The sequence below is a fragment of the Elephas maximus genome, chromosome 20 (assembly GCF_024166365.1).
Source record: "Elephas maximus indicus isolate mEleMax1 chromosome 20, mEleMax1 primary haplotype, whole genome shotgun sequence".
NCBI classification, from domain to species: domain Eukaryota; kingdom Metazoa; phylum Chordata; class Mammalia; order Proboscidea; family Elephantidae; genus Elephas; species Elephas maximus.
Genome location: NC_064838.1, coordinates 77,174,310 through 77,246,398, shown reverse-complemented (window position 1 = coordinate 77,246,398; position 72,089 = coordinate 77,174,310). Strand labels below are relative to the sequence as shown.

At 37.0% G+C, this 72,089-nt stretch overlaps 5 protein-coding genes and 1 pseudogene across 5 annotated transcripts in view; all 6 read left to right on the top strand.

The window, feature by feature from the left end:
• The first annotated feature begins 1,501 nt into the window (after nt 1-1,501).
• Nucleotides 1,502-2,452, top strand: LOC126064089 (olfactory receptor 10AG1-like). The gene has a single exon (XM_049862718.1). It carries the CDS (start codon nt 1,508-1,510, stop codon nt 2,450-2,452), a length of 945 nt encoding a protein of 314 aa, XP_049718675.1. The 5' UTR covers nt 1,502-1,507.
• An 11,763-nt stretch (nt 2,453-14,215) lies between these two features.
• LOC126063723 (olfactory receptor 10AG1-like) lies at nt 14,216-15,178 on the top strand (annotated as a pseudogene).
• A 9,513-nt stretch (nt 15,179-24,691) lies between these two features.
• LOC126064081 (olfactory receptor-like protein OLF1) lies at nt 24,692-25,636 on the top strand. The gene has a single exon (XM_049862711.1). It carries the CDS (start codon nt 24,692-24,694, stop codon nt 25,634-25,636), a length of 945 nt encoding a protein of 314 aa, XP_049718668.1.
• Nucleotides 25,637-35,634: 9,998 nt separating this feature from the next.
• Nucleotides 35,635-36,567, top strand: LOC126063722 (olfactory receptor 5W2-like). Its single transcript, XM_049862120.1, has one exon. The coding sequence runs from the start codon at nt 35,635-35,637 to the stop codon at nt 36,565-36,567; it is 933 nt and encodes a 310-aa protein (XP_049718077.1).
• A 13,520-nt stretch (nt 36,568-50,087) lies between these two features.
• LOC126064085 (olfactory receptor 5W2-like) lies at nt 50,088-51,023 on the top strand. The gene has a single exon (XM_049862714.1). The coding sequence runs from the start codon at nt 50,088-50,090 to the stop codon at nt 51,021-51,023; it is 936 nt and encodes a 311-aa protein (XP_049718671.1).
• Nucleotides 51,024-72,079: 21,056 nt separating this feature from the next.
• LOC126064090 (olfactory receptor 5W2-like) overlaps nt 72,080-72,089 on the top strand; it is a 945-nt gene continuing 935 nt past the window's right edge. Inside the window, exon 1 of the mRNA XM_049862719.1 lies at nt 72,080-72,089. This exon is cut by the window's right edge and continues 935 nt beyond it. Coding sequence (XP_049718676.1) covers nt 72,083-72,089 — 7 coding nt within the window. The 5' untranslated portion in view covers nt 72,080-72,082.

Sequence of the window (72,089 nt, the reverse complement as noted above, 5' to 3'; positions counted from 1 at the left end):
AAAAGCAACCATCTGTATTTACTTTCAAATTAATTTACACATAGAAGTTATCTAGCAATACTGAAAACAATGAGGTAATGTGCTAATTCTGTAAGTGTGAATAAAATGAGTATTACTCTTTAACATACAGAAACCAAAAAAAAAAGCACGATTAGATCCTCTAATCTAGTAATGTTGGAAAGCAGGTCAGATACTAAGTAGGAGCCCATCCTTACTTAGTACCTGGAAATTATTCTAAACACTCGATTTGATTCGTTTATATAATCTATCAAATAAGTTACTAAATCAAGTTCTGTGGCTGCTAACTGAAAGGTTGGCAGTTCATAGCCACTAGCAGTCTGCTTCTGTAAAGATTTCAGCCGTGGAAACTCCATGGGTCAGTTCTACTCTGTCCTGTAAGAGTCTCTATGAGTTGGAATCAACTCGACAGCAGCAGGTTTGGTTTTTTTGATTACATGGGTATTGATAAATCATGCTTTGTTGAACAAACACTATGCATTGCATAGGAAAAATATATTGAATTCAATAAGAAGTTATAATGTGGGAATAGGGGTAAGAAAAGTGCCTAATAAAAACTGACAGTCATAATTTAACACTCACGTGTGTGCAGCATGCAGTGTGTGCAAGAGAGCTGACTGAAGGGCACAAATGAGGTTGGCAGAAAGACAGCAAGTAGTGACTGTGGGATGATTTAGGAAAAGATGAATGAGTTGTGGTTAATGTCCCTCTTACAGAACAGGTGTGTATGCAGAATAAAGAGGTGGGCATTCTATTTCAAATTGCTTTTGCACAAATCCTAGGTGAACTTGTGCCTAACTTAAGCCTGACTACAAAATGTGCTTACAAATATTACTTCTGACTTCACAGACCTTACACTGAAGCATAAACACAGATTTTAAGATCAAATGCCAGCCCATAACATTTGGTGATTAGCTCGTCATCACATTTTATAACAAAATAACCTCTATGAATGGTATGCTAAAGCAAAATAAGACTTTTTGAGATACCACAGGAAAACCAACATTTCCTATTAACTACATTTAGATGGTTCAAAACTGTGATAAATGACTTAGAGAGTCTTTATTTGGACAATGAAATTAATTCGCAACTGATAATATTGGAAAACAGAGTGGAGAAGAAAGCATTCCAAGAAAAAAAAAAATGGGGTAATCACTACCATTGAACATAATCTCAAATTTTGAGATCTTGACTGTTTAGATGAAGAGCAAAATTTAAAATCACATATGCCATCAACAGGAACAAAGAAATATAAGGAGACCCTTATCAGGGGAAAAGAAAAAAAAAAAAGGAAACGTTTCTTGTGGATTTATTGAGCAATAATTTAAAAATACACTTGACCATTGTTCTAGAGCAACTGTCCTTTATAGGGTTTGTTCCTATAGGGAACTGGAAAAATTGTAAGATATACAATCCCCCGTTTGCAAGCGAGAATGTAAAAGCCAAGAAAAGGGAATAACTTGTCTTTCTAATTTAATCATTCCTACAGATGAAACATGAAGTGAAAAAAGCTGAAGGCAATGTCTCTACAGTGATGCAGTTTGTACTGCTGGGATTTTCTGATCTTTCACATCTCCAAGGATTTCTCTTTGGAGTGCTCTCCATCATTTACATAATTATTATAATTGGAAATAGCCTCATAATAATACTAACCAGTCTCAATCCTACATTATGGAAACCCATGTATTTTTTCCTGGCAAATTTTTCCTTATTGGAAATTTCTTACGTAACTGTCACTCTCCCCAGGATGCTAGTGAATCTTTGGACTCAGGACAGAAGCATTTCTGTGCTGGGATGTGCCACCCAAATGTGCTTCTTTCTTATGCTGGCGGCCACTGAATGTTTCCACCTGGCAGTGATGGCTTATGACCGCTATGTGGCCATTTGTAACCCTCTGCACTATCCTCTAGTCATGAACCAAAAGATGTGTGTCCAGCTAGCAGTTGGCTCCTGGATCATTGGCATCCCGGTCCAGATAGGGCAAACAGCTAAAGTTTTCTCTCTACTTTTTTGCAATTGTAACCAAATTAACCACTTCTTCTGTGACATCCCTCATATTATCAAGCTGGCCTGTGGGGACACTTCTGTTCATGAGATGTCTGTCTATGTAGTAACTATATTGATTGTCGCTGTCCCTTTTATGTTGATACTTGCCTCCTACAGTAAAATCATTTGCACCATTTTAAAGTTGCCAACAGCCTCAGGACAGGCTAAAGCCTTCTCCACATGTTCTTCCCACCTGCTGGTTGTGGTTTTATTCTTTGGATCTACTACCATCACCTATTTAAGACCCAGATCCTATCATCCTGCTGGAATGGACAAGCTACTGTCTCTTTTTTACACCATAGTGACTTCACTGTTTAATCCCATAATATACAGCCTTAGAAACAAAGATGTTATTGCCGCACTGAGAAAATTCTTTCTTAAAAAGTAGCAGGATGAGGTAGAAACAACCTAAATCCCCATCAATATTGCTCAATCATAAAGAGAAATAAAGTCCTGATATCACAAACCCAAAACAAACCACAACATGGATGAAATTTGAAAATTTTATTTTTAGGGAAATAAGTCAGTCACACAAAGACAAATGTGTTGTTTCCTCACTTATAGGAAATATGCAAATATATAGAAACCAAAGGTTAGCAGTGATTATGGGAGCAGGAAGAAAAGGAGAGTTTTTACCTAGGAAGCATTGAGTTTATGTTAATGGTGGTGGAATAATTTCTAAAAGGGTAATCATAGCAGTTACACAAGAAGAAGGTATTTACTGTCACTCAATTATGCATGCAGAAATTGTTGAATTGGCAAATGTTTTGTTGTGTTTATTTCACTCCATTTTTAAAGTACTATGATGAGCTTAATTATTAACACTTTAAGTGTGTGTCACACAGTTATGAAACATTTCAGGTCTCTACATTTCCCTGTTAACAGGTTACTTCTAGCTTATGACGTACCGTGAGATACCTAGCCTGAAGTTTACTGTGCTTGAGTGTATACTTGAAAAACTGGTCTAACCTCACTGTTCCATATCTATACAATAATCTTCTTGTATGAAGAGAAAAGTGTGATCTGTTCCGCACTTTCTGTATAAAAACTAAGAGCATAATTCAAGCTAAATTTAATATATTTACATATTCTGGCAAGTATACAAGGTTAGTTTCCTTAATTAATCAGTTGTCCGAATTTTCATACTTGTATTTTTTAGTATCCTTTTCTGTTTCTATTTCACAGATACTGGGCAATAGGAAACAAAGTCATTGTGTTGTTTCTGATTGGACAACAAACCAAAAAACCGATCCCGTTGCTGTCGAGTCGATTCCTACCCATAGCAACCCTATAGGACAGAATAGAACTGCGCCATAGAGTTTCCAAAGAGCACCTGGGGGATTCAAACTGCCGACATTTTGGTTAGCAGCTGTAGCACTTAACCCCTATGCCACCAGAGTTTCTGACTGGAAAATAGTAAATGAAAAATGAGTGTTTGTTGAGTGAGTAATTAAATAAGTTCGTGGGTAGATGGATACTGCTGTCTCCTACCTCAAACTTTTGCGTAAATCTAGAGGTTTTCGTGCATCAATGAATATTGACAACATTAATGTTATTAATTATTAAATTATTAAGCCTACTATGTACCTACGTTGGATTGTTGTTGACAGCTGCTGTCCAGTCAGCTCTGACTCATGGCCACCCCATACAGAAAGGGGAAACACTGCTTGTTCCTGTGCCATCTGCATAATCAGTTGTGTGGGTCAGTCCATTCTGATCCACAGGGCTTTCATTAGCTGATTTTCAGAAGTAGAGAGCCAGGCCGTTCTTGCTGGTCCGTCTTAGTCTAGAAGCTCCACTGAAACCTGTTCAGCATCACAGTAACATTCAAACCTACACTGACAGATGAGTGATGGGTGTGCTTGAGGTGTATTGGCCAAGAACTGAACCTAGGTCTCCTTCCTGAGAACAAGAATTCTAACACTGAAACACCAAAGCTCCCCATGTAAAAAAAGAGTGATTCAAATCATATCCACAAAAGAAAGCTTAGATACTCTTAGTTCTCTCCCTAGTAACTTCCTGCCAGAGCACACAATGTAAGAGAAAACTCCTACTCACCTCAACCAGTTTAATTTCCAGGTATTTCTACCTTCTTTTTAGCAGCTATGGCCTAATGCTCTGGTTTATTTCATCTCTTTCATGACTGCACTCCCAACAGCAACTCCTAAACCACTTCAGATTTTAAAAGAAAAAAATCTATGAGATAAAAGGGGAGGAAAAAGTCAGGAGTTTTTTCTTAATTCCCTAAAGTTCACACCCATTGTGACTATATTAGTTTGGCTAATATTTGCAAACTTTAGTCCTTTCCAACGTGTTTGAAATTATCAAACCTTTCAAGTAGCTTTATCAAAAAAGATGACCATCCATCAACAGAGCCATTAATGCCCATCCTGCCAACTCCAGATCCTCAAATCAACAGTTCACATAAAGATATTATTCAGGGCTTCTGTCCCTGAGAACTTCTATTAGCAGTTCTCTTGACAATTTTGACATTCTGTAATTAGTTATGATTGCACATATGTATACAAGGCAATTTAAGTTCCTGTTTTATAGTTCTACATTATATAGTTATTTACAATTATGCATTAATTTTTTTCTTTATGGAAGTAAAAATGCATGTATCAAACACCTTATACGCATATAGAAAACACCTCAGAGGATTTGGTTCCTTGGCATGGAGGTATAGGCTCATGGCTTCATGGGCCATCTCAGTTAACTGGCATAATAATGTGTTTAGTGTGCCTGTTCTATCTTGTAGTTCATTGCGTAGTGCCTTGGGTCTTAAAAGCTTGCAAGCAGCCATCCAAGGGACAACAGTTGGTCTCTATTCACTTGGGACAACAAAGGAAAAAGAAGAGTCAAGAACAGAAGGAGGGTATGGAATGTGTGGCTACTAGCCTCCGTGAACAACTGCCTCCTTTGGCATGAGCCCAGAAGGACTGCATGGTGCCTGGCTATCATTACCAAATATTTGGATCCAAGATTCCATAAAGGAATCCTGATCAAAAGGGGAAAATGAAGAACGGAATTTCAAATTCTCATAGGCTCCAGACTTCCTGAAGCCATGAAGGTTGGGTGAACCCCTGAATTATTACATAGAGAAAGTCTTTAAACATTAATCCAGAAATGTTCCCAGAAGTTATCTTGAAATAAAAAAAAAAAAAACTCAGAAAAAGAGAGTGAGAATCCTTGCACAAGTTGAACAATGTAATCAATGTCACTAAGTTGCACATGTAGAAGCTGTTGAATTGGTATATGTTTTGCTGTATATATTTTCAATGACAACAACAAATTAAATGAAATTTAGAAAAAATGCATGTAGCCCTTCTCATTTAATATTTTATATTTTACAAGAATTTGATACATAGTCCATGATAATGATGATGATAGGAATAATGAATATGGTTTCAATTGTGGTGGTATTTTTTTATTTTAATAAAGGTGTATCACATTGTCATGAGACAACACTATACCAGCAGTTCAGATAACTGATTTTTATTACTAATATCTTGAAGAAGTCATTTAGCTAATTTTTTCATTACATTTACAATTAGTAAAATGACAATTATAACATTTCCTGACTATATAATTCCCTCACTAGTTCATGATTGCAGTAAAGTCTCTATACACTTCTTGAAGCAAAATGTGTAATTTACTTGCATTTATCATGTCTTTTTTTCCCCTGATTTTTTATTGTTCCAGCTTTCTCGATGACGTCATTTACTGACCTCTGGCCACATAGTGGAGCCCTGGCGACCCAGCGGTTAAGAGCTTGGCTGCTAACCAAAATGTCGGCAGTTTGAATCTACCAGCTGCTCCTTGGAAACCCTGTGGGCAGTTCTACTCTGTCCGATAGGGTCACTATGAGCCGGAATCAACTTGACGGCAGTTGAGTCCGGTTTTGCTTTTTTTGGCCACATATGAGGAATCTATGATTTGGTGGATCTTTTTCTGAAGATTCAGGTTCTCCTAACAGAATGTGTCTCTAAAAAAATACATGTGGAAACTAAGTATGATTATCATAAGATTGTAGCAGTCATTAGATATTGTACTAAAACTGATTTCACCAAAGAGTTTTACAAGTTAAGGGAAATATGTTTCCTTGGAGCGTATATCAAAGATTTTCACATTGTGACTTTGAGTCACAAAATAGTATGTAGTCTATTTTCTCTGAACTACGATTTCCAGCACCCTCTACGTGTCGTTTGTCTCATTCAAGATGCCATTATCTGCCAGGGAAGTAATAAATTCTAGCAATGAGGATTAAAGTTGTCATGAATACATTCAATTTTTGTTTACTCTCTTGCCGTTACCTCTTTAGTCTCTGGTATGATTTTCCCCTGCTTTTTTTTTTTTTTTTTATTGGCGTAAGGTTACAAAATTTTCAAAAGGCTGAAAAATAAGTTTTGGAGTGGATGGAATTTTAATAGCTGATAATTAGTATAAATAACACTAATAATTACATAATTATTGAGACTATTTAGATCAGATATGTGGGACATTTTATTTCATTACTAGTAATACAAAGATTTTTTTAGAAAGTTCAAAACCAAAAACAACTATGTCATGAAAATTTTCTTTCTTCACTCTATGAAAGCACTGATAGTGTTAGTGTAACAATTACAACTTTTTAGCAACAAATGGGAAAATGCAGTTTTAATACATTTTTCAGTGTTCCCAGTAATGTTTGTAGGTTGACTCCCCCAAGTATCAAAAGCATTAGGAAAAGTGCTATAGTACTTGAAAAACAATGTTTTTTCTGGTATAATACTTTCCGATTCCTATTATGTCTAACTAAAATATGATTACTAGCTCAATCATTTAGTTAATAATTAATTCATTTGTTCAACTATTTATTTGATCTAGCATTTTTTGTAATTCTGTCTTAGCACTTAGATTTATATCATCTCCACCCATTTACTTTCTAATTCTGTTCTCAATATTTCATTGTACGACACCTATTGATTCTTTTTAAGATATGTCTTTGTATAAATTATTTGGTTTAAAATCCAAAAAAGCATTTTAACATCATGTCAGTTTTATATATACATAATGCTAGTTTCTCACCATTAAAACATGTCCTATGATTTTACTTCTCATATTTTCTAAGCCTCTGAATGCTCTTCTTGGCCTTCTCAAGAGTTTGGACCACTTCCTCTTATCAGTTTATTTATTCTGGTACTGCTACTGACTATTGCAAGAGAAAGAAGACATTACTTCTCTCCTATATGAACATATATGTCATGTGTCCCAGCCATGTGTGATAAGGCCCATTCATTTAGCAATGGTATTTGGCATATAACTGATGATTGAACATTTAATACATGTATATTATGGTGCTTTGTACTGCCTCAAAGGAAATCCTTTTTGTGTGTGTGTGTGTGTGTTTATTGGAATATTGTGATAGACAGAATAGTGGCCACCCAGAGATAGCCACATCCTAAACCCTAGGAATTGTGAATATGCTCCTTAAAAGGGATTTTGCAGATATGATTATAGTTATGAGTCTGAGGTTGGAGAGATTAGCCTAGGTTACCCTGGAATGCTCAATCCAATCACATGAGTTCTTAAAAGAGTAAGAGGAAGAAAGAAGAGTATCTCAGAGAGCTACAATGACAGAAGGGGCACGAGAAAGGAGCCATGAGAAGGACTCAATTTGCTATTGCTGGATTTGAAGGCTGATGGGGCCACAAGCCAGGAACTTGGTACCATCTAGAAGCTGAGAACGGCCTTCAGCTGACAGCCAGCAAGAAAGTAGGGGTCTTAGTCCTACCGTGTCAAGGAACTGCATTCTCCCAATAATCTAAAATGATCTTTTCCTCAGAGCCTCCAGAAACAAAGGCAGTCCTGATAATAACTTAACTTTAGTCCTGTGAGGCCAGTGTTGGGCTGTGGCCTACAGAGCTGTAAGATAATGAATCTGTGCAGTTTTAAGCCATTCAGTATATGGCAATTTGTAACAACAGTCAAAGCAAACTAATACGTGGATTCACATAAAATGATGTGTGAAAATTTGCAGACCGACTCATAATACACCAATCTAATCCATGACCACTTCCACAGTAGGGGGAAAAGGTTTGAAATATTCAACTTCCTAGCCTCCCTTCCAGTTAAGTATGGGTAGATGACTCAGGTCTGGCTACTGTGATGAACTTAAATGTCAGCAAGTGCTGTGTCTTTTGTTTTCACTTTATTTCATTTTTGGAAGGCTGAAGCATTTATATCTAAGAATAGAAAAATAGGAAGATATAAGAGACTTGTCACTGATATAATACTTTTTAAAGCCCTGGACTAGCTAACTCATCCCCCCAGATGTTTTGCTGTGTGAAATATATAACTAAGTTTTATTTTATATATCTGAATGTAATTCTGAAAGAGATAATATCAACAATATTAATGTTCTACAGTATTTGGGGACAGACAACTTCTCCTTAGTATGTTTTCCAAGTGATGCAGAAGACCTTTTGTGATAGGAAGTGTGTTCTCAGGAATGCAGGTTTTGGTACTTGAATGAACATGGTATGATTGAACACATCAAGGGTTCAAAAGATGATTTTCTGTGATATGTAAATATTTAACATTCTCTCATATGATGTATAAACTTTTGTGGATATAGACAGCTTGAAATATCTCAGTCCTTTACAAGAATTTAATATACTTAAAGTAGCAATGGGGGCAGTAATAAGAAAGGCCTTAGAATGGTCCATTTCAACATTCTTCACAGGCAACATTCAGTGACATTGTTTTTGTTTATGATGTCACTCAACCATCACCACAATCAATTTACAGATATTTCCATCACCCTTAACAGAAGCTTTTTGTCCCCTAAGGAAACTCCTCCCTCCCTGGCTTTTCCCTCCCTCTGCCCATCCCTGTAACCACTAATAACATTGGTCTCTACACATGACTATTCTAAATATTTTTTGTAAGTGGGATCATACAGTATTTGTCCTTTTGTGACTGAATTATTTCACTCAGCGTAACATTTTAAAAGGTTCATCTGTATTGTAACATGTATCAGGACTTCCTTTCTCTTTATGGCTGAGTAATATTCCACTTTATAGATGAATCACATTCTTTTTATATATCCATCTGCTTATGGACCTATAGGTTGTTTCTGTCTTTTGGCTATTATGAATGTAGCTGCAACAAATATTGGTATATAAGAATCTGTTAACACTCTTGCTTTCAACCCTTTTGGGTATGTACTTAGAAGTGGAATTGCTGGATCATATGGTAATTCTATGCCTAACTTTTTGAGGAAGCACCCAACGTTTGTTCTCAGCAGCTGTACCTTTTACAATTCCACCAGCAGTGGATAAGTGTTCTGATTCCTCCACATCCTCGCCAGAACTTGTTGATCTCCACTTTTTTATTCATAACCATCTTTGTGGACCTAAAGTCGTATCTTACTGTAGTTTTAGTTTGCATTTGGGTATTAGCTGATGATGTTGAGCATCTTTTCATATGTTTGTTGGTCATTTTTATCATATTTGTTAAATGTCTATTGAAGCCCTTTTTGTATTTTTTGATTGAGTTGTTTTTGGTAAGTTGTAGGGGTTATTTATATATTCTAGATGTTAAGCCCTTATCAGATATATGGTTCCCAATAATTTTTCCCCAGTCTGTAGCTTGTCTCTTCACTTTTTTAATACAGTCCTTACACAAAAATCACTTGGCTTTTTATACATCAGCAAGAAGAAATCCAAAAAGAAAATTAAGGAAACCATTCCATTTGCAGTGGTATTTAAAGAATAAAATATATAGCAATAAATTTAAACAAAGGAGTAAAAGACTTGTACACTATAGACTATAAAATGTTATGGAAAGACATTAAAGAACACCTAAATAAATGGAAGGATACTCTGTGCTTATGGATCGAAGATCTCACGTCGTTAAGATGTTGATACTACCTAAACAATGTATAGATTCAAGAGAATTCTCAAAAATTTAACCAGATATGCTTTTTATTATAGTAGCAAACTCTTTGAGTGGCAGCCAAAATGGCTTAGTTCAATTAGAAAGTAACCTGGGAATGGAGTTGCTCCCTGGACAGAGACCTTCACCTATTTAAAGAGGACTAGGTTTGCTATGAGTTGGAATCAACTCAGTGGCATCGGGTTTAGTTTTGGGTTATTTGTTCTGAGAGTAGAATATCTTTGAGATGGTGGTTAACTGCCATTCCAACAAAAGTGAATTATTTACCTGTTACAAAAAGCTTATTTGTCATTTTATTACAATCACTAAAGGTAAGCACGAAATTTTCCTTAATCAAACAGGTAAGCATGAACTATATCTGTCCAATATCAGATTTATTTTCACAGGTATCTTTATTTTATAAGCATTCAATTTTAGAAAACAAAAAAGTATTTTTTTTTCAATTTGAACACTTTTCAGATAGTCATTGTATATTTCTTATTTTCATGATTATGAGATGAAATGAGAATAAAATAAGAATTCAGTAATATAATGGGCCCATATATCAAAACTTATTATCTTCATCAATATCATCATCATCCTAAGTGCTCACATTTATTGACTGATTACTATATGTTAAGGATGGGTATAAATATTTTACATGTATTAACTCATAAAAACCAAATAATGTATGTATAAAGAACAAGATAGTGAATGGACATACTTGAAATGTATTTGTTTTCTACTGGTAATTAAGAAATTGTTTGTTAGGAGTTAGGTTCTATGATAAAGCTGAAAATACTAGGGATATGGTGCTATAGTTTTCTTTTTATCATTACAGTCTTCTACTTGACAAAAAATTCCTCTGAATGGCACTTGTCAATTTCAAATATTCATTTCCTCTCTTCTATTTAATTTTAAACTTGCTGTTAATTCAAGAAATATAATTAATATATTATGGCTTGAACCAGGGAGGGTAGATCAATTAAGCCCTGGGATACTAGCCAAAAGGTTGTGATGATGTTTCGATTGATAACAAAATCTCTGCCCCAGAGTGTAGAGACCAGAAAAATAAACATAAAGTGTTTGAGCAAAAATAGACATGCCAGCATGTGTGTCTAGTTATTTTCTTTCTGAGCTGTATAAACAGTAGCTTCTAAAGATTTGCGGGAGTCAGAAGGAATTTGAATAATTATAATATTTCTTACTTTATAATTATTAATACTGGCTTTACATTGAGAATCATTTTTGATGTTTATAACACTGTTTCTCCTTTTTATAGACAAAAATTGAGGAAAAAAAAGGTTTCAGTAGCTCTAGGAGACACAGAACACTAGATTCCTGTTTGCAGATTTAGCTGTTTCCTTTTCTGGTTTTTCCTTCACACTTTAATTTCAGGTTTCTTTTCAGATGTCCTGCTCTGCTTGATCAGGGGGAATAATGCAGAGAGGGAGTCTAAGATAGAGAGAAAAAAAAAAAGAGAGAAGAGTTTATGAAAAGATCAGAGAAAATAACGAGGCTACAGTTTCTGAGGACGATGGTCAGATCAAGTGTGGCTGTAGGATACATGGTGGTGACGAAAAGTCGACAAACAGTTGTGATCATCTTCCATGCATTAGGCTCTAGATTGAATTACAGAGGTGGATAAAACATTGCTATAATTTTGTAGAATGGTGAAGTTAAAGAAAGTATGGGTTGTATAATCTAAAGAGTTAAAATCATATTTTATTAATATGTGTTAGATGCTAGTTTAAGACCATCTTAAAGACTCCTTACAGTATCTTTAACATTCCCTATAATCTAATTTTTATTGAGAGACCTGTGTCAGATAATGATGTGGAAATAACTTTAGAGCTTTACTGTTTAGTCTAGAATATAGTAGATGCTACAGTAAGTGGTTGTTTTTCCTTTACTTAGTCACAGAAAATCCCTAGAATGTCCAAATTTTGCTACTGTCCCAATTGTGTCTCCTCTAGGACATGATACACGCTTAACACCCTTAGAATGCAGTTATAGGTGAGTCTCCTCTCTGCAAGGAGTTAATCACTATTGATGGGTCCCAGGGAGATTGGAACAGTTAAGTGCTGGAATACTAATCAAATGTTTGGCACTTTGAATTTACCCTGATGTGCCTTGGAAGATAGGCCTGGCAATTTGCTTCCAAAAGATCATAGCCTTAAAAACTCTATGGATCAGTCCTACTTTGACCACATGGGGTTGTCATGAGTTAAAATGAACTCAAAGGCAACTAACCACCAAAAAGCAACCAGTTGTATTTACTTTCAAATTAATTTACACATATTATAGAAGTTATCAAGCAATACTGAAAACAATGTGGCAATGTACTAATATTTTAAGAGTGGATAAAAAGAGTATTATTCTTTAACATACACACAAAAGAACAAAAACATGATTAGATCCTTTATTCTAGTAATGGTGAGAGTCAGGTCACATTTAGGTAGGAGCACATTCTTACTACTTGGAAATTATTCTAAAGATTCAATCCATTTGATTCATTTATATAATCTATCAAATAAGTTATTAAATCAAGTTATGTGACTGCTAAACAAAAGATCGGCAGTTGGACCCCACTAGCAGTCTGCTTCTGTAAAGCTCTCACCTTGGAAACCCTATAGGTCTGTTCTACTCCATCCTATAGGGTTGCTAAGAGCTGGAATCAACTCGAAGCCAAAGGGTTTGGTTTTCTTGTGATATGGATATTAATGAATCGTGTTTTGTTGAATAAAATGCTATGCATTGCATAGAAAAATGTACTGAATTCTCTAAGAAGCTTATAATGTAGGAAGAGGGGTAAGAAAAGTACGTAATATAAATTGACAGTCACAGGCCAACACACGCGTGCGCAGTATGCAGTGCCCGCGAGAGAGAAGACTGAACGGCACAAACGAGGTCGGCAGGAAGACCGCAATTACTGAACATGGCTTGATTCGGAAAACATGGATCATTTGTAGTTAATGTTACTCTTAAAGAATGCGTATGTGTGAGGAATAAAGAAGTGGACATTCTATTTAAAATTGCTTTCTTGAGCATAAAACCTGGGTGAACTTGTCTCTAACTTATGCCTGACTATAAAATGTAAATAAAAATGATGACTTCTGACTTCACAGACCTTACATTGAAATACAAGCAGATTTAAAGTTTAAATATCAGCCCATAATATTTGGTGGTTAACTCATCATCATGTTTTATAATAAAATAGCCTCAATTTATAGTATGTTAAAGGAAAACATGACTTTTGAGATATCATGGGAAAATCATCATTTTCTAATAACTATATTTAAATGGTTCAAAACTAGGATAGATGACTTACAGAGTATTTATTCCCACAATGAATTTAATTTTCAATTGATAGTACTGGGAAACAGAATTGAGAGGAAAGCATGCCAACTAAAAAAAAATGGAATAATTGCTATCATTGAATACAATTCCAGATTTTGAGGGTTTAGATGAATAGCAAACTTTATTTTTTCATTTTATATTTTTATAATTTTTATTGTGCTTCAAGTGAGAGTTTACAAATCAAGTCAGTCTCTCACACAAAAACATATGCACCTTGCTGCACACTCCCAATTACTCTCCCCCTAAGGAGACAGCCCGCTCTCTCCCTCCACTCTGTCTTTTTGTGTCCATTTCACCAGCTTCTAACCCCCTCCACCCTCTCATCTCCCCTCCAGGCAGGAGATGCCAACATAGTCTCAAGTGTCCACCTGATCCAAGAAGCTCACTCCTCACCGGCATCCCTCTCCAACCCATTGTCCAGTCCAATCCCTGTCTGAAGAGTTGGCTTTGGGAATGGTTCCTGTCCTGGGCCAACAGAGGGTCTGGGGGTCATGACTACCAGGGTCCTTCTAGTCTCAGTCAGACCATTAAGTCTGGTCTCTTTATGAGAATTTGGGGTCTGCATCCCACTGCTCTCCTGTTCCCTCAGGGGTTAGGCGAACAGCAAACTTTACAATCACGTATGTGATCAAAGAAACAAGGAAATACAAGAACACCCATAGCAGAAAAAAAAAAAAAAAAAAAAACGTTTTGTATGGATCTACTGAACAAGAATTTAAGAAAACACTTGACCATCTTTTTAGAGCAACTGTCATTTATAGGAATTGTTCTTATAGAGAATTGGAAAAATTGTAAGACATGCCACCCACAGTTTGCAAGTAAGGGTGCGAAGCCAAGAAAAGTGAAGTAAATTGTACTTCTGATTTTATCATTCCAACAGATGAAATGTGAAGTGAAAAAAGCTGAAGGCAACGTTTCTAAGGTGATTCAATTTGTACTGCTGGGATTTTCTGACCTTTCAAATCTCCAAGGGTTTCTATCTGGAGTGTTCTCCATCATTTACATAATTGTTATAATTGGAAGTAGCCTCATAATAATACTAATCAGACTTGATCCTGCATTACAGAAACCCATGTATTTTTTCCTGACAAATTTTTCCTTATTGGAAATTTCTTATGTAACTGTCACTCTCCCCAGGATGCTAGTGAATCTTTGGACTCAGGACAGAAGCATTTCTGTGCTGGGATGTGCCACCCAAATGTGCTTCTTTCTTATGCTGGGGGCCACTGAATGTTTCCTCCTGGTCGTGATGGCTTATGACCACTATGTGGCTATTTGTAACCCTCTGCACTACCCTCTAGTCATGAACCAAAAGATGTGTGTCCAGCTAGCAGTTGGCTCTTGGATCATTGGCATCCCAGTCCAGATAGGGCAAACAGCTAAAGTTTTCTCTCTGCATTTTTGCAATTGTAACCAAATTAACCACTTCTTCTGTGACATCTCCCCCATTATCAAGCTGGCCTGTGGGGACACTTCTGTTCATGAGCTGTCTGTCTATGCCGTAACTATGTTGTTTGCTGCTGTCCCTTTTATGTTGATACTTGCCTCCTACAGCAAAATCATTTCCGCCATTCTAAAGTTGCCAACAGCCTCAGGACAGGCTTAAGCCTTCTCCACATGTTCTTCCCACCTGCTGGTTGTGGTTTTATTCTTTGGATCTGCTACCATCACCTATTTAAGACCCAAATCCTATCATTCTGCAGGAGCGGACAAACTGCTATCTCTTTTCTACACTATACTGACTCCGATGTTTAATCCCATGATATACAGCCTTAGAAATAAGGATATCATTGCCGCACTGAGAAAATTATTGCTTAAAAAAAAGTATGATAGGTAGAAACAACCTAAGGGTCCATCAGCAGATAAATGTGTTACATTTAATATTGCTCGATCCTAAAGAGAAATAAAGTCCTGATACACAGCACAACATAGATGAAACTTGAAAACTTTATGCTGAATGAAATAAATTAGTTGCACAAAGACAAATATTTTATGACCTCACTTACGAGAGTAGGGAGAAAAGGAGAATTTTTACCTAGGAGGCATTGTGTTTATGATAATGGCGGTGGAATAATTTGTAAAATGGTAACGATAATGGCTGTACAACATGAAGAATATATTTAATGTCACTCAATTATGCATGTAGAATTTGTTGAATTGGCAAATGTTCTGTTGTGTTTATTTCACTACATTTTGAAAGCAGTATGATGAGCTTAGTTATTAACATTTTAAGTGTATGTCACACAGTTATGAAATATCTCAAATCTTTACATTTCCGCATTGACAAGTCAACCACTTCCAGCTTAGGAGGTGCTTTGAGATACCTAGCTTAAAGTTTACTGTGCTTAAGTGTATACTTGAAAAACTGATCTAACTTCACTGTTCCATATCTATACAATAATCTTGTTGTATAAATAAAACTGTGATCTCTTCCACACTTCCTTTATTAAAACTAAGAACAAAATTCAAGCTATTAAAATTTTTAGCTTAAATATTCTTCCAAGTATACAAGATTAGTTGCCTTAATTAATTAGTTGTCTAAATTTTCATACTTGTATTTGCTAAAATTCTTTTCTGATTCTATATCAGAGACACTGGACAATAGAAAAAAAAAACCATTGTTTTGTTTGTGGCTGGATAGTAGTAAATGACAAATGAGTGTTTGTTGAGTAATTAACTGAGTGCATGGACAAATGGATACTGCTACCTCCTACTTCAATCTTTTGGGTAAACCTAGAGATTTTAGAGCATCAATGAGCATTGAGAGCACATTTATTAAACCTACTATGCACGCATGTGGGACTGTTGTTGTTACCTGCTGTCCAGTCAGCCTGACTCATGGCGACCCCATACACAATGGACAGAAACACTGCCTGTTCGTATCCCATCTGCATGATCGGTTGTGTGGGTCAGTCCATTCTGATCCATAGGGTTTTCATTAGCTGATTTTTCAGAAGTAGATAGCCAGGCCTTTCTTTCTAGTCCATCTTAGTCTAGAAGCACCACTGAAACCTGCTCAGCATCATGGTGACATTCAAACCTACACTGACAGATGGGTGATGGCTGTGGTGGCGGTGCACTGGCCAAGAACTGAACCCAGGTCTCCTGCGTGGAAGACAAGAATTCTAACACTGAACCACCAATGCCCCCCGTGTAGAGTGATTCAAATCACATTTGCAAAAGAGAGCTTACATACACTTAGTTCTCACCCTCGTAACTTCCTGCCAGAGCACACAATGTAGCAGAAGACCCCTACTCACATCAACCAGTTAAATTTCCACATATTTCTATGTTCTTTTTAGCAATTATGGCCGAATGCTCTGGTTTATTACATCCCTTTCATCACTGCACTTCAAACAGCAACTCTTATATCACTTCAGATTTAAAAAAAAAAAAAAGCCTATGAGATAAAAGAGGAGGAAAAAGTTTGAATTTATTTCTTGAATCACCATGGTCCACACTATTATGATTATATATATTTGGCTGATGTTTGCAAAATTTAGTCGTTTCTAAAGTAATTGAAATTAGTAAACTTTTTAACTGGCATTATCAAGAAAAGTGACCATCTGTCAACACAGCCATTAATGCCCATCCTGCCAACTCCAGATCCTCCAATCAACAATTCACATAAAGATATTATTCAGTACATCTGTCCCTGAGAATTTCTATTAGCCGGTCTCTTGATAATTGTGACATTCTGTAAGTTAGTTATGATTGTACACATATATGCAAGACAATTTTAGTTCCTCTATTGCAGTTATATTTCTCCTTCATCAAGCTATGTACATCTTCTGCCATCTGACATGATGTCCTACATTTATGCACTTATTTGTTTCTTTATGGAGTAAAATGCATATATTAAACACCTTATATGCATATACCAAACACCTCAGAGGACTTGGTTCTTTGGTATGGAGGTATAAGGTCATGGTTTCATGGGACATCCCAGTTAACTGGCCTAATAACATGTTCAGTGCGTCTGTTCTACTTCATAGTTCATTGTATGGTGCCTTGAGTCTTAAAAGCTTGCAAGCTGCCATCCAAGGCACAACAATTAGTTTCTATTCATTTCAGACATCAGAGGAAAAAGAAGAGTCAAGAATAGAAGGAGGATATGGAATGTGTGGCTACTTGCCTCCATGAACAATTGCCTCCTTTGGCCTGAGCCCAGGAGAACTGCATGGTACCTGGCAAACATCACTGAATATTTTGATCAAAGATTCCATGGAGAAATCTTGATCAAAAGTGGAAAAATGCAGAATGGAGTTACAAATTCTCATGGACTCCAGACTTTCTGGAGCCACTAATGTTGGATGAATCCCTGAAAATATTACCCTGAGATAAACTTTAAACCTTAAACCAAAAATGTCCCCTGAAGTCATCTTAAAATGGGATGTAGTTTAACTTAACTACTAAAAAAGGTCTGCCTTGAGCATTTGGCTATTTTAAGAACTGTTCAAACGGGATCAAAATAATACCAGCAACTCGAAAGATTAGATAAGAATCTTCGAGGGTAGTAAGTTTATGTTAATGAAGGGGGAACAACTCAGAAAATGAGGGTGAATATAATCAATGTCACTAAACTGGACGTTTTGAAACTGTTGAATTGGAGTATGTTTTGCTGTGTATATTCTCAAAAAAACATAACAAAATGAATAAAATTTAGAAAAAAATGCATACATCATTTTTCATTTAATATTTTATAAGATACAAGAATTTGATAAATAGTCCATGATGATGATGATGGTAGTGATGACAGAAATGACTATTATGGTGGCAGTTTTGGTGGTAATTTTTTAAAATTTAATAAATGTATATCACAATGTTATGAGACAATGCTATCCCAGTAGTTCAGATAACTGATTTTTAAACTTTTTATTACTAATATCTTGAACAAATCATTTAACTAATTTTTTCATCACATTTACAATTAGTAAAGTGACAATTATTATAACCTTTCCTGATTATATGATTCACTGACTAGCTCATGATTGCCACTAAGATCTCTATACATAATTTCTTGAAGAAAAACCTATAATTTACTCTCTATACATAATTTCTTGAAGAAAAACCTATAATTTACTTTTATTTATCATATCTTTTTTTCCACTGAATTTTATATTGTTCCAGCTTTCTGGATGGTGTCATTTACTGACCTCTCACCACACAGTGGAGTCCTGGTGACCCAGTGGTTAAGAGTTTAGCTGCTAACCAAAACATCAGCAGTTTGAATCCACCAGTCACACTTTGGAAACCCTATGTGGCCGTTCTGCTCTGTCATATAGGATCACTATGAGTTGGAATCGACTTGATAGCAATGGGTCTGGTTTTATTTTTTTTGGCCACATGTGAGGAATCTAATATATAATTTGTTGGACCTTTTTTTTTTTGAATATTGAGGTTCTCTCTTTCATCATAAGGGTGTATTTAATATATTCATCCTCAGAAATACATGTTTAATAAAGAAGAAAATCTGTGTGCATTCCTGTCTGCATCCAAATTGGATGATTGTTGATACACACACAGGATTGCTTCTTCTATTGCTTTGACAAAGACCATTTATGCATTGTCTTTTATACATCATTTATATATTAAAATTTTGGTAAACTTGTTTACATCTTGTTACTCTATAGTGCCGTTACTCTCCTTCCTCTATATTGTCATTTTTTTCTGCTGTTGGAGTAAGATTATACAAGATTCATATGCCTAAGATTTATCTTTTGAAGTTAATGGGATTTTAACTTCCAAGGCACCTCTGGGTGAGTTTGAATTGACTACCTTTAGGCTAGTATTCTAGCACTGAACATCCAAGAACTCCTATATATACACTTATATATACAAATAAAATAATTTAATAAACAAAAATTAAAAATAATATAATTATGTGAGTTTTGTTGCTTTTTCTTGCAATCTCTATATGAATTAACATGTTTCTGAAATGTTAAATGTGCTAGATTTTTTTTAGGTAGGTCAGAGTCTCTTACATTCCTAAAAGAGGCGGCTTCACAGACATATGTGCAAATTCTGTAGCAATATTCATATATTAAAAAGTCCTCGGGGAGTGCAAACATTTAAGAGTTCAACTACTAGCCAAAAGGTTGGTGGTTTGAACCTACCCAGAGATGCCACAGAAGACCTGACTGGTGATCAGCTTCTGAAAGATCACAGCCTTGAAAACTCTATGTGCAGTTCTATTTGGCACACATGAGGTTGCCATGAGTCAGAATCTACTTGATGGTAATGGGTTTGATTTTTTTGTATGTCTCTTTTTTGATGTTGTTGAAAGTCCTTCTCAAGTTCCCTTTTAGGGTTATTTTGTCCTTCTACGACAAGTAAGTATTCTGTATGTCTCTATTCTCTGAACAATTTTGTATAATTTGATATAGTTTCTTTCTAAAATATTTGTAATTCACCAGTGAAGTCCTTTGTGATCTGAGGTTTTTTTTGTAACAAAGTTTTGAGGGATATTTTTTTCTGGATACAAGATAATGTTGTTAGGTACCATTGAGTCGGTTCTGACTCATATTGACTTTATGTACAACAAATAACACTGCCCCATCCTGCACCAGCCTCATAATCTTTATGTTTGAGCCCATTGTTGTAGCCACTGTGTCAATCCAACTCACTGAGGGTCTTCTTTATTGCTGACCCTCTATTTTACCAAGCATAATGTCCTTCTCCAGGGACTGGTCCCTCCTTATAACATGTCCAAAGTATGTGACTCAAAGTCTCACCATCACTGCTTCTAAGAAGCATTCTAGCTGTACTTCCAAGGCAGATTTGTAGCTGAGCTGGGTCTGGGTTTTCTTGCAATGTTCATTAGATTCATTTTAACTTATGGCTCCAAATATTTGTATTATTTACACATTATAAAGTGATGAGAATATTTTCTTCTTGATCCTTGCTCTAATGGTAACTAAATAACTTGTCAGTTCACTTATGTTTTTGAGTGGATTTAAAGTAGCTTTCTGCATTATTATTTTTTTTTTCCAGGAAGGGAGTTGGTCTCAATATCTTAACAAGCTATATACACAGAAAGAGAACCTCTCCTCTTACAAATTTTTTTTGCTAATTCTTAGAAATATCATTGTTTCTCTTACTTTTACAGCTTCTCCAGTATTTATTTATTGGAAAATTACCATTAGCCTTTGCTAGTTTGATACTTGTTAAAAACACAAGTTCAATATTAATTCAATTTTATTTTAATTAATTAGAAAACCAGTTCGACATATTGAGGTATTGACACCAAGGGAAGGGAAATTCAGAGGTTGGGGTTTTTTGTTTGATGATGGTTTACTTGGATTTGAAGTATAAGAGTATCATGCGCATATGGACATGTGATATCAACCTATCAAAGTAACAGAAGAGTGGCTTAAATGAAAATAAGCAAATTTGAAAAAGATATTTACAGACTGAGAAACAGAGCATTGTCTAGCCTCATGAAAGATCTGGGTTGTGCCAAAGATCTCTAAGAACACTGAAAGATTACGGAATTTTTGATGATTTGAAGAAACTTGCTTACTAATTTTGTGTTTGGGTAATTTGCCCTGGTAACATCTAGTGTGTGAAAGATGTAAAACTCTGTAGGTTCTGTAATACAAAGAAAGCATTTTGAAATTATTCAGCTGAGCACCTTCTAAATGAAAGAGTAGTACCCAGGAAATTCTGATTTTTAAGGTTCAAGATGTATATTCTAGATGTTTTAGTGATAGTAACATATATTTTTCCTGATGATTTCCTATATCACGTTAGTTGCAAACTCCAAGACAAAGCCTTAATATAGACTCTTCTGACAGTACTTGTCCACCCAATCACCTGATCCCTAGTATTCAAAGTGATGTTGAAATCCATTCAATAAGTTGTTAAATATAAGTATTTTATTTTTCCAGTTATAGAATGTTGATTTGATTCTTTTTTGTGAATTCTAATTTGAATTGGATGAAAAAATTTTCCACTCTTTTTATTGATAGCTAACATTTTATCATTTTATTTAATAAAATATTATTTTTGTTTTTGCTTGCCAAATTTAAAAGACAATCATTGCATTTTTTAATATTTGAACTATTTTCAAAGAACCCCTTAAAGTAGGTCTTTCATAGAATTCTAAGTATCATTAAAAATAATCTCAAAATCAGTAAGAATTAAAATTACTATTCAAATTGATGCTAACAGTGGTTATCTAATAATTACTTATGCAACTAATTAAAAAAAAAAAACCTAACACAATGTCAGTAATCCTGCTAATTATTCCCCAGGTTTCTCTTTAAAATGAGCATGTTTGGAACCCTTCAATTGTTAGGTCCCCAATGCCATGAGAATGTATTTAAAAGCCCTTGGATCTATTGACAAAAGTATTCATCCAGGTTCTTGGAAAACAGTTCTTTCCTTGGTAAGTAACTTCTGTGGCTACTAGACTGGTTTTAATGGTGTATAAATTGGCTTTCATGGACCTAAGAGAAAGAACCATTAATTTATGTTCAAAAATGTGGAAAAGCACCTTTATCTGTTAGTACTGTACCCACAAGGTAATGCATCATACATCACCTTTTCTGATACAACTTCTTTGTAAATGTAAAGCATTTAAAAAAGCTTTTACATATGTATTACAGATAAGAGAGCTGAAGCATGACTGGTTCCCTGATATTTTGAATTAATTTAAACTTATTGTCTATCTTAAGATTGTGTTGTGATATCTTTGGGGAAAAAAATAGTGAATCAAAGCATATTGACTGGATCTTTTTGTTAATTTCTGTTTAAAACAAGAATCTCAGGACTGCTGTCTTCTCCTACCACTATACTTAATGCCTCTTTACTTCCCTCTCACCTTTGTGTAGATGAAATATTTTTAGACTATAAGAAGGAACGATCAATGTGAAGTTTCCAGAAGTATGTGCTCTGTTCAGTAAATATGTAAGCCACTTATTCCTTCCCTCAGCTTCCCTACGTCCCGCACCCTGTCTTATGGTGGCCACATTATACATAGTCCAATCACCCTCAAGGTTACTGTCACAGGCCTTGACTTTGGACACATACAAATTTTAATTTGCAGCTACCAACTACAAGACCTTATATTATGCTAAGCTTTAAGTTTCTCATCCAAAATAAAAAAATGAATAATGACGATCTATCGACGAAAGAGCCTATTTATGTATCATAAGGCTTTGGATGCAGGCTCTTAGGTTCCAATGCTGTCTCTATTACATCCTAGCTCTCAAATCCCAAGTGTCTTATTTCCCTTATTTGTAAGAGAAAAATGATAATAATAGTATGTAGATCAAACCTTGGTTATTTTTGTTGTGACAATTTAATAAGATATATGTAGTCTTTAGAATATCACCTTGAAGCTAACAATCACTATATAAATGCTAGCCATTATTAATGAAACCTTGGCTTACAGCTCTAGTCATAAATATGATTAAGTGAGAGCAGTGTGGCTATTGAGACAAGTTTTTGATGTTTTCCTAACTGTGTCAGCCACTCTGAAAAGTAACTACATGGATGGACAGATAGGTAAGTATGTAGGTAGGTAAGTAGATAAATGGATGGTTGGATGGTAGGTGGACAGGGAGATCATTTTTTTTTTTTATTTGATCAGTACAGCAACCCTGTGAGATATTTGTTATCATTCATATGTAAAAATAATATATTTTATATTAATTTGCCCAAGATCCCACAGTACTCTTGTAGTCAAGATAGAATTCCAACCATATTTTTTCTAAGTCTAAAGCAGAGGTCTTATCTTTCCTAAATAACCTGATTATATTGAAAACAGGTGAACTAAGAGTAAGTTAACTGCTGTCTTGCTGTAGTGCTGCATCTCATTCCCACTCTTGGATACAATAACGTGACCACACAAGTAATTAACCCTTCTGATTCTCAACAGATTCTCTGTGTCTGTGCCATAGGGTGGTTTTAGTTACTGAATGAGATAAAGTTGATAGCACCGTCGCTGAGTTTTTATACATGTAATGAGCTAGTGACCCAAAAACATTTTTAATTCCCTTCTTGGGATCTCTGAGGCAACACTAACATAGCTCATTGGATGCTTTGCTCATTTGTTTTCATATATTTTTCAAGTCTATCCTTCAAGGTTAGCTTCAAATTTCTTACTGTTCCAGGTTAAGTTAAAATTCTTTCAACTGTTAGAAGTATTCTGAAACCCCAGGAAAATTGATTGACAGATTTCTCAGTATAAATACCCTGAATTATAAAAACATAAAAAGTAATAGCGGCTACTATATTTCAGTGAGAAGGACATATAGAATGATTTTATTTCATTTGAAGTAACTTAAACCTTTTTTGTGTGTGTGTCTACTTACTTATTTAAACCAAAAACAAACACAGTGCCATCGAGTCGACTCCGACTCCCAGCAACCCTATAGGAGAGAGTAGAACTGCCCCATAGAGTTTCCAAGGAGCACCTGGTGGATTCGAACTGCTGACCCTTTCATTAGCAGCTATAGCACTTAACCAACTACACCAGCAGGTTTCTACTTACTTATTTAATATTCATTCTGTGCTCATTGGAAGCTGGGCATTGTGATTGATGGAACGATATATATTTAACAAATTTAATCAGCTTGGCTAATACAGGATTTATAGAATTACCCTAACTTCTTTTAAAAATATACTCATGGTAGGTAATTAGTGACATTGGTTTTATTTCACTAATATTACATTACTTTATATTAACAAGAAATAAGTACAAAAAACAATTAGCTGGTGTATGTTTTATTATACCTCTCTATCTTTTGACTATAATTTCTTGAGAGAAAAAGCAAATGCCTCCATAATTCTCCTCATTCTAAGGCATGTTCTACAAGTCGTTGTCTGTTTAATAAATATCGATATTTCTTCTTTCCTTTATACAATCCTCAGTCCATTCATTAATCCATCTAATCTTGTACTGTAACTACAGTGTTACATTTCAGGTACAAAAAGGTAAGCAAACTCCAACATGCCCTCTGTACTATGGAGCCAACTGTTGATTGGAAGAAATAGTCATTAATGAAAGAAATTAAATAAAACTTGCGACCATGGAATTTAACAGCTATTGAATTCTGAAATATATCTCTCAAATTTTGTATTTGAAGAGAAGTTTCTTTACTTGACTGATGGTTTGTTGAACAATCAAACTAATTTATGATTACATCTAATTTTATTTCTCTTTCATTATTATAATGTTTTAGGATATTAGGATTCTCAAAAAAGGAAAAAAAAATTAATAATATGGAACTGATAGAAGGAACAATCAAACTAATTTATGATTACATCTAATTTCATTTCTCTTTCATTATTATAATGTTTTAGGATGTTAGGATTCTCAAAAAAGGAAAAAAAAATTAATAATATGGAACTGATAGAAGGAAACTACACCTTGGTGACTGAATTTGTTCTATTAGGCTTTCCAACATGCCCTGAACTGCAGATTGTCCTATTCCTGGTGTTTCTGATGTTGTATGGTGTGATTCTAATGGGGAACATTGGCTTGATAATGTTAATCAGAATAGATTCCCGTCTTCAAACCCCCATGTATTTTTTTCTCAGTAACCTATCCTTTGTAGACCTTTGTTATTCCTCAGTCATTGTTCCCAAAATGCTGGTCAACTTCCTCTCAGAGAACAAATCCATTTCCTATTATGGCTGTGCCCTGCAGTTCTATTTTTTCTGTACTTTTGCAGATACAGAATCCTTTATCTTGGCTGCCATGGCCTATGATCGCTATGTCGCCATCTGTAACCCTTTGCTGTATACAGTTGTGATGTCCCGGGACACCTGTGTATGGCTGATTGTCTTGTCCTATATTGGTGGCAACATAAGCTCCCTGGTTCATACATCCTTTGCCTTTATTCTGAAATACTGTGACAAAAATGTGATTAATCATTTTTTCTGTGACCTCCCTCCACTGCTTAAGCTCTCCTGCACAGACACCTCAGTTAGTGAGTGGCTCCTCTCCACATATGGCAGCTCCGTGGAAATCATCTGCTTCATCATCATTGTTATCGCCTACTATTTCATTCTTCTCTCAGTCTTAAAGACTCGCTCTTCCAGTGGGAGGAAGAAAGCCTTCTCCACATGTGCCTCTCACCTGACTTCTGTGGTCATTTATCAGGGGACTCTACTGTTTATTTACTCAAGGCCCAGCTCCCTGTATTCTCCCAACGCTAATAAAATCATCTCGATGTTCTACACCATTGTCATCCCAGTGCTAAATCCACTGATTTACAGTTTGAGAAACAAAGATGTAAAAGATGCAGCTAAGAAAGCTCTAAGATCAAAGACAGATTCCTCATGAGACTTTAAGCTCCGGGGACTCACCAATTCCCCAATTATAAACTCTGATTGGGAAACTGTAATCATTTTACCAGTACACACACAACTTCTCACACAAGGGATTTTACCAAGCAGCTAAATGCGTTTTCTTTTATACACAGTCGAAAGCATTTCATAACCCCAGTATATAAGACTGCGTTTAAAAGTGTTACAATTGCCACTAAATAAATCAGACTAGTGTTTAAATGTTTCTAGCTTGGGTTTCTAGCTCAAACAGGTTGCATCAGGCTGTCTTAACACATACAGTAAATACATTGTTTTTTTTTTGTGTGTGTGTGTGTGTGCTGTAAAAAAAAACAGAATATCTCATATACACGGGTAGATTACTGGATGACAGAAGGAGCCAGATTGCTTTGGTTTACATGTCAACTCTGTGCCCGACTAACAAATAGCACCTTGAGCAAGCTACTTAATTTATGTGTGCCTTGGTTTCCTCATATGAGAAATCGGGAGAATACAGTAACCACGTCACTGGTTGTTGAATGATAAAGTGCATTAGTGCTGAGAGTAGCGCTTAAGCCATTTTAGGCACTGAACAGATGTTAGTTATTGTGTGTGTATGTTTATACAATATGCTCACCTTCATTAATAAAGGCGTATCATGCAATGAGATAGTGAGAAGCAGGACTGCTAGGAAAGCAGTAACAGAAAAACCAAATCCCAGTTTGCTGAATAGCAGTTCAGCTCCTTGCAGAGAACCTTCTGTGTCCAATCCACTCCAAAGCACTTTGGGAATTTTTTTTAAGTGGGAGTGGAAGAATAGGTTAATTACTACACAAAACATTTGTTTTTCCTTTTTTCTCTTACCTTTTTCTACACCAAAGTATTACTGACGGTGTAAACCATCCTCCTACAGCATCTCAGAAACAGAAGAAGTGCTGATGCCTCACAGGGTCCTGACTGCATCCTCATGAGGAAGTCAACCCACAGAGCAGAGCAGCAAACCCAGGAAAAGGCGTTTGACAATGGAAATTGAACCATGTGATTATTGGGAAATGTATTTCAGTAACTGATGTTTTTCTATATATGATTATTATTGCATAATAATGAATTTTATAATCCATGTTCTAGAAATGTCAGCATTGAAAGGTATGTTTAAATCCATGTACTCTTTGTTGTAAAAACCTGCAAGATGTAGCCAAAGTCAATTATCAGTTGTTGATTTCTTTCTATTATCAATTTTCTCTGGAGGTTTTCTTGAGATTTCTGACCAACAGTGGTTCTCCTGAGCACTTCTGTTGCTTAATTTGGAAGAGAACACACTCACATCCAGCTACAAAGACAATCGCACTGTTTAATATTAGATTAAATTTCAGATTTACTTAGCCAAGGTTGTAGAGGATCATGCCAGCCACGGAGAGCAAGATTAGATATATTATCGCAACACAGCTTTTCATTGCTCCAAATTATTAACATATATAAGCATGTGATAACATTTGTATTGGAAAGTATAAAGCTGCATATAAAAATCTCATTTTTGATACACCACTGTCTTTTCGTACTCAAGAAAAGAGATTATATCTCTTATGGGAAAATATAAATGTTTTCAGAGAAGGGACTGACTGAAAATAGAGGGTGTCGGTATTTTTTCAATGTGTTCAAGTGGAAGCACTTACGTAGATGGCACCATGACTCTGTATATGAGATGGCTATCATCTTTTCAGCTTTCCACATGGCTTATGCTACTTTTCTACCAAAACCCAAACCATACCGATTGCTGTCAATTCTGACTCATGGCAACATCATGTGTTTCAGAGTAGAACTTCACTACATAAAGTTTTCAATGGTTGTGGCCTTTTGGAAGTAGATTGCCAGGTCTGTTTTCCGAGGCACCTGGGTTGACTCAAACCTCCAAGCTTTCAGTTAGCTGCAGAGCACGTTAATCTTTTATACAACCCAGGGATGCGATGGTGAAGAAAGCATCACTTAACACTAATACTGATACAAATATTCATAGCAGCAAATATTCATAATAGCCCAAAACTGTAAACAACCCATGTGTCCATTCAGTGATGTATGGGTAAACAAAATATAGTATATAATGGGATACTATTCAGTCATGAGAAAGGATGGAGTATTGATACATATTACAATATGGATGAACATTGAAAATAATATACTAAAGAAAGAAGTCCAGCAAAAAAATTCACTCATTACATGATTCTACTGTTATGGCTGTTATGAAATGTCCAGAATAGACAAATGCATAGATTCACAAAATAGGTTGTGGTTTCCAGGATCTGGGGGGATTGGTGAAAGTACAATATTAATGGGTACAGGCTGCTTTTTGGGATGATGAAAAATGCTATGGACTTAGATAGCTGTAGTGGTTGTACAAGCTTGTGGACATGCTACATAACACTAAAACGTACAATTTAAAGGGATGAATTTTATAGTGTGTGGAACATAAAAAAGAAAAAAAAATTACCACTGAAGAGTAATAACATTCCTAAGTCAGTAAGTGAATGAGAGTGTGGTAGAAATGGAAGAAACAAAAACAAGAGTAGAAAAGAGTTGGGAGTGATGAAGTAGAGAATCTATTAAGTTTCAATGGATTTCTGATTTGACTGGACAGAAGGAGGTATAGACTCAGGGTAGCTGAAAATCATAACATAAAAATAAGTTTCGGTCATCTTCCTAACATTAATTTGATGACAGGAGTAAAAAATTGAGAGCTCAGCCTTTGCTAAATTCTTTTAGGTATTCACAGGGTGTTATGGATTGAATTGTGTCTCCCCAAAATGTGTATCTACTTGACTACACCATGACTCCCAAGATTGTGTGGTTGTCCATCATTTTGTGATCTGATGTGATTATCCTATGGGTTGTAAATCCTACCTCTATGATGTTAATGAGGTGGGATAGGTGGCAGTTATACTAATGAGGCAGGACTCAATTTATAGGATTAGGTTGTATTTTGAGTCAATCTCTTTTGAAATATGCAATTCCCTGTGAACCATATGACATAGTTACTTAAGTGTACAAAGACTGGACCATCATCCTCATTTCAATCCTTATGTATCAACAGTGAGACACGCACACACACGAACGCGTTACACACATATAAATACACATATGCATAAGAAACAAAGTTTATATATTTCAGAAATTTTATTAGCCCTCTGCTCACTTCCATTCTGTAATGAAACAGTTAATTTAAAATCCAAAGATATGCGAAGTATGTGTTCGATTCTGTTGTTTCCATTTATTTTTGCATTTCTGTTTGAATGTCAAGATTTGTAACTTTGCACCCAAGCTCTTTACAAATCATAAGAACATTGTGGCACAGCAGGGATACAATTCCAGAGAAAACTTTAGTAAATGTACTTCATGTCTCTCCAAATAGTTGATGTAGACCAAGATTAGTAACAACAATTTTCATTATTATCAACTCAGTGGTATGCTCACTGATTACAGATCTAAAATGCAAGCTTTTAAGCCAATCATGATTTCTGAGGAGCACATTAATTGTGATCACTTTTTCTGGCACTGTGAATATATGCAAGAAAACCAGATGCTTAGTCATGTGTCTTTCAGGTTTGCTCTCTAACACTGGTATTTTTTCCATATTGTTTTTATTTTTTTCATGAGCTAATAAATGCACTCTTGGCAGGCATTATTTTGAAAATGGATCGAGATTTCAATTCATCCAACTTCACTTCTGGAGATAAGGATGTAAAGTCCAAAAAAAAAAAATTAAGAAATAGGAAGTCACATGCCTCATGAAACCTGGAGGTTTAGATCAAAGTTTCTCGACTTCCTATCTGACATATAAATATTTTTTATTATTGTCAAAAAAAAAATGCCTCTTTAGGGAGCAACACATCTGAATATTGTGAAGATAAAAAAGATGTTTTACAGGAACAAATTTATTTCTACTTATAGACAATATTTTGTGGATGTCCAGAAGTGTTAAACATAAATCTACCATTTTCTGGATCATTTTATCAACAGTTTAAAATAAGAACAAAGGACAGTAGAAAGGAAAAATTGTCCCTCCTTGAGTGAATTCTTTTTTTTCTTCTTTGAATTGCTAATAGGAAGAGATCAAAGTGACCCTCTTCAGCATGTTTCTAGTTATTTATGTCATTAACCTCCCGGCAGAGAAACTATTGAAGTTTGTCAAGATTTCATTTTACTTGGATCCATATTTAACACCCATAGAAGCAGATGTCAAGAAATAAAACAATTTATTGCACTGGGAAAATCTGCTCAAAAGGCCTCTTTAAAGTGCTAGTAAGCAAAGATGTCACCTTGGGGACTAAGGTGCGCCTGACCTGGGACATGGTGTATTCAATTGCCTCTCATGCATACGAAAGCTGGATGATGAATAAGGAAGACTGAAGAAGAATCGATGCCTTATGAATTATGGTGTTGGAGAAGAATATTGAATATACTATGGATTGTCAGAGGAACAAACAAATCTGTCTTGGAAGAAGTACAGCCAGAATGTTCCTTTGAAGCGAAGATGGCAAGACTTTCTCTCGCGTACTCTGGGCATGTTATCAGGAGACACTAGTCCCTGGGGAAGGACATCATGCTTGGTGAAGTAGAGGGTCAGTGAAAAAGAGGAAGACACTTGAGGAGATGGGTTGACACAGTGGCTGCAACAAAGGGCTAAAAAATTGCAACAATTTGAGGATGTCATATGACTAAGCAGTGTTTGCTTCTATTGTATATAGGGTCCATATGAGTCAAAGCCAATTCAAAGGCACCTAACAATGACAACCTTCTGTCAAATCATGGAATGATTGTTTTAATTAGAATGGACTCCCAGCTTCAAACGCCAATGTACTTTTTCCTCAGCCACCTATCCTTCCGTGACCTCTGCTATTCCACAGCAATTGAGTCCAAGATGCCGGTGGACATATTAGCCAAAGACAAATCAATTTCCTTCTATGGCTGTGCTCTGCAATTCTTCATCTTCAGTCTTTGGAGATTCTGAGTGTCTCCTGCTGGTGGCTCTAACCTTTGATCAGTACAAAGCCCTTAGCAACCACTTGCTCTATACAGTAAACATGTCCAGTAGTGTGTGCTCCATGCTTATGTCTGGGGTTTACCTGGTAGGCATGGTGGATGCTTTGATATGTACCACATTAAATTTCCATTTATTTTTTTGTGAGTCAGATGAAATTAATCATTTCTTCTGTAATTTGCCTGTACTTCTCCTCCTTTCCTATTCTGATATTCAGGTCAATGAGCTGATATTAATCACGGTTTTTGTTTCATTGAACTGCTGTTCTTGTCTCTTACGGTTGTATTATCTTCTCGGCCTTAAAGATCCACTTTTCTGAGGGAAGATTCAAAGCTTTCTCCACCTGTACCTCTCACTTAACTGCTGTTGCAATTTTCCAGGGTACTATGCTCTTTTTTTTTTTTTTTTATGCTCTTTATGTATTTCTGGCCAAGTTCTGCCTACTCTCTAGATGGCATTTCCTTAAAAAGCTAGAAATAGAGATACCATATGATCCAGTAATCCCATGCCTAGGAATCAACCCTGGAGGAATAAGAGCTGCCACATGGATAGATATATGCACACCCATGTTCATTGCAGCACTATTCACAATACCAAAAAAAATAGGAACAACCTAAATGACCACCAACAAATGAATGAATAAGCAAATTATGTTATATACATATAATGTAACACTACACAGCAATAAAGAACAATGATGAACCCACAAAGTATCACACAACATGAATGAATCTGGTAGAAATTATACTGAGTGAAACAAGTCAGTCTCAAAGGACAAAAATTGTACGAGAACACTCTTATTAGAACTCTAGAAAAGGTTTGCACACAGAAATAAACATTTTTTGATGGATACGAGAAAGAGGAGAAAGGGAGAGGGGATATCACTAACTAGATAGTAGACAAGTGTCAACTTCGGTGAAGGGAAAGACAACACACAAATTGTAGGGAAAGTCAGCACAACTGGACCAAAGCAAAAACATAGAAGTTTCCTTGACACATCCAAACACTCTGAGGGACTGAGTACCTGGGTCTGGGGCCTGGGGATCATAATCTTAGGGAATGTCTAGGTCAATTGGCATAACAGAGTTCATAAAGAAAATTTTCTGCATCCCGCTTTGGAGAATGGCTTCTAGGGTCTTAAAATCTTGCAAGTGGCCGTCTAAGATACAACTATTAGTCCCATCTTGTCTGGAGCAAAGGAGAATGAGGAATACCAAAGACACAACGAAAATATTAGCCCAAAGGTCTAAAGGACCACATGAACCAGAGACTCCACCAGCCTGAGCCCAGAAGAACTAGATAGTGTCCGGTTACCATCATACAGTGCTCTGAAAGGGATCACAACAAAGAATTCCGTACAGAATGGGAGAAAAATGTAGAATAGAATCCAAATTAAAAAAAAAAAAAAAGATCAGACTTACTTATCTGACAGAGACTGAAGGAACTCTCAAGACTATGGTCTCCAGGCAGTCGGCTAACTCAGAACTGAAACCTGCAGTCTACTACTTTTCAGACAAAAATTAGACAGGCCTATTTTTTTTTTTTTTTTTTATAAAACAAAAATAACACTCATGAAGAACATGCTTCTTATTTCAATCAAATATACAAGACCAAATGGCCAAAAGCAAGATGACATAGCAGGAAGGGACAGGAACTTGTTAATGGACACAGGGAACCCAGGGTAAGGATGAGTATGCTGTCACATTGTGGGGACTGCAACCAATGTCACAAAACAACGTGTATAAATTTTTAAATGTGAGATTAACTTGAGCTGTAAGCTTTCATCTGAAGCTCAATAAAATTAAAAATACGTATTTTGGTAAAATGTATATATTTCAAAACATATGCCAAGTAAACAGGTTTTTCATGTACAATTCGGTGACACTTATTACATTAATTATATTGAGGAATCATCACCAGTATCTGTTGCAAAAAGTAATTTTTTAAAATAAACAGCAGTCACCTATTCAATGTTTATTGCAGCACTTTTCACAATAGTCAAAAGGAGGAAACAACTGAAAGGTTCGTCAACAAATTAACAGATAAACAAATTGTGCTGTATACACACAATGGATCACTACTCAGCCTTAAAGAGAAATGAAGTCCTGATCCAAGCCACAATATGGATGAACCTTGTAAACCTCATGCTGAGTGAAGTCAGTCAGTCTCAAAAGTATAAATGCTGTATGATCTCATTTATAAGAAAGACACAGGTATATGGAAACCAAGGAGCCCTGGTGGTGCAGTGGTTGAGTTCAACTACTAACCAAAAGGTTGGCAGTTCAGATTCACCAGCCACTAGGTGGAAACCTACGGTGCATTTCTACTCTATCCTATAGTGTTGTTATGAGTGGGAACCAACTTGGCAGCAAAGAGTTATTTTTTGGTTTTATAGAAACCAAAGATTAGTGGTTATCAAGGGTGAGAGGGAAGGTGAAGAGGGAATTTTTGCTTAGGAGGAATTGCATTTACGTTAATGATAGTGGAATGACTTGGAAAAGGATAGTGAGAATGGTTGTACAACTTGAAGAATGTAATTAATTTTACTGAATTATACATTTAGAAATTGTTGATCAGGTATATATTTTGTTATGTATAATTTCGCTACTATATATAGACAGGTCAATAGAGAAAGACTATAGAGATTTTTTTTCGTGAAAGCATTACCCTAACACGTGTTTTCTTAAAGTCATTTTTTTAACCTATGAACTAAATGAGAAGAAACAGCCCTCAAAGTCTGTTTATTTCTACTTTTTGTTCATTATCCACCAAAAAAAAAAAAAAAAACGGAAGATAATTAAAAGCAAACATTTAATAGTCTATTACTTTTAAAACATCCTTGTTCTAGAGACTGAGAATTTTGGGAGAAACAAATACGAACAGAAAAAAAAAATTAAGATAGAGTGGGTTGTGTGTAATGAATGTTATACAGTCATAAAATCATTGGGTTGGGGGTGGTTGACGTGGTTGGGGGAAGGGAATCAGACCGTGATTAATGACAATAAAGGACAACCATTAAAGGGAGGTCATATTTCTAAATGAGGAAGTAAAGAAGGTGGCTTTAGAAATGGAAGAAACAGGATAAGCAATGGAAAAGAGATTAGAATCATTTAGTAGAGATTGTATCTGAGCTTCATTACATGTGTGATTTGACAGGAGGATGGTAGCCATAAAGCATGGCATTAAAAAAAATAAAATATTTCTTTTTTTTTTTTTGCATGGCATTAGACTCAATTATTGTTACAGGATACTGATCATTTTGAATGAAAACTTCAGGCTTTGCTAAAGTTGCTGCAGAATTCACAGGGGAAAAATACAGAATCAGAAATTTAATTAATCGCATGTTTGTATAACACAGAAAAATGAGGCAGAGACTTCAGAGATTTAAGTCCCAAATGTCACTAAGTAACAATAAGATGTGACCTTCCTTGTGCTCGCCTACCTAAAACCAGAACAGAAAGACATGCTCATTTCAGGTAGGATTCTGAATTGCCAAATTAAAAGAATACAGAAAAAAATTTTTTTTGAAAAATGAGGAACCAAATATTGAGGAATTTGTAAATGAATAATTTTATACTTAATTATTCAGTTAAATAAACTCGGTAATCTAATAGCCAAACCATAATGTTTTATGGTTGAAGCTGTGAAAATTTGACTGACATCATTAGTATGAGTAAGTAGATATTTTATTAATTTATATTTCAACTAAAATTCATTAGTAAATTATTAGTTTTATTACTGTTCGAGTGATTTCACTATATACGTGAATTTTAGATTTTTCTAGTGCTATTCCAACCATAATTGATGTGTCAAATTAAAAATGCCAATTTGTATAAATTCGAATTCATATGAACCAAATACTATAATACCTAAGTACAGAAAAAAAAAAAAAACTCAGACTACCATTCGCATTTCGATTTTTATATACCAACCAAAATATTCACACAAACACATACATACACACACAAGAAAATGAATCCTTTATAATTCTTAAACATTTGCTATTCCTCTTTCCTTTCTTAATTTTTACAGAAAATTCAACTTAGAAATCCAAAGAGATACAAATACATGTGTTAAATTCTGTTTTTCCCACTTTGTATCACTTTTCTTTAGTTTGTCAACGGACACATCCTTACGGGTTCAGATCAGTCACATAACTTGGTTGCAAATGCTCATCACAGAGGAAGTGTGATAGAAAAGTTGAATAAAACATGTTTCATTCATGCTTCATTATTCAGTTAAAAATCAAGGCATCATAGACCAAAACAGTAACATGATCATTTTCATTTGTTAATTTCTATGCAATATTATTGCTGAATCTTTAAAGTCAATTGTATTTCAGGACAAATACAATAAAAGTGATTGCTTTTTCCTCCAATGGGCCATTTATCTGTATACGTCCGACGTTGAGGCCTGTGCCCTCTGGCTGTGTGTCTCTGACTACTGCGTTGTTGTGTATCACTCTCAATCTGGAATGGGCCTTAGGTTTATTTCAAACCCACTGTCTAAGATAATACAGTGGAGGACAATACAAATGACAGATATCATGAATGACACATGGATTTAGAATCAAAGTTTCCAAACTTTGTGTTCCAGACATTTTAATTATATATATTTTTTTCAATAAACCCCAGACCAAAAACCCATTGCTGTCAAGTCAGTTCTGACTCATAGCTACCCTAAAGGACAGAGCAGAACTGCTTCATAGAGTTTCCAAGGAGCACCTGGTGGATTCGAACTGCAGACCTTTTGGTTAGCAGCTGTAGCTCTTAACCACTATGCACACCACCAGGGTTTCCAATTACACTGCCTCTTTAAGAGTTACATTTATCTGGGCTTCTTTCTGTGGATGAAGAAGACAATTTACAGAAAGAAAGAGTGCTGTCTTAAAAGATAATATTTTGTGAATGTCCAGAAGAGTTAAACCCTGATGTATCATTCTCTTGATCATTTTTTGTAGCTGTTTAGAACAAGAACAAAGGAAAATGGATGGAGAAAATTGCTCCTCTTTGACTGAATTCCACCTCTTAGGAATTACTAATAACCCTGTGATCAAAACAGCCATATTCATCATGTTTCAGGTTGTTTACATCATTATTCTTGTGGCAAATCTTGGAATGATCATTTTAATTACAATGGACTCTCAGCTTCAAACACCAACGTACTTTTTCCTCAGCCACCTCTCCTTCTGTGACCTCTACTATTCCACAGCAATTGGGCCCAAGATGCTGGTGGACCTCTTAGCCAAAGACAAGTTGATTTCATTCTATGGCTGTGCTCTGCAATTCTTCATCTTCTGTATCTTTGGAGATTCTGAGTGTCTCCTGCTGGCAGTGATGGCCTTTGGTAGGTACAAGGCCATAAGCAACCCCTTGCTCTATACAGTCAACATGTCCAGCAGGGTGTGCTCCGTGCTCACGGCTGGGGTTTACCTGGTGAGCATGGTGGATGCTTGGATACATACAACCCTAACTTTCCACTTATGTTTCTGTGGGTCAAAAGAAATTAATCATTTCTTCTGTGATTTACCTCCACTTTTCCTCCTTTCCTGTTCTGATATTCAGGGCAATGAGTTGGCATTATTCACTGTTTTTGGCTTCATTGAACTGAGTACCATTTCAGGGATTCTTATCTCTTACTGTTACATCATTCTCTCAGTCTTAAAAATCCACTCAGCTGAGGGAAGGTTCAAAGCTTTCTCCACCTGCAGCTCTCACTTAACGGCTGTTGCAGTTTTCCAGGGAACCCTACTCTTTATGTATTTCTGGCCAAGTTCTGCCTACTCTCCAGATCAAGATAAAATTACCTCTTTGTTTTACACCCTTGTGATTCCCATGTTAAATTGGCTGATATACAGCCTAAGAAATAAAGACGTGAAAGGGGCTCTGGAAAAACTGAAAAATAAAAGATGGTTTTAAAACATAAAACACACAGTTGTTTTTGTAAAATCATATGGTAAAAAGCTGTATAAGAAACAAAGTTGTCCCAGATACATTAATTTAATAACATATGTATTTTACCTAAAGCCATATCATATGAAAGTTTTGCATTTCCTGAAACACGCCTTGCTTCATGATGTGTCTTAAATTGACATAATTTTTTTTTTTTTTTACTGCCTCTTTGTGGAGAACTTCGCAGACATTTCTTAGTGTGCTGACTTTTCTTTGCTCATTGTATCATTCATGGATTATTTCAGTTATTCTAAGATTTATTGATTTTTTTTCCTAAGTGCTTATCGTGCATTTTGGTACACCGTATTTCATGGTGAATCTAGCAGTTTCTATACTAATGAATTTTATAATCTAGTGGAAGTTTTTTTTTTAGTGGAAGTTATAAACATTAACTAAGCATTCAACTAACTTATCATAAATTACAAATCTTCATGAATTAAAAAGACTGGGCACTATTAATCCAGAGCAAAATTCTAAATCTGGTGTGCTGAAGAAAGGCTTCCCTGGAATGGAAGCATTTAATCTCTGATCTAGGAGTCCTGTATGGTGTAAATGGTGCTTATTAGACATCAGTCAAAGGAATATTAACTGAGTATAAAATATGTATCTTGGATGTATTATCTTTGTAGCTTATGAGGAAGTAAACTAAATTATTGTGGTTACTAGAGATAATCTATAAAGACGTGTATTAGTGACACTGTTGTTGTTAGCAGCCATGGAGGCAGTTCTGCCTCACAGTGACCCTGTGCACGACAGAACAAAACTCTGCCTGGTCCCACACAGTCTCACAATTTTTGCTGTGCTTGAGCCCATTGTTGCAGCCACTGTGTCAATCCATCTCACTGAGGGTCTTCCCCTTTTCCGCTGACCCTGTACCTTACCAAGCATGATGTCCCTCTCCAGGGACTGACCCCTCCTGACAACATATCCAAAGTATGTGAGACGTAGTCTCACCGTCTGTTTCGAAGGAGCATTCTGGCTATACTTTTTCCAAGACGGGTTTGTTCGTTCTTTTGGCAGCCCATGGTATATTCAATATTTTTGCCAACACCACAATTCAAAGGCATCAGTTCCTCTTTGGGCTTCCCTACTATTGTCTAGTTTTCCCATGCCTACGATGCAATTGAAAACACCACGGCTTGGGTCGGCTGTACCTTAGCCCTCTGGGTAACATCTTTGCTCTTCAACACTTTAAAGAGGTCTTTTGCAACAGATTTGCCCAATGCAATGTGTCTTTTGATTTTTTGACTGCTGCTTCCATAGCTGTTCATTGTGGATTAAAGTAAAATGAAATCCTTGACAACTTCAGTCTTTTCCCCATTTATCATGATGTTGTTTTTTTGGTTTTGTTGTGAGGATTTTTGTTTTCTTTATGTTGAGGTGTAATCCATACTGACGGCTGTGGTCTTTGATCTTCGTCAGTGAGTGCTTCAAGACCTCTTCACTTTCAGCAAGCAAGGTTGTATAATTTGCATAACACAAGTTGTTATTGAGTCTCCCTCCAATCCTGAAGCGCTGTTCTTCATATAGTCCAACTTCTTAGATTATTTGCTCAGCATACACCTTGAGTGGGCATGGTAAAAGGATACAACCCTGAAAACATACCTTTACTGACTTTAAACCATGCAGTATCCCCTCGTTCTGTCTGAACAACTGTCTCTGGATCCATGTACAGATTCCTCATGAGCCATTCTTTGCAATGTTATCCATAATTTGTTATGATCCACATAGTTAAATGTCTTTGCAGAGTCAATAAAACACAGGTAAACGTCTTTCTGATACTCTTTGCTTTCAGCCATGATACATCTGGCATCAGCAATGATATCCCTGGTTCCATGTCCTTTTCTGAATCTGGTTTGAATTTCTGGAAGTTCCCTGTCGATATATTGCTGCAGCCACTTTTGAACGATCTTCAGCAATATTTTGTTTGTGTGTGATATTAATGATATTGTTCGATAATCTCTGCATTCGGTTGGATTATCTTTCTGGGGAATAGGCATAAATATGGATCTCTTCCAGTAGGTTGGCCAGGTAGCTCTCTTCCAAATTTCTTGGCATAGACAGGAGAGTACTTCCAGCACTGCATCCGTTTGTTGAAACACCTCAGTTGGTATTCTGTCAATTCCCGAAGCCTTGTTTTTCACTGATTCCTTCAGTGTAGCTTGGACCTCTCTTCCTTCAGTACCGTTGGTTCCTGGTCATATGTTACCTCCTGAAATGGTTGAAAGTTGACCAGTACTTTTTGGTATAGTGACTCTGTGTACGCCTTCCATCTTCTTTTGATGCTTCCTGCATCATTTAATATTTACCCTGTAGAATCCTTCAGTATTGCAACTTGAAGTTTTTCTCCAGTTCTTTCAGCTTGAGACATGTCTTCCGTGTTCTTCCCTTTTGGTTTTCTATCTCCAGATCTTTGCACATGCCATCACAATACTTTATTTTTCTTGACAAGCCACCCTTTTAAATCTTCTGTTCAGATATTTTACTTCATTTTTTTCTTTTGCTTTAGGTACTCGATGTTCAAGAACAAGTTTCAGAATCTCTTCTGACATCCATTTAGGTCTTTTCTTTCTCTCCTGTCTTTTTAATGACCTCCCGCTTTCTTCATATATAATATCCTTGATGTCATCCCACAACTGTCTTTAGGTTATTAGTGTTCATTGCATCAAATCTATTCTTCAGATGGTCACTAAATTCAGGTAGAATGTACACAAAGTCATATTTTGACTCTTGTGGACTTGTTCTAATTTTCTTCAGTTTCAACTTGAACTTGCATATGAATAATTAATGGTCTCATCCGCAGCCATGCCTTGCCTTGTTCTGACTAATGATATTGAGCTTTTCCATGGTCTCTTTCCACAGATGTGGTCAATTTGATTCCTGTGTATTCCATCTGGCAAGGTCCATGTATATCATTGCCATTTATGTTGCTAAAAAATGGTATTTGCAATGAAAAAGCCATTGGTCTTGCAAAATTCGGTCATGTTATCTCCGATATTGTTTCTATCACCAAGGCCATATTTTCAAACTACTGATCCTTCTTTGTTTCCAACTTCTGCATTACAATCACCAGTAATTATCAATGCATCCTCATTGCATGTTTGATCTATTTCAGACTGAAGTTGGTAGAAATTTTCAGCTGCTATGGTAAAATTCTCTTGTGAGAAAACATTTCTGAATTCTGGTAAATCCTAAAAGCCCCTCTGCTTTTCTAGGTGGCATTTCCTTGTGGAACACTGTGACATGTTAGGGGAAGATATGTTGGAAAAATCCTGTGGAAAATCCTTGTTTTAGATGAGTTTTATGATTTTCTCCTCCACCATGTTTTCTCAATTACCCATGCTTTTGTCAAATTGGTGCTTATAAACAAGTACTCAGGGAATCACTCCATTATCTCTACTTAGAAGATGTAAACATAATATATAATTATTTCCTTTCCATAAGACTGTTTTATATTACACTATCAAAAGACTGATTTTATTTGTGTAATGTCCCTTCTAATCACACCTACTGGGTGTGATCTATAGTGAAGGAAATTTTAAGCTCAATAAATGAGAAATTTGAAGTTCAATAAATGGATATCCAAAAATATAATAAGTGAACTTAATTAATTGCACCCTAAATCTCCCTAAAACCACTTTCTGGGATTATAGTTTGAGGGTTTCACGGTTCTGCCATCTGAGCCAGATGGCCTGAACTGACCCTTCTATCTTGGGATTCCACACAAATGGAGAAAACATAACATTAATAGACTTTTAACAATACAAATCTGTTTACTTCAATTCTAACAACCCCTGTGTGTAGTTAGTGAATTTTATAAGAAAATTCCTCAACCTTCCCTCCTTCCTTCATCCTCAACACTGAAATTCCTAAACATAAGAATGACATATGGTAGTAGATTAGGGTAAGCATACAACACAGTGAACATATAAATACATACTGGTGCTGTTATCTTTAACTACATTTGTATGGATAAAGCAGAAATAATGCTCAATGATCCAAAAAGATAGAGGTCGTATGTTAAAGCCACAGACAGCAATCTTTAAACTCCCTGGAAACTCCTTTCCAGATGCATGCTTTGAAGAGGGAAACAAAAGCATTCTAAATCACTGGGCCATTTAAGAAGTCACTATTCTTCTTTACCAGCTCTTAGGGCCCTGTATGTAATCATCCCTGTAGGTGGATGATTAGGGTGCACACAGACCCTGTCTCCCCTATTGGAGAGATTGTGAAAAAGAAAACAAGTTTTGTGGCTCATCGTCATTCAAAAGGATTGCACTGTGTCTCTAGGCTGAATTACCTGAAATGTCGGTAACAATGATGCCTGGCTGGATATGATGAGTTTCAGAAGGCCAGATACTTGTAAGTACAGCCCTTCTGATACCCTCTTATTCACATTCAGACTCTCATAAATACTTAATAGAAATAGATATGCAACTTTATTAATGCTCAAGTAAATAAAATTAAAATATCTGTGCATAACTCACCTACAGAATGGCCCAAACAAAAGTGATGGACAACAGCCAGTATTGGTGGGATGTGGTACAACTGTAGCTCTCATACATTTTTATTAGAAGTGGGAATTGGCATTCTTTTTGGTGAACTGTATGGAAGTATCTACTACAACTGAACATACAGTTTTATACCCAAGAGAAATGAAGGTACTTTGACATTTGTATCTGTCAGGTCAGGGTACAAATATGGTGTCCAGACATGGACCAATAACTTTAAATTTCCTTCCAAAATTGAACGGTGCCAAGGGGTTAAAGATAGAGAAGGGCAACTCCAGTGTGGCCTTGAAAGAACTTTACTAGGTGGAGGCAGGGTCAAAGCAGGTCTCCCCATCAAGCAGTAGAAGGTGAAGGTTTTATAGTGGTCAAAGTCACAAGCGGCTACACACCAGGTAGTTACATCAGACTGCCTCAGCAAGATCACATGACAGGGGCTTGGAAAACAGCAGTGAACTAACAGACACAGTGGTGAACTAATGGAAAGCATGAGAGCAGCCGTGATCGGCCACTGAAAGCCTATTTTCCACTTCAGACCACCTCCTGAGGCTGGCTCTTACAATTTAATGTGTTCCTCCTCTTCTGCAAAGTTCCTGAGGGCCCCAAAAGGAGGTGTCACTGTAGCGACAGATAGCATTGTTGTAGCTGGAGGCACAGACCATACAAGCAGTATAGGAAAACACAGCAGACAATCCCTACACCCAGGAAAATACCAAGACCCATCAAAATACCCTGTCAACTACTGAGTTGCCTAATCGATTCATATCAGGGCACCATTCTCAAAGGCATGCTTTCGGGGCTTGAGAAGGGGAGATTCCCATGGACCCAGCACCTCCTTTTGTTCTGGACTGTGATGAATCTGTGAGCCCACACTAGGAAGACATTGGCTGCCTCAAAGTGAAGAAAGCAGAGTAGGCCATCTGTGTACCAGGCAGCTGCTGGCAGCGGGTCTTCTTGTCTTGGAGGAGAGGGGAGGTGACTCTGGTGGTGCACTAGCCTGTGCGCGGGAAGGGGAATAATCTTGATTTGTTCCTGGACCAATTACAGCCTGTAAATCTTGGGACAACAGACTGGCAGCAAGGGCACTACCCTTTTACAGGTGTACATGCCATCTGGTCAGCATAGCTATCTGGGCTATAGTTGATGATGGAATGAAATACAGCCCATTGAACCACTCATTTATGGGCAAAGCTGTGCAAAGGGTGAGAGCTATTGCCCCTGCTACTGAGTCTACCTGGCAGAGAGTGTCATAGGCTGCTAACAAGTGCTTCTTCATGGGATTATATCAGTTTTCTGTCCCCTTCCACAGTTGAGACCAAAAATCTAGGGGGACTAGTTTCATCCTGGTCTTGCCACAAGGCCCAGCAAAGGCTATCCTTGGTGCTGCTCACATCTCCAGAAGGATTAAAACTTTCCGTATTGTGCCCAGCTCTGTCACTTGTGCAACCAACACCTTTTCTTTCTCAAAAGCTTGCTGTTGTTCGTTTAATCAAGTTCCAAGATGTACCCTTTTTACCAGTCGATAGAGTAGTCTCAAGCACTAGGTCAAATGAGGAATGAATACTTTTCAATACCCCCAAAAGACTCACAAACCCTGCACTTCCTTGGGCATTCTAGAGGTGGAGTAAGATTGTATCATATCAGTTATGGCTTCAGGCAACACAAGGTTCTTACCAGACCAGACGACCCCCAGGAATTTTACTGATGTTCATGGTCCCTGCACCTTATGTGGATTTGCAGATCATCCTCTCCCCCTTAGGTGGCTAATTAGGGTGTCCAGACACCCCTGTAACAGAGAAACATCTTCAGCAGTTAACACGACGTCTTCAATGTAATGAAACTGATGGGCAGTTGTGAGGAAGGTGAAAAGAGCCAGATCTCTAGCCACCATACCAAGGCAAATGGTGGAACTATGTAAATATCCTTGACGGAGCACTTGAAATGTCCATTGCTGCCCCCTCCCAGATAAGACAAGCTGGTCTTGGGCAGATAGGGCCAGAGGGATCTAAAGAATGCATTGGCCAGATCTAACACAGCATGATACATGCCTAGGTCTCTACTAAGGGTTTCTAACAAAGAATTTATGCTTGGAACTGCAGCATGTAGAGGAGGGATCACTATGTTAAGTTTCTTATGATCCACAGTCACACACCAGGACCCATCTGGTTTCTTCACAGGACACACAGGGCTATTAAAAGCACTGTGGGCTTCCTGGGGGATACCTATACTTTTTAATTCCAAAATAGTTTCACTAAATTCATTGTCATCCCTGCAACTTATATTGCTGGATGTCTACCAAACTTCGTGGTGAGGACAGGGTCACTGGTTGCCATGCTACATTTCGCTTCAGGACTGTCTTTACTATCCTCACTTGAAGTTGGAATTCTCCCACAGATGTGGTCAAAGTCAGTCCCATGATGGCATCCACCCATAGAATGCATTCTGGTACTGGGGAAATATAACTTGATACGGTGTAGGGAAATGGGTTCTACTGCAGGGTCAGAAGTACCTGTCATACATGGATGGACTTTCCTTCATACCCATCAATTGCCAAGGGGGCTCTTGAAACCGCTCAGGTTTTCCAAAGATAAGGGTGTACTCTTCCTGAGTATCAACCAGAGCTAGCACCCGCTGCCTGTTTCTTCTTGACCAATGACCTACAGGTGATCTTAACCCCACTCCTAGTCCCAGAGGGTAGGTGAAATCCATCTGGGGGCAAGAGGCAGTTCCCCATGTGGGGCAGTAGGACACAGAGGGTGATATTGTTGCTCAGGCTTTAGTTCCTTCCAAAGGCTAACCAAAACAACATTCAGTTACTTATCCACCTTGTGCAGTGCCATTCTGGCAACCACTAAGTTCACCCATATCTGCTTTTAGGTTACTTTCAAGAAGCCCTTGGACGGTCGTCTTGCAAGTCTCTCAGTCTTTTTTTTTTTTCTCTCTCTCTCTCTTTTTCCAAGGTTCACACCCCCTTATCTCTAGCCTTCTCAGTTTCACCCAAATCAGCTATGGCTTGTCCCACCTGGTATTACAGTGACATGTGCAAAGACCTGACCATGGAAAACCAAAAGGAAAGAACATGCTCTGCATTTCTCAAACTGAAAGAAATGAAGAAAAAATCAAGCCTCGAGTTGCAATATTGAAGAATTCTACAGGGAAAGTATTAAATAATGCAGAAAGCATCAAAAGATGATTGAAGAAATACACAGGGTCATGTACCAAAAAAAAAAACCATTTGACATTCAATGATTTCAGGAGGTAGCACATGATCAAGAACTAATGGTACTAAAGGAAGAGGTCCAAGCTGCACTGATGGCATTCGTGAAAAACAAGGCTCCAGAAATTGACAGAATACCAATTGAGACATTTCAACAAACAGCTATAGCGCTTGTGATGTTCAGTCCCCTATGTCAAGAAATTTAGAAGACAGCTACCTGGACAAATGACTGGAACATATTCATATTAGTTCCCATTCCAAAGAAAGTAATCCAACAGAATGTAGAAATTAACAACATCGTTAATATCTCCCACAAGTAAAATTTTGCTGAAGATCTTTCACAAGGGATTGTAGCAGTATGTGGACAGGAAACAGCCAGAAATTCAAGCTGGATTCAGAAGATCACACAGAATAAGGGATATCATTGCTGATGTCAGATAGATCATGGCTGAAAGCAGAGAATACCAGAAAGATGTTTACCTGCATTTTATTGACCATACAAAGGCATTTGACTGTGTGTATCATAAAAAATTATTAATAACATTGTGAAGAATGGGAATTCCAGAGCACTTAATTTTGCTCTTGAGGAAACTGTACATAGACCAAGAGGCAGCCTTTTGAACAGAACAGCAGGATACTAAGTGATTTAAGGTCAAGATATGCATGAGTTATGGTTGTGTCCTTTCACCAGACTTACCGAATCTGTATTCTGAGCAATTAATCTGAGAAGCTGGACTATATGAAGAAGAATGAGCCTTCAGGATTGGAAGAAAACTCAATCACAACCTTCGATATGCAGATGACACAACCTTGCTTGCCAAAAGTGAAGAGGAATTGAAGCAGTTACTGATGAAGATCAAAAACCACAGCCTCCAGTATGGATTATACTCCAAAATTAAAAAAAAAAAAAAAATCCTCACAACTGGACCAATTAGCAACATCATGATAAACGCAGAAAAGATTGAAGTGCCAAGGATTTCATTTGACTTGAATCCACAATCAACTTTCATGCAAGCAAAAAAGAAAACAAATGGTGCATTGTATTGGGCAAATTGGTTACAAAGGAGCTCTTTAAAATGTCATTTTAAGGACTCAGGTGAGCCTGACCTAGCCATGGTGTTTTTAATGGCCTCATATGCATGTGAAAGCTGGACAATGAATAAGGAAGAGGAAAGAAGACCAATGGCTTTGAATTAGATGTTGGCGAAGAACGCTGATTATGCCATGGACTGCCAGACATACAAATCCATCTTGAAAGGAGTACAACCAGGATCCTCCTTAGAAGCAAGGACAGTGAAACTACATCTCACTCACTTTGGACATATTGTCAGGAGGGGCCGGTCCCTGGAGAAGGACATCATGCTGGGTAGAGGGTCAGCGAAAAAGAGGAAGACCCTCCATGAGATGGCTTGATACAGGGGCTGCAACAATGGGCTCAAGCACAACAAAGATTGTGAGGATGGTGCACGACCAGGCAGTATTTTGCTCTATTGTACATAGAGCGTTGCTATGAGTCAGAACTGACTTGATGGCCCCCAACAACAACTCGTCCCTGAGATCCACTATAATCTTTTGTTTCTATGTATTTGCTTGATTCATATTAATGAGATCATGCAGTATCTGTTCTTCTGAGAGTGACTTATTTCTCTCAGCATGATGTTTTCATTATAAAAATGTGGAAAATGATATCCAGAGGTAATAAATAACCATGTGGATTTGAGTTTGCTCTCAATTGGTTCCTGACTGCAGTGTAATAAAGCAAATCTCTCTATAAAAGCTAACTTTCTTTGCTACTCACGTGGAACATTACAGTGTTTTTATGTTAAAACCAAGTTTGGAAATACAGAAAAATAGCAATGCACAGATTTTCAGAGATCTAAGAGAACTTAGGGGTCCTCTAAGTCCTACTTTTAAATCATGACAGGATTCTAGCAATGCTTGAGGCCCAAGAAGAGCAAATAGAAAGTGTCAAAACATTTGAAACACAATTTGTTTTATTTATCTTAGCTGAACACTTAAATGTTATTAACTTTGATGTGAAATGGGTGACTATATTGCACAATTCCTGGGAGGCCATAGAAAATAAAAACAGTGTCACCTAAATTTGGGAAGATGGCAGTCCTATGGACAGCTTAGTATATTGGCTTTGGTCCAAGTAAAATTTGATAATTGTGAATTGTTACAGGACACTGAAAAGTACAGATTTCTATGTTTATTAAACATCTACTTTCAACTGATATTTTTAGGTTATGCATAATAATTATGCACATCCATGGCACATTACATCTTAATGCAAATAAAGTATATGGAGCCTGTGATGGTTGGGGTATGTGTTAACTTGGCTAGGCCATGATTCTCAGTATTTTATAGTGTCCTCCATTTTATGTGTTATAAATCCTAACCTCTACATGTTAATGAGGCAGGATTGTTGTGGGGTGTATCTTGAGTTACAACCTTGCAGAAGGGGGCAACTCAATTTCCATGTCATGCCCTTCTCTAGGACGTGGCCTGCTTCTGAGGTATATATATAGGAGCCCCAACAGGGCTCTCTCTCTCTACATCTGGATTCCATGTCCAGTTCATGATTATCTAACTTCTGGTTTGGGGGACTAGAGACAGAGGCCTGCTGTCTGACCTGCCGATGCTGGGATTTGCTAGACTTAGCAGCCCTGTGGGGCTGGGGCCTATTGCCTGACCTGATCTGCCAGCTTCTGAAGGCTTCTGAGCCAGCAGCCTATGGTCTGACCTGCCTGTTTGGGCTTACTAGCCCCTGCAGCAACGTGGATTGGGAGAAGCCTAAGCCTGGCCCACAGATTTGGGACAGTGTCATACTTCAGGATACATCCTGAAGTGTTCTTTTTGCCCATGAATGCAAAGTCATCCCTCTTCAATATGTTATTCCAGGCATAGTAAACCATATGTTTGTCTGATTCAAATTGGCGAATACTAATCCATTTCAACTCACTAATGCCTGGGATGTTGATGTTTATGAATTCCGTTTCATTTTTGATTATTTCTAATTTTCCTAGATTCATACTTTGTATGTTCCATGTTCCGATTATTAATGTTTGTAGCTGTTTCTTTTCATTTTGAGTCTTGTGAGAGAGAAAAAGAAAGAGGGAAGGGGAAAGACAGAATTTTTGTTTCGAGGGTGTCTTAGTTATCTAGTGCTGCTGTAACAGAAATACCACAAGCGGATGGCTTTAGCAAACAGAAATTTATTCTATCACAGTCTAGGAGGTGTCCGAATTCAGGGTGCTAGCTTTAGCAGCAGGCTTCCTGTCTTGGTCAGCTCTAGGGGAAGGTCCTTGTCATCAATCTTCACCTGGTCAAGGAGCTTCTCAGTGCAAGGATCCCAGGTCCAAAGAGCATATTCTGCTCCTGGCACACCCTGGTGGCTTAGTGGTTAATTGCTACGGCTGCTAACCAAAAGGTCAGCAGTTCGAATCCGCCAGGCGCTCCTTACAAACTCTATAGGGCAGCTCTGCTGTGTCCTATAGGGTTGCTATTGACTTGATGGCAGTGGGTAGTAGGTATTCGGTCCCTCTCCTCTCTGTTCAACTCTCTTTTATATATAAAAAGGAATTGACTCAAGATACAACTTAATTCTGTATAGAGTCCCGATTCATTAACATAACTGCCTCTAATTCTGCCTTATTGACATCACAGAGGTGAGGATTTACAATGCATTCAATAATCACATCAGATCACAAAATGGCGGACAACCACACAATACTGGGAATCACGGGCTTGCAAAGTTGATGAATATTTTTGGGCAACACAATTCAATCCATGACAGGGGGCATCGAGTTTATATTAATGGTGGTGGAATGATTTGGAAAAGGATAGTGACAATATTTGCACAACTGGAAAAATGTAATTAATTTCATTATTTGAAAGTGTGGAAATTGTTGACTTTTTGTATGTTTTGTTATATGCAATTTCACTACTATATATATACATAAAGTGGGAGAGAAAATAGAATTGTTTCCTTTTTCTTTTTATTTATTTTTATTGTGCTTTAGATGAAGGTTTACTGAGCAAATTAGTTTCTCATTAAATAATTAACACACTGTTTTGTGACATTGGTTGCCAACTTGACAACATTCTCGCCTTCTCAATATTGGGTTCCCCATTTCCGTATGTCCAGCTTTCCTGTTCTCTGCTGTCTTCTCATCCTCGCTCCTGGGCTGGGGTGCCCATTTAGTCTCATACATGATTGAACTACAGGTATTATTGTTTGTTTTATGGGCCTGTCTAATCTCTGGCTGAAGGATAAATCTCAGGAGTGACTTCTGTACTAATTAATCAGTACAACACAAAAAATTGAGGCCAGAGGCTTTAGAGATTTAAGTCCCAAATGTCACTAAGTAAAGATAAAATGTGACCTGCCTAGTGTTCACCTACCCAAAATCAGAAGAAGAAAAATATGCTCATCTCAGGTAGGATTCTTAATTGCCAAAGTACAAGACTATAGAAGAAAAATATTTTTTTGGAACCAAATATTGGCAAATTTGTAAATGAATCATTTTATACCTACTTATTCAGTTAAATAAACTCTATACTGTAGAAAACCATAATATTTTATGGTTGAAGCTGTGTGAATTTGACTGACTTCATTTGTTTGAGTAGGTATTATATTAATTTATATTTTAACTAAAACTTATAAGTAAATCATTACTTTTTATTACTGTTCAAATGCTATCACTATAAATATGAATTTTAGATTTGTTCTAATGTTATTCCAACCATAACTGAGATATCATATTAAAAATACCGATAAGTATAAATTTGAGTTCATATGAACCACATACTATTGTATAGGAAAAAAAAAGACAATAATTGACATTTCAATTTTTATGTACGAACATAAATATTCACACACACACATATGGACACACACACATAGAAAATGAACCTTTATATTTCTCAGTTATTATTTATTATTATTCTCCCCATTTTTTCTTTTTTGGAATATTCAATTTAAAATCCAAAGAAATGCAAGTATATGCATTAAATCCTGTTTTCCCCAGTTTTATCAGTTCTCTTCAGTTTGTCTGCAGACTTATCTTTGGGTCTCAGATCAGTAATATAACGGGGTTACAGACAGTAGGAAAAGAAGAGGTGCAGTGCGGTAGAAAAGGTGAATAAAATGTGTTTCTCTCCTGTTTAGCTGTTCATTTAAAACTCAAGACCTCAGAGACCAAAACAGTGACATGATAATTTCCATTTGTTAATTTATACACACTAACGCTCATTGTTGCTGAATCCTTAAAATCGATTATATTTCAGGAAGAATCCAATGATGGCGGTTTTTTGTGGCCAGCAGAGGATTTCCCTTTACCCACCGGGAACCCAGGCCCGCGTCCTCCGGCTCTGTCTCCCCGCCCCAGATTATCGTTATTAGTTTAATGCCGTTTTGAATCTGGATGAGCTTCAGGTTTATTCAAACCTGCCGTCTAAGGTGAGACAGACAGGAGAAGACAGCACAAATGACAGACGTTAAGGATGACATCGATTTAGGATTAAAGTCCCTGAGCTTTGTGTTTCAAACACTTTAGTGTTTTTTTTTTTTTCAGTAACATAACGGTGCCTCTTTAATACTGACATTTATCTGGGCTCGTTTCTGTGGATAAAGGAGACAATTTACAGAAAGTGTTCTGCCTTAAAGATAATACTTTGCGGGTGTCTAGCAGAGTTGAACCCTGATCTGTTGTTGTCTTGATCACTTTTGTAGCCATTTAGAACAAGAACAAAACAGAATGGCTGGAGAGAATTGCTCCTCCTTGACAGAATTCCACTTCTTGGGAGTTACTAATAAGCCTGAGATCAAAGCGACCATATTCACCATGTTTCTGGTTGTTTATCTCATTATTCTTGTGGCAAATCTTGGAATGATCATTTTAATTAGAAGGGACTCCCAGCTTCAAACACCAATGTACTTTTTCCTCAGCCACCTCGCCTTCTGTGACCTCTGCTATTCCACAGCAGTTGGGCCCAAGATGCTGGTGGACCTCTTAGCCAAGGACAAGTCAATTTCCTTCTACGGCTGTGCTCTGCAATTCTTCATCTTCTGTTTCTTTGCAGATTCTGAGTGTCTCCTGCTGGCAGTGATGGCCTTTGATCGGTACAAGGCCATTAGCAACCCCTTGCTCTATACAGTCAACATGTCCAGCAGGGTGTGCTCTGCGCTCATGGCTGGGGTTTACCTCATGAGCATGGTGGATGCCTTGATACACACCACGTTAACTTTCCACTTATGTTTCTGTGGGTCAAATGAAATTAATCATTTCTTCTGTGATTTACCTCCACTTTTCCTCCTTTCTTGTTCTGATATTCAGGTCAATGAGCTGGCATTATTCACTGTTTTTGGCTTCATTGAACTGAGTACCATTTCAGGGATTCTTGTCTCTTACTGTTACGTCATTCTCTCAGTCTTAAAGATCTGCTCTGCTGAGGGAAGGTTCAAAGCTTTCTCCACCTGCACCTCTCACTTAACTGTTGTTGCAATTTTCCAGGGAACAGGACTTTTCATGTATTTCCGATCAAGTTCTGCCTACTCTCTAGATCAAGATAAAATGACCTCATTGTTTTATACCCTTGTCATCCCCATGTTAAACCCTCTGATTTACAGCCTACGGAACAAGGATGTGAAAGAGGCTCTTAAGAAACTTAAAAATAAAAGTTGGTTTTATTGAAAAATTATATATGTATTTTCTCACAGTGTTTTACTATAATATGTGGAAATCAAATTTGTTTCAACTAATTTGGTATATTCTAATAAGTATTTATATTGTACCCCACGTGTATACCCCCTACAGTCACCAGATACCCAGTGTACCATTACGTGCCTTGAGTTGAGATATATATATAGATAGATAGATATATAGATATATATAGATATAGATATTCTTTCTTTTTGGAAAACTTTCATATTTTTTCTTAGTGTGTCAAGTTTTTATTTGTTCAAACTTTTAGTCATGCATTAATTTACTTTTCCTAAAATTTATCAAATGTTGGCTAAATGCTTATTACACATGTAGGTGCTTTGAATTTTATGGTAAATTGAGTAGATTTTTATAACAATGAAACTAAGTATCTAATAGAAATTACAAACATTAATTAAATACCTTAATCATTGAAATTATTTGTTATTTATTAATAATAATGCCACGAAGTGGAAAGACTGAGCATTACAAATATAAAGCAGATTAATCAAATCTGGTGCGCATAGTTAATAAGTCCTCCACTGAAATGGAGGCATTTAGTCTGGTATCTGAACAATGAGTAGGCATTAACTGAGATGCTAGTGGTAGTAATAGTTGAACCAGCAATTGGACAGGTCTTGAAGTGAACAAGATTGTGCTATTTCTGCAGAAATTAAAGAAGGTCAACATAACTAGCTTACAGAGAGCGAAAGTTAAGTCCTTGTACTGCTGTTCTCAACTCAGTCAGTTCCTTCAGGGAACATTTCTTACCTCTTGAATCCTCTAAGCCCTGATTAAATATCCCTTTCTTTGGTTCACACACCACCATGTGCCTCAGGATATTGTTGAATCTATGACTCTATTTTCCAAATCATTGTCTCCAGTTGGGGGTTATGGAAACTCTGAGGTCAAGGACCATGCGTTGTATCTCCTTTACTCAAGTACTAACATAACATCTGAGTAAACATATAAATAAAACAAGAAATCACCTAATTTTTGTTGAGTGTTCATTACCTATAAGGCAAAACAGGAAATATCACTAAGGGTCTAGTATATGCCTTGAATATAGTTTTTGTGTCTTATGAGTAATTACATAAACAGGTGGTGAATACTAAAAGCAATGGAACTTTTATTGTTTTTGTCAGCTGTCAATTCAGCTCCAAATCATGGTAACCATAAGTACAAAGAAATACAAATTATTATTTGGAAAATAAATAAAAGACCATTTACAAGATAATTGAAAACTTCATATGGATCTACTCTATTTTTCTGATGGCAAAAGCCTTCGAACATGAGGTTGTTTCACGAAGAAGGATATGGGCATGTGCTGGGAGGATTTCACAAGAATCAAGGACACTTAAATTTTGCAGCAATTATACAAACAGAATCACATTCAGTATCTAAGACTATCTCGTTTGCACTGAAAAATGCCTTTGAATGAAAGCATTTCAGATTTCCAGGAAAGCTCAAGAAAACAATGTGATTCCTTTGCTCTCCAAGGTGACAGTTTTTATGGGATCCTGTGACACAGTAGGGTTAAGTATAAAGGTAGAGAAAAAAAAAATTAGGAGGGGTAGTGCTTATTTTGGACATAATCTCTTCTCAATTAATCCACGCTATTTTGGAAATTTTACCAATGAACTAGTTGCTATCTTAAATAGCAGCAAGGCAGGAGTGCATTTGAATCATATTAAACCTCAAGCAAAGAAGGTTTTAAGTGGGTTCCCACATCTCAGAAGGTACAAAGACACCACCTAGCTAACTCATAGTTATCCCATATGGTGATTTTTATGAATTTAAGGCAAATTTGATCTACATACCGGCCCCTATAAACAGACGTAATTATGATGATGAATTCTAATTCTAAAGAGGATATTTCAACTTCATTCATAAGCATTCAAAGCTCAATAAAAGAGAAGAGTGCCTAAATGGAATAAACTGATGTATAAAATGTATAAGGCCCCTGTGCCTAAATTCGTGCAAGTATAGGATGAATAACCCCTCATTAGGCTCATTGTTTGGGAGATTCATGATTCATCTAGGGGTTTAGACTGATGACCTGTAAGAATTTTCTATCTTGGCCTTCTGTAGGGAAAGCTAACACTGAAATACTTTATACTACTCCGTCTAATTCAAACCTTCCCTTCCCTTTAATCCTGCCTGTCCAACTCATACACTTCTCATATATCCACCATGAAACTATTATTATCCAAATAAGATATTTCTCAATGTTTGTGTATATAATGAATTAATATTATAGCCCCCCCCCTCTTTTTTTTTTATTTATGTTATCTCTTTCAGCCCAGGCTCTGGTATCCCTAAAGGCATGCATAACAAAGTGGTCACAGATTAGAGTACATATATGTTAATACCAACAAGTAGCTCCATACTGTTGATATAAGCTAGCTGGCAAAATTTGATAAACTGAAAAAGGTAATAATGTCCAATAGTCCAACAGTGGAATTCTTTCTTAACAAGCAGCAAATTTTAACCTCATTTTAAATCTACTCTACAAATGTGTTATGAACTAGGGAAGTAACAAGAAGGAAAAACAGGCCTGAGTCTCTACACAGTAAGTGTGACTTTAACAAATCACTTTTTTCTTTGAACTTCAGTTCCCTCTCTGTGAATAGAGAGGCCCTAACTAGATAATCCTTTTGTGCTTTCCAGCTGGCATATTCTGTGTTTATATACACATGATTCTATTGCTGTCTAAACTTATTTTAAAGGAAAAAATAAAATAAAATAACAGATGGGTGGTATGATATTTATCCAAAGGACTGTGTTATGACTCTAGACCAGTTTTACCTGAAATGGAAGTGGCAATGATGACAGTAAGATAACATGAGATGAATGATACCCAGTACCACTAAGATGGACTTGTTTAACTGCTCTCTTACCTGCATTTTTATTTTAATAGACGCTTCATGAAATTGAGTATAAATCTCCTAAATCATGAATAAAATGACATACTCTACATAATGGCTAAAATTAGAATGACAGAGGTGGCGCCAACATGGTGCTACAGACAGAAGCACCATGGTGTTCTTCTGCAGCAAAGACAGGAAAAACTAAGTATAAGAGATACAGAAGTCACACCTGGAGTTCTAAGCATCAATGACAGGATAAAAATGGAATGCACTGAACAGAAGAAGAAACAGACAGAGAACAGAGAATGAGAAGAGCTACAGAGCATAGGTCCCCTGTCAGCTAGTAAGGCATGACTTCACTATCTTGGAGCACAGCCAACAGTGATCCCAGTCAGGGAGTTTAGAATCTGCATACTGGCCCCTATAAAAAGATGTATTCATGATGATGAATCCTAATATAAAAATAGTATTTTAACTCCATTCATAAGCATTTTAAGTTCAATAAAAGAGTGTCTAAATGGAATAAACTGATTTGTAAAATCACTAACCTTCCAACAGGAGACAAGGCACCAGGTAGCCAAAGAAACATGGTTTCTCACCCCTCATCCTTCTGTCTTATCCACTGCCTCCACTGCTTCCCAAAAGAGCACTATCACCCAGTCGGAGAGATAGCACTTCCCTACTCCCCTGGGTTTGTCCTGCCCGCACCAGCTGGCTCCTTCGGCACATTTTTTTTCTCTTTCCTTTTCTTCCTTTTCTTTCTCCCTCCCTTATAGCTCTCTGTACTGCTTTCACCCCATCCTTACAAGCCATGCTGCACTGCTTGGCTGGAGAGACACCAGCTTGTACCCATCCTAGATCTGCCACAACCCTACCAGCGGGCTCCCTCAGTGCCGTTTTTTTTCTCTGTTTCTCTTTCTTCTTTTTCGTTCTCCCTTCCACCTAACCCCCTACGCCACCTATGCCCCTTCCCAATGAGCCATGTTGCACTGCCCTGCAAGACAGACACCAGCTTACAGCCACTCCAGTTCTACCACACCTTCACTGACCAGCTCGCTCCATGCTGTATTCTTTTTCTTTTTCTCTCTCTTTCCATTCCTTTATTTTCTTTCTCCTTTCCATCTAGCCCTGTGTGCTGCCTCTACCCCTTCCCCACAGGCTGTGCCTCACCACTCATTAAGACAGCCACTGTCACAGGCCTCCCCGTGTATGTCCCGACCCCATGTGCTGGCTCCCACTAAGCTGCCATTTTTATTTTATTTTATTGCTTTTTTTACTCTCTCTTCTGTTTTTTCTTTTCTTGCTCCCACCTAGCTACACACATCAAAACTCTTCCTTTCCAACTGGCCCTCAGGCCCCACTCCCACCAGTTATCTCCCAATGAGCCATCTTTTTTCTTTCTGTTTTTTTCCTTTTCATTCTCCTTCTTACCTAGACCTATGTACCATCTCTACCCCTTCCCAAAAAGCCATACCTCACTATCCAGCAAGAGAAACACCAGCCCACTGCCACTCAGCTTACACCCCCCAACAAAGAATGGTTCTTTCAGCATCATATATAAATTTTTTTCTTATTTTTCCCTTTCTTCCCATGCATCCCCTCTGAACCTTCTCAATGGTCCATGCTGAACTACTCAGCTAGACAGCCACCAATACACAGCCTCCCCAGGTCTTCTCCGCCTCCACCCATCAGCTCCTGTCATGCCACCATTTCTTCCTTTTCTCTATTTCTCTCTTTTCAGTTTCTTTATTCCTCCTACCTAGCCCCATAAGCCACCTCCATCCCATCCTACCAGGAGAAACCTCAGTGCCTCCCTATCACTACCCATTGGTTCCCACCACACTGTCATTTCTTTTTTCTTTCTTTAGTTTATCTCTCTTCATTCTTTTCTTTCTCCCTCCCACCTACCTCCACACATCACATACCCCTCCCAATCAGGCCTCGCGTACTCCCCACCCCCAGTCATTGGCCCTCACCTTACTGCCAGTTAATTAATTAATTAATTAATTTGTTTGTTTTCAGACCCAGCTGAAATAAAAGGGATCATAATAGAGTACTATAAAAAAACTATGCTCCAACAAATTTGAGAACTTAGAAGAAATGGACAAATTTCTAAAAACTCACTACCTACCTAAACTAACACAAACGTATAACAAAACATATAACTGGACATATAACAAGAGATTTCAGAGGTAATGAAAAGAACAAAACCAAACAAAATCTCCTCTCCAAAAAAAGCCTGGCCTGGATGGCTTTCCTATGTTTTTTCCTATATAACATTGTGCTGAAGTCCTAGCTAGAGCAATAAGGCAAGGGAAAAAATCATAATAAAAGGCCATCCAAATTGGAAAGGAAGAAGTAAAACTATTCATATTTGCAGATGATATGATCCTATACAAAGAGAACCCCAAAGACTTCACAAGAAAACTACTGCAACTAACAGAAAGATTCAGCAGAATAGCAGGATACAAGACTAGTACACAAAAATCATTTAAATTCCTACACACCAACAAAGAGAACTTTAAAAAAGAAATTAAGAAAATAATACAATTTGTAATAGCCCCTACAAAAATAAAATACTTAGGAATAATTCTGACCAGGAATGTAAAAGAACTGTACAAAGAAAACTACAAAAACAGTACAGCAAAAACAAACAAACAAAAGACCTATATAAATGAAATAACATACCATGTTCATATATAGAGTCAACATTATGGAAATGTCAATTCTACCCAAAGTGATTTACAGATGTAATGCATTTCCAATATAAATTCCAACAGCATTTTTTAATGAGATGGAAAAACTAATCACTAACTTTATATAGAAAGGAAAGAGGCCCTGAGAGAGCAAAGCTTTGCTGAAAAAGAACAAAGTAGGAGGCTGCACACTACCTGATGTCAGATCCTACTATACAGTCACTGCTGTCAAAACAGCCTGATAGTGGTACAACAACAGACACATAGACCAGTGCAAAGAGTTGAAAGCCCAGGCATAGTGGTTAAGTGCTATGGCTGCTAACCGAAGGTCGGCAGTTTGAATTCACCAGGCAGTCCTTGGAAACTGTATGGTGCAGTTCGACTCTGTCCTATAGGGTCTCTATGAGTTGACTCAATGGCAACAGGTTTGTTTTTTCTTTATGGTCACCCCAAAGTCCATTAAATGGGGGAAAGACAACTCATTAACAAATGGTGCTGGCAAACAATTGGACGTTCATCCATAAAATTGAAACAGGACCCATACATCACATTATACACAAAAACTAACTCAAAATGGATCAAGACCTAAATATAAAACCTAAAACTATAAAGATGATTAAATAAAAAATAGAGACAATGCTAGGGGCCCTAATATATGCCATAAATAGGGTAGAAACCATAATTAAAAATGCACAAGCACTAGAAGATAAACTAGATAACTGGGAGCTTCTAAAAATTGAACACTTAGGCTCATCAAAAGACTTCACCAAAAGAGTAAAAAGAGAATTTATTGACTGAGAAAAAAAAATTTGGACATATTCCATAAGGGTGTAATCTCTAAAATCAACAAGATACTGCAACACTTCAACAACAAAAAGCCAAATAATCCAATTATAAAATGATATGAAAAAAACACTTCAACAAAGAAGACATTCAAATGGCTAACAGACACATGAGGAAATGATTGAGGTCAATAGCTATTAGAAAAGTGCAAGTCAAAACTCCATTGAGATACCATTTCACCCCGACATTACTGGCATTAATCACAAAAAAAGAAAATAACAAGTGTTGGAGAGGTTATGGGGAGATTGGAACTCTTATTCACTGCTAGTGAGAAAGTAAAATGATCCAACCACTATGGAAAACAATATGGCACTTCCTTAAAAGCTAGAAATAGAAATATCATATGATCCAGCCATCCCATTTCTAGGAATATATCCTAGAGAAATAAGAGCCATCACACAAATAGACATGTGCACACCCATGTTCACCGCAGCATTATTCACAATAGCAAAAATAGAAACAACCTAGTAGCCCATCAATAGATGAACAGATAAATTATGGTACATGCACACAATGGAATAGTATGCAGTGATAAAGAACAATGATGAATATGTGAAATATCTCATAACACGGATAAATCTGGAAAGCATTATGCTGAGTGAAATAAGTGATTCACAAAAAAATAAATACCGTAAGACATCACTATTAGAAAAGCTCAAGAAAAAGTTTACACACCGAAAGAAAAAATCTTTGATGATTACAAAGGAGGGAAGCGTTGAGGAAAGGAAACCATTAGTTAGATAGTAGATAAGTGTTGACTGTGGTGAAGGGAAAGAAGTTCACAATATAGAGGAAGTCAGCACAACCTGACCAAGGCAAAGTCATAGAAGCTTCATAGACACGTCCAAATACCCTGACAGACTGAGTTAGTGGGGCTGAGGCTGGGGATCATGGTGGTGGGGGCCCTTAAGTCAATTGGCATAACAAAGTTCATAAAGACAATGTTCTACATCCAAATACAGTGAGTAGCATCTGGTCTTAAAAGCTTGCCAGAGGCCATCTAAGATATATCTACTGGTCCTATCACTTTTGGACCAAAGGAGATGAAGAAAACCAAAGATACAGGGGAAACACTAGTCCAAAGGACTAATGAATCATGAATACTACCACAAGTTCCATCAGCCCGAGCCCAGAAGAACTAGATGGTGCCTGGCTACCATCACCAACTGCTCTTACAGGGTTCACAACAGAGGGTCCCAGACAGACCAGGAGAAACAAAATTCAAATTCACACAAAAAATTATGATCAGACTTACTGGTCTTATGGAGATTGGAAGAGCCCCCAAGAAAGACTGTGGCTCCCAGACACCCTCATAACTCAGAACTGATGCCTACAGAAGTTCACCCTTCAGCTAACCTTTGTGTGTCAGAATCGGCTCAACAGCAATGGATTTGGTTTGATTTTTTGTTATAAAACAAACAGTAGCACACATGAGGAACGTGTTTCTTAGTTCAACATGTATATGAGACCACAGGGCAGCACCTGGCCAAAAGCAATGATGAGAAGGCAAGAAGGGGCAGGAAATGGATGAATGGAAATGGAGAACTGGGGTGTGGTAGGGGAGAGCGTTGACACATCACGGGGATTACAACAAATGTCTCAAAACAATTTGTGTATAAGTCATTGAACAAAAATCTAATTTGCTCTGTAAAGGTTCACCTAAAGCACAATTTAAGAAAGAAAAGAAAGAAACCCGTGTGGAGTAGCTCTACTCTGATACACATGGGGTCACCGTGAGTTGTGTTTGACTGGACAGCAACTGGTGCTGGTGAATATGGAGACTGGGGCAGATAATACTGTGTGTAAAACTTTTAACTCATGGAATTTGGTGCAATCTTTATCTTAAATGTTAATCTTAGATTAGCATTTTAATGAAAACCCAGCCAATTAAGTGATCTGAGTGCCACGTTTTTGTTATTCAGTTAAAGATTTAAAAAATGTTTTAATCATCTGTTTTTCATTCAACTTTCTGCTTATCCCTAAGAGTGTGCACAGGATCTGTGCTTGCTGGTGGCTGGTCCTCCTCTTCTCCTGGCACATCAGAAACTGAATGAACCTCCTGGATCCCAGTGGTTGGATGCAGCCATTAGACTAGTTGGAAGGTGAACAGTCTTCCAGAGCCAGAGCTTTACTTGCCAGTGCAAGAGCCTTTAAAAGGTTCCTTCTTCAGACCACAGACATTGTGGATCCACATGTAGAGAAAGACTCCAAATCAACCTGGGTCTCTGAATGACTACAATGAGCAGAGCCCACTGCTGACCCTCTCTGGACTTTTAACTAGAGGATAGACTTTGTTATTATTATTATTATTTATTGTGTTTTAAGTGAAAGTCTACAATTCAAGTCGGTCTCTCATACAAAAACTTATAAACACCTTGCTATGTAACCCTAGCTGCTCTTCCCCTAATGTGACAGCCCCCTTTTCCTCTCCAACCTGTATTCCCTGTGTGCATACAACCAGCTCCTGGCCCTCTTTGCCTTCTCGTCTTGCCTCCAGGCAGAAGCTGCCCACATAGTCTCATGCGTCTACTTGAGCCAAGAAGGTCAGTCCTCACCAGTATCATTTTCTGTTTTATAGTCTAGTCCAATTCCTGTCCAAAGGATTGGCTTTGGGAATGATTCCAGTCTTGGGCTAACAGAGTGTCTGGGGACAATGACTTCTGGGGTCCCTCAGTCTCAGTCAGACGATTAAGTCCGGTCTTATAAGAATCTGAGGTCTGCATCCCACTGTTCTCATGCACCATCAGGGATTCTCTGTTGTGTTCCCTGTCGGGACAGTCATTGGTGTTAGCTAGGCACCATCTAGTTCTTTCAGTCTCAGGCTGATGGAGTCTCTGGTTTATGTCCCCTTTCCATAATTTGTTATATTAAGCCACTAATATTTGGGGAATGTCTTTATAACACAGTTTAACACAGGACCGTTTGGGACTCCTGGACAGTTCATTTACGCTATACAATTGGTGATGGTTTAAAAAAAAATTAAGGATTGGTGAGAGTGTTGATCAACAAGGTGTTTCATACTTTGGTGAGATGTCTACTAATTAGGAAAACAGTTTGACAGTACCTACTACACCTGAGGGCATATATCATTTTCCAATTCCTAGTTTACTACCAAAGAGAGATTAGTATATATCTGCACAAAAAGACATGCACAAGAATGTTCACAGTGATATTATTGGTAATAGCAAAAGAGAAAACAACTCCACTCCCTATCAACATTAGAATAGACAAATAAATAATATATTCATACAATGGAATACCACACAACAATGAAAATTAATGTCCAGAAACTGCATACAGCTATAAGGATGGATCTTACAAATCTGTTATTGATGAAAACAGCACATCCTCTCATGTATTGGTCAAAGTAAAAAAAAAAAAAAAACACAACTATTCACTTTTCAAAAGTATCCACTCAAGTATGGGTCAAAAAAAAAAATCTATAATAATAAAAGTTAGTAAACCTGGGGGTAATGGGCTTATAAGTTATAAGTAGCACATAGAAGGCTCTAAGGATTCTGGTAATATTCTATTTCTTGGTATGGATACTAGTTTCAAAGGTGTTTTTATTTTGCGAAAATTTGTTTAACAGTACACTTTTTGAATATTCTCTACATACATTACACGCCAAAAGGGTTTTCTAAAAATAGTCTATTCACCATTTGACTGTAGGAGATTTCAGAATTTTAATAGTATAAATTTAAACTTTTAACAATGCCTTGTATAGAATAGAGTGCAACATATCTTGTGTACAATAATAGAGTTCAGCATATTTTTTGTAAAATTAAAGGTGCAACTTTCATCAACTAGTCCTATCCCTTTCAGACCAAAGGAGATGAAGAAAACCAAAGATACAAGGGAAATGATAGTCCAAAGGACTAATGGATCACAAGTACCACAACTTCCATCAGCCTGAGCCCAGAAGAACTAGATCGTACCTGGCTACCATCGCCAACTACTCTTACAGAGTTCACAACAGAGGGCCCTGGACAGAGCAGGAAAAACAAAATTCAAATTCAGACAAAAAAATATGACCAGACTAACTGGTCTTACAGAGACTGGAAGAACCCCCAAGAAAGACTATGGCCCACAGACTCCCTTATAACTCAGAACTGATGATTTTGATGAGTTATATTCTTTTTATTATTAAAATTTGCTCTCTTACAAGGAGACTTAAGGTACACTGATACCAGTAAATGCACTGAATTTATTTCGTAATAGCCCATGCTTCAAGGCAAGATAACTACTTTCTGAAGGAAATAGCTTTATAAACAGAGAGTTGCCTACATAGCATTAAGTTAGAGGAACTAAAAAATGTTGTTTATATACACACACACAAACATATGTATATATATATATATATATATATACTTTTTTTTCCCTCATTTGTCTCTGGCGTCTTAACTTCCACATTATGACATATTTTTCCCATGCTTTAAGGAATCCATCTTTAATTAAACATGAATTCCTTTGGGAAGTTAGTTAGGGTATCCAATTTTTAATAGGAATATGGCCACCATGGCTCAGGTTTTAATGGGGAGAGTGGAAAGGAAGTTAGAATACGTGGTCCAGAGGGACGCCATGTTTTGGTAGGAATGTCTGCATCTTGCCTAATCAGAGTGTTACCAGTAGAAATTTGGCATCCTAAGACACAGGGAACCACTTGAGGGGAAAACTAGTTTTGAAAGAAATCAGAAGAAAGTCACCAAGAATGACATTACTGCCTTTAAACATGCAACATTTTTTTCTATATATACAAATTTTGCATTTTTTTTTTTTTGTGTGTGTGTGTGTGGTAAAGAAATAAATGAACTGCATTAAGATACACCATACTGAAGTACTGAAGGCGGGGCCAAGATGATGGAATAGCAGACTCTTCTGGTGAGCCCTCTTACAAAAAAGACCCAAAAAAAAAAAAAAATGAAACCAGTATATTTATGACAAGCTAGGAGCCCTGAACATCAAAGGCAAAGTTAGAAAACAAACTGAGCAGCTGGGGAGGAAGAGACGGTTCAGAAGCAGAGAGGAGTTAACAGACCTGAGTCGCCGGGAGCCTTCAGGCACCATCCCCGGAAGTGGCTGCAGTGGGCCGATACTAGCGTTCAGCTGCATTTTCCTCAGGGAGAATCAGCCAAACACACTGCCTACTCACACCTCCAGAACCAGAGAAGAACAGTGCTCTCAGCAAAAGCTAAATACTTGCATATATTTTACCACATCCCCCACCCCCAAGCGGGCTTCATTGGCTGTTGATTTCCCTGGGCCTGAGACAGACCCTGTTGAGTGCCTAGAGCCATTCTCCTGGCCTTGGAGAAGGGATAAAATCATAGTTGGGGGAAAAGATAACCTGGGGAAAGGTAACCTGGGGAACTCAGGACAGAAGCGGCTCCTGTCCAGGCATAACCAGTCCATGGGCTTTCAGTACTTTTCCCCCCTTCACGGACTGTGTGGGCCTATTTCAGGAGAATAGGCCCTTGTTGGCAGACTACAACAGTTTCAGCTGTGCGGTGGAGAGGTGGGTGTTTGATATTTGACACTGATTTGCCTATTAAACTGGGTCCTCACCTACCCACATCAGGGGCCTAAGGACTGGTGGCTCCACTCAGGTCACTCAGCCACCTGCGGCAGGGATCCAAGGATAACTGGTACCTCCCAGGCCTTACAACCAAAAACATTGGGTGCCTATGCTCTGTCTGCAGAACCCACCCACTTGTACACCCTAGGGAAGAAGGACATGCTTTCCTCAGAGACATTTGGGGGACAGTTATCAGCCCCGTGCCTTGTTCTGAGTGTGACTCCCTGCTGCAGCCAGATACTGGTACCTACACCAATCACCCCTGCTCCTCTAAGACTTTCAGACAGAGCCTGTACCACACACTTGATGAGCAGTTATCTGGACACCTGAGCTGAATCCATACAAGAAAAGTGAATGGATTCCTAGACTGATATACCTGGTAACAGCTCTAGCCATCTGGGGACAGGACATCAGAGCTTCGAGGTGAAAATAATCAAGCTACCTTACTCAAACAACCCATTTGAGTATATCAAAACAAAACAAAGCAAGAAGCTAGGATAAGTAAGCAAATATAAAATAAACTAATGCAATAACTTATAGATGGCTTGGAGACAACAGTCAATATCAAATCACATAAACAGACTGTGATCACTTCAACAAGCCCTCAAAACAAAGAATCAAAGGATCTTCTAGACGAAAGTACCTTCCTGGAATTACCAGATGCAGAATACAAAAGATTATTATAAAGAACACTTCAAGATATCAGGAAGGAAATCAGAAAATATGCAGGACAAGCAAAGGAGTACACAGATAAAGCAGTTGAGGAAAATAAAAGGTTATTCAGGAACATAATGAAAACTTTAATAAGCTGGAAAAATTCATGGACAGAGAGCAATCAGAAATTCAGAAGATTAACAATAACATTACAGAATTAGGCAATTCGAAAGAAAGTCTGAGGAGCAGAACTGAGCAAGTGGAAGGCAGAATTTGTGATCTTGAAGATAAAGCACATGGCACCAACACTTTTGAAGAAAAATCAGATAAAAGAACTTTAAAAAATGAAGAAAACTTAAGAATCATGTGGGACTCTATCAAGAGAAATAACCTAAGAGTGATTGGAGTGCCAGAACAGGAAAGGATAACAGAAAATACAGAGAGAATTGTTGAAGATTTGTTGCCAGAAAACTTTCCTGATATCGTGAAAGATGAGAAGATATCTATCCAAGATGCTAATCGAACTCCACATAAGGAGGATTTTAAAAAGAATGTCACCAAGACATATTATAATCAAACTTGCCAAAACCCAAGATAAAGAGAGAATTTTAAGAGCAGCTAGGGATAAACAAAAAAGTTACCTACAAAGGAAAGTCAATAAGAATAACCTTGGACTACTCATCAGAAACCATGCAGGTAAGAAGACAATGGGATGACTTATGTAAAGAATTGAAGGAAAAAAATTGTCAGCCAAGGATCATATATCCAGCAAAACTGTCTCTTAAATATGAAGGTGAAATTAGGACATTTCCAGATAAACAGAAGTTTAGGGAATTCATAAAAACCAAGCCAAAACTACAAGAAATACTAAAGAGAGTTATGTGGTTAGAAAATCAATATCAGGCACCAGAAGGAAACAAATAATAAAAATTAGAGCAGAACTAAATGAAATAGAAAACAGAAAAGCAATTGAAAGAATTAACAAGACCAAAAGGTGGTTTTTTGAAAAAAATCAACAAAATTGATAAACCACTGGCCAAACTGACAAAAGAAAAACAGGAGAGGAAGCAAATAACCCAAATAAGAAATAAGGTGGGTGATATTACAACAGGCCCAAATGAAATTAAAAGAATCATTTCAGATTAGTATCAAAAATTGTACTCTAGCAAATTTGAAAACCTAGAAGAAATAGATGAATTCCTAGAAAAACACTACTTACCTAAACTAACACAAACAAAGGTAGAACAACTAAATAGACCCATAACAAAAGAAGAGATTGAAAAGGTAATCAAAAACTCCCAACAAAAAAAAGCTCTGGCCTGGACAGATTCACTGCAGAGTTCTACCAAACTTTCAAAGAAGAGTTAACACCACTACTACTAAAGGTATTTCAGAACATAGAAAATGATGGAATACACCTAAACTCATTCTAAGAAGCCAACGTACCCCTGATGCAAAAACCAGGGAAAGACCCACAAAAAAAGATAATTACAGACTTATATCCCTCATAAACTTAGATGTAAAAATCCTCAACAAAATTCTAGCCAATAGAATTCAACTTCATATCAAAAAAAAAAAAAAAATTCACCATGGCCAAGTGGGATTCATATCAACTATGCAGGGATGGTTCAACATTAGAAAAACAAGTAATGTAATCTATCATATAAATAAAACCAAAGATAGGAACCACATGATCTGATCAACTGATTCAGAAAACGCATTTGACACAGTCCAACACCCATTCATGATAAAAACTCTCAGCAAAATAGGAATAGAAGGAAAATTCCTCAACATAATAAAGGGCATTTATACAAAGCCAACAGCCAACACCATCGTGAATGGAGAGAGTCTGAAAGCATTCCTCTTGAGATCAGGAACCAGACAAGGATGCCCTTTATCACCACTATTATTCAACATTGTGCTGGAGATCCTAGCCAGAACAATTAGGCTAGAAAAAGAAATAAAGGGCATCCAGATAGGCAAGGAAGAAGTAAAACAATCTCTATTTGCAGATGACATGATCTTATACACTGAAAATCCCAAAGAATCCTCAAAAAAAACTACTGAAACTAATAGAAGAGTTCAGCAGAGAATCAGAATACGAGATAAACATATAAAAATCAGTTGGATTCCTCTACACCACCAACAACCAAAAAAATAAAAGAGGAAATCATCAAATCAATATCATTTACAGTAGCCCCCAAGAAAATAAAATACTTAGGAACAAATCTCACCAGAGATGTTGAAAGACTTATACAAAGAAAACTACAAAATGCTACTATAAGAAACCAAAAGAGACCTATATAAGTGGAATAACATAAAACACTTAACACTGTAAAAATGTCTATTCTACCAAAAGCGTTCTATAGATACAATGCAATTGCGATCTGAATTCCAAGGACATTTTCTAATGAGATGGAGAAACAAATCACCAACTTCATATGGAAGGGAAAGAGGCCCCAGATAAGCAAAGCATTACCAAAAAAGAACAAGGTGGGAGGCCTCACTCTACCTTTTCATCCAAAAAAAAAAAAGACTTCACCAAAAGAGTAAAAAGATTACCTACAGACTGAGAAAAAGCTTTTAGCTATGACATTTCCGATCTGCGTCTGATCTCTAAAATGTACATGATACGGCAAAAAATCAACTACAAAAAGACAAATAACCCTATTTAAAAAATGGGCAAAAGATATGAACAGGCACTTCACTAAAGAAGACATTGGGGTAGCTAATCGATACATAAAAAAATGCTCAGGATCATTAGCCATTACAAAACCAGAAAACCAAACCAACTGCCTTCAAGTCGATTCCAACTCATAGCAACCCTATAGGACAGAGTAGAACTGCCCCATAGAGTTTCCAAGGAGCGCATGGCAGATTTGAATTGCCGACCTTTTGGTTAGCAGCTGTAGCACTTAACCATTACGCCACCATTAGCCATTGGAGAAATGCAAATCAAAACTACAATGAGATTCCATCTCCAACAAGGCAGGCATTAATCCAAAAAACACAAAATAATAAATGTTGGAGAGCTTGTGGAGAGACTGGAACACTTACACACTGCTGGTGGGAATGTAAAATGGTACATCCACCATGAAAATCGATTTGGCACTTCCTTAAAAAGGTAGAAATAGAACTACCATATGATCCAGCAATCCGACCCCTTGGCATATATCCTAGAGAAACAAGATCCTTTACACGAACAGGTACATCCACACCCATGTTCATTGCAGCACTGTTTACAATAGCAAAAAGTTGGAAGCAACCAAGGTGCCCATCAACAAATGAATGGATAAATAAATTACGGTATATTCACACAATGGAATACTACGCATCAATAAAGAACAGTGACGAATCTGTGAAACATTTCATCAAATGGAGGAATCCGAAAGGCATTATGCTGAGTGAAATTATCAGTTGAAAAAAGGAAAAATATTGTATAAGACCACTATTATAAGAACTGAAGAAATAGTTTAAACAGAGAAGAAAATATTCTTTGATGGTTAAGGCGGGGGGAGGGAAGGAGGGAGATGTGTATTCACTAATTAGATGTAGATAAGAACTATTTTAGGTGAATGGAAAGGAAACACATGACATAGGAGAGGTCAGCACAACTGGACTAAACCAAAAGCAAAGAAGTTTCCTGAATAAACTGAACACTTCGAAGGCCAGTGTAGTAGGGGCAGGGGTTTGGGATCATGGTTTTGGGAGACATCTGAGTCAATTAGCATAATAAAATCTACTAAGAAAACATTCTGCATCCCACTTTGGAGAGTGGCATCTGGGGTCTTAAACTCTAGCAAGCAGCCATCTAAGATGCATCAGTGGGTCTTAACCTACCTAGAGAATGGAGAATGAAGAACACCAAGGACACAAGGTAATTATGAACCCAAGAGACAGAAAGGGCCACATAAATCAGAGACTACATCAGCCTGAGACCAGAAGAACTAGTTGGTGCCCAGCCACAACCAATGACTGCCCTAACAGGGAACACAACAGATAACCCCTGAGGGAGCAGGAGAGCAGGGGGATGCAAACCCCAAATTCTTGTAAAAAGACCAGAATTAGTGATCTGATTGAGACGAGCAGCACCCTGGTGGTCATGGTCCTCAGACCTTCTGTAAGCACAAGGCAGGAACCATTCCCTAAACCAACTCTTCAGACAGGGATTGGACTGGACAATGGGATAGAAAATGATACTGGTGAAGAATGAACTTCTTGGATCAAGTAGACACATGACACTATGTTGGCATCTCCTGTCTGGAGGGGAGATGAGAGACCAGAGGGGATCAGAAGCTGGCTGAATGGACACTAAAAGAGAGAGTGGAGGAAAGTAGTGTGCAGTCTCATTAGGGGGAGAGCAATTAGGAGTATATAGCAGAATGTATATACATTTTTGTGTGAGAGAATGACTTGATTTGTAAACTTTCACCTAAAGCACAATAAAAAAAGAAAAAAAAGATACAACATACCATGAGTGTGCGTAATTATTAGTCATACCTAAAAGTATCAATCGATAGTAGGTGTTTAATAATCACAGAAATATATTCTTGTCAGTGTCCTGCAACAATTCACACTTATCAAATATCACTCAGAATGTGGCCAATGCAGTGAACTTCCACAGGTCTACCACCTTGCACAACTTCAGGTGACACCAATTTTCTTATTTTCTACGACCTCCCTGGAATTGTGCAATATAGTAGCCCGTTTCACAACAAAGTTAATAATGTTCAAGTGTTTGTCTAAAATAGATAAAACAGATTATGTTTCAAATCTGTTGACACTTTCTATTTGCACACCTCTGTCCTCTATTATGGCTGGAATTCTGCCTGGCTTTAAAAGTGGAACTTTGACGATCTATAAGTTCTCTCAGATCTCTAACAATCTGTGGATTACTATTTCAGTGCATTTCCAAATTTGGTTTTAACATAAAAGCACTATAACATTCCAAGAGAGTAGCAAAGAGATTTTATTTTTTAAAGAATGGTTTGTTTTATAAGACTGTAGTCAGGAATCTATTGAGAGCAAGTGCTCTGGCGTCAGATAACTTAATGTCCATGATCCTCCAGGTGTTTGTTTATCATTTCTGGGTCTTACTTTCCACATTTATATAATGAGATTGCCAGAGAAAACTCAGGATGCACAAGATAATACAATAAATAGTGCATGGTGATAAGTTAATATGTGAAAAATACCTGCCATTTAGTAAGGAAGCTACAATGGACTATATCTAAGTCCATACTTGTGCCCCTGAAAGCCCACTGCTGAATGAAAAGGTACTTAAAACACATGGAAGGAAGAGTGGATGGATATTTTTATGTTTCAGAACAAGGTGGAAGCATGATTTAACTCTGGGCCCTGATGAAGAAGTCCGATCAAGCCAAGATGGTAGACTAAATTTTAGGGAGGGTGGCATCGTACACTGATATCTATGGGGTTAGGGGAAGGGTTGAGTGGGAAAAAAATCACATGTCCAGTATCCAGCAATTTTCAGAGTACTGCCATAAATAACTGAACACAAAAGTTACGTTTTATGTATAATTTAAGTAAAATTTATTTTGGTAAAATACGTGTATAACAAAACATATGTCAATTTTTTTTTTCACTTACAATTCAGTGACATCCATTGCAATAATTATGTTGTGTAACCATCACCAGTGTGTGTTGCTGAAAGATTATTTTTAAAATAAACAAAATGTAGATAAACAAAATGTGGTACATACACAATGGAATACTAAATCCAGCGCCATCAAGTCAATTCCGACTCATAGCGACCCTATAGGGCAGAGGAGAACTGCCCCGTAGAGTTTCCAAGGAGTGCCTGGTGGATTCAAACTGCCGACCCTTTGGTTAGCAGTCGTAGCACTTAACCACTACGCCACCAGGGTTTCCGATGGAATGCTAGTCACCCATAAAGAGAAATGAAATCCTGACACATGCTACGACATGGATGAAACTTAACATCATTCTGAGCTAAATAAGTCAGTCTCAAAAGAACAAACGCTATATGATCTCATTTCTATGAAGTAAGCAAATATATAGAAACTGAAGATTATTTAGTGGCTATCAAGGGTGAGAAGGAAGGGGAAAGAGGGAATTTTTTCTTAGGGGACATTGAGTTTATGTTAATCGTAATGGAATGACTTGGAAAAAGGTAGTGAAAATGGTTGCATAACTTGAATAACATAATTGCACTGAACTGTACATAAAGAAATTTTTGACTTGCTGCGTATTTTATGTATAATTTCAGTATTAGAGAAAGAGAGAGAATAGAACTGAGCTTATTTTTTCTTGAAACATCCATCACATGTGTTTTCTTAAAAAGACCATCCTCACAACTATCAATTCTATGAGAGAAACAGCCCTTGAAGTCTGATTATTTCTAGTCTTTGTTCATTTTTTCCAGACAACCAGAAGATATTTAAGACCAAACAATTAATGATCAATTACTTTTGAAAACTTTTGTTCTAGAGACTGTGACAATGTCAACTATAAACAGAAAAACATAATAATTCATGACATAGTGGGTTATGTGTAATGAATGCTATACAGTCATAAAATCATTGGATTAGGGGTGGTTGGTATGTGGTTGGGGAGAGTGAAACAGACAATGATTAGTGAAAATAAAGAGTAATCAAGTAAGAGAGATTGTCTTATTTCTAAATGCAGAAGTGAAGATCTTTCTCTCAGAAATGAAAGAAACAGGGTGAACAATAGAAACAAAATGAAAATCATACAGTAGCAAGTCTATCCGAGCTTCATTAGATGTGCGACTTGACTAGAGGAGGGTGCAGAGTCAAGGTAGCTATAAAGCACAGCGTTAGACTCAATTGTTGTTACTCAACATTGATCACTTTGAATGAAAACTTCAGGCTTTGTTAAAAAAAGGTGCAGCATTCACAGGGGAAAGATGCAGATCCAGGGACCTAATTAGTCACATGTTTGTATGACACAAAAAATGAGAGCAAAGCCTTTAGAGATTTAAGTTCCAAATGGCACTAAGAAAAATAAAGCGTGCCCTGCCTAGTGTTCACCTACCCAAAATCGGAAGAGAAAGACATGCTCATCTCAGGTAGGATCCTGAATTGACATTTTAAAAGACTGCAGAAAAAATTTTTTTTTGAAAATTGAGGAATCAAATATTGAGAAATTTATAAATAAATCATTTTATACCTACTTATTCAATTAAATAAACTCTGCAGTCTAACAACCAAACTGTAATATTTTATGATTGAAGCTGTGTGAATTGGACTGACCTCATTTGAGTAAAAGAGATATTTTATTAATTTATATTTTTACTAAAATTCCTAAGGAAATCATTACTTTTTGTTACCATTCAAGTGACATCACTATACATGTGAATTTAAGCTTTCTTTTAGTGTTATCCCAACTATAATAGAGGTATCACACTAAGAATACCACTATGTATAAATTCAAGTTCATATGGACCATACAAAATAATACTGAAAAAAAAAAAATACTAAAGTACAGAAAAAAAAATCAGACTACCATTCACATTTCAATTTTTATACACCAACAGACATTCACACACACATACACACAAACAAGAAAATGAACCCTTTATAAGTCTGAAACATTTGTTACCCCTCTTCCCATTTGCATTTTTTATGGAAAATTCATTTTAATAATCCAAGGAGATGCAACTCTGTGTTAATTCCGTGTTTCCCTTTGTATCACTTCTCTAGTTTGTCAGTGGACTCATCCTTTGGGTTCAGGTCAGTCCTATAACCGGGTTATAAAAGTTCAGCAAACCAAGATGAAGTGTCATAGGAAAGTGGAATAAAACATGTTCCATTCATGTTTAATCAGTGGAATCAAAAGACATCATAGAGAAAAACAGTAGCTTAATCAATTTCATTTATTGTTTATATGGAGTATTACTTATTGTTGTTAGATCTTAAAATCAATTATGTTTCTGGATGAATACAATAAATGTGACTTTTTTTTTTTTTGTCCAAAGGGGTATTTATTTTTACCTGTCAGACTGTTAGGTGTGTGTCTTCTGGCTTTGTGGCTCTAACTTTAGTGTTTCTTTAATATTATTTTGAATCTGGACTTAGCTTTAGATTTAATCAAAGCTATGGTCTGAGCTAAGACAGGAGAAACTAACACAAATGACGTATGTCAAGACTGATATACAGATTTAGATTCAAACTTCCTGTTCCAGGCATTTATTTATTTACTTTTCAATAACATAACAATGTCTGTTTAACAGTGACATTTATCTGGGCTACATTCTGAGCATAAAGAAGACAATTTACAGAGAGAAAGTGTTCTGCCTTACAGATAGTATTTAACATATGTTTTTGTTTTTTTTTTTTAACATAGTTAAACCCTGATCTATAACCTTCTTGTCATTCCCGTAGCAGTTTAGAACAAGATCAAAGAAGAATGGATG

Coding starts and splice junctions, on each gene's coding strand:
- LOC126064089 (XM_049862718.1), top strand. CDS start 1,508: ATGAAACATGAAGTGAAAAAAGCTGAAGGCAATGTCTCTACAGTGATG.
- LOC126064081 (XM_049862711.1), top strand. CDS start 24,692: ATGGAACTGATAGAAGGAAACTACACCTTGGTGACTGAATTTGTTCTA.
- LOC126063722 (XM_049862120.1), top strand. CDS start 35,635: ATGGATGGAGAAAATTGCTCCTCTTTGACTGAATTCCACCTCTTAGGA.
- LOC126064085 (XM_049862714.1), top strand. CDS start 50,088: ATGGCTGGAGAGAATTGCTCCTCCTTGACAGAATTCCACTTCTTGGGA.